This window comes from Sarcophilus harrisii, chromosome 6, assembly GCF_902635505.1.
Source record: "Sarcophilus harrisii chromosome 6, mSarHar1.11, whole genome shotgun sequence".
Taxonomy (NCBI): Eukaryota; Metazoa; Chordata; class Mammalia; order Dasyuromorphia; family Dasyuridae; genus Sarcophilus; species Sarcophilus harrisii.
Genome location: NC_045431.1, coordinates 172,660,529 through 172,728,806, shown reverse-complemented (window position 1 = coordinate 172,728,806; position 68,278 = coordinate 172,660,529). Strand labels below are relative to the sequence as shown.

Sequence of the window (68,278 nt, the reverse complement as noted above, 5' to 3'; positions counted from 1 at the left end):
CAAGGTGTCAAATCAGTGGAATTGATAATACAATGGTTATCTAGTTTAGCATGGTGATTAATAGTTCTCTAATTCAGTACATGTACTTAGTACTTAATATAGTTCTACAAGATTGACACCTATTCTACAAGATTCACATCTATGATAATGTAATTATAATAGCGCATATAAGCTGGGACAAACTCAGCTACTAAGATTCATTCCATCAAACACCACCTGTCCTCCATTTTTCCACTGAAACCAAGATTCCCAAAGGCTTCCAAGAAAGCTAGCCCAGCCCCAGGCAAGGAGATAATAAAGAATTTGGACTTTATCCCTGGCTGTTCTCATGGTGCTTAGTTTGTTGAAATGAAGGCTGGTCCCAAGACCTCCAGAAAACCAATGGGAACACTACACTTTGGCACCAAAACAGGGACTAAGGACCTACATCTGTGACCCAGAAATTAGGGTGAGTACAAAAACAGACAAGAAGAAAACTTTTCTAAGGGCTAAACTAGTGTTTGAGGTGAAATGGGACAAATATCTAGAAAGGAGCCTTCTCCATCTCAAGGGAAATGTGTAGAAAGCATAATTAAACTGGTAAAAAACCAAGATTTGATTGTAACTTGGGAGCAGATCATTGAACTTTTAGAAACATTACAATACACATATTCTTGGTTCTCTAAGGAAGAAGAATTAGAGCCAGACAAGTGGAAACTAGTAGGAGAGCAATTAAGTGAATATTACAATGATAACGGTCCTGATTCAATTCCCAAAACAACATTCTATACATATAACTTAATTCAATTGGTTTTAGGAAATTACACAAGCTATAGAATAAAGAAAAAGGAGATAGAATAGAAGGGGAGAGCCACCACGATGGTGTGAGATGGAATGAATCTGTCTGGCTGAGTTTGTCCCAGCTTATATGCTCTATTATAATTACATTATCATAGGTGTGAATCTTGTAGAATAGGTGTCAATCTTGTGGAACTATATTAAGTACTAAGTACATGTACTGAATTAGAGAACTATTAATCACCATGCTAAACTAGATAATCATTTTTTTTTTATCAATTCCACTGACTTAACACCTTGTAAGAATCCTTGTTTCAAGTTCAGAGTTCTGGCCCATTACACTCATATATATAGATTTACTGCTTTTTTGACTCCAAAAGACTCTAAGTTCCTAAAGAACATTTCATTTCTATGTATCATTTATTTCTTTAAAAATCCTCCCATTTCCTCTTCTCTACCAAACAATACTAGGGGAATTTTGATAACAATAATAGTAAAAAAAAAATTATATCGTGTATTGTTTTGTCATTATATTTACTTAATAACTAGTGGAAAAAACTTAAGGAAATGCTTTTGGAGCAAGCAGATATCACTGCACTATATGATATTCAAGGCTGATCATAATCATATAATCTTGGATTGTCAAATGTAAACAAAGAAACAAAATAAATAAAAGTCATTTATTTCTGGATGGAATTCATGAAATGGTTAAGATACAAGAGTAGAATCAAAAGCCTTCCCATGAACTCAATCAATAATAGATCAACTACATATTATCACAGACTGAATGACAATCTTCTGATATGCACACTGACCTATACAACTTAGAAACAATGACTTTCAAAATATGGGAAGCTAGAAGAGGAAATCAAAACCCTATAGGAACAAGAACAGGTGTCTACTAGCCATCTTGCAACTGTCTGTTATTGGAGCTATATTGAAGGCTTTTTCAGTGATCCTAGAGAGCATGTTACAACTTCATAACGTATTTATTTACAAAAAGTTATTTTATCCATCTATGTCCATGGAATATAAAATATATAAAAATGATTGAAGACGACTTGTCCAGGTATTTTTCTATCTGAATTACACTTAGAAAAAAAAAGATGAGAATGAAATAATAATTATAATCAACAGTCATTTATTGATGCTTTAAAATTTGTAAAATGTTTCAGCTAATTTTTACAGGTTACCTGGAAAAGTGTACATTTAGGGCCCTAAAAAAGCCCAATTATCCATTTGTATACTTAGATGGATTGGTGATCATGAGATAAGAGTATTGTTTCCATCAGTGAAGACTGAAATCCAACTATGATTCTCTTTCTGTGTATATGTTTTTCACTTCTTTCTAGAAGCCCAGTTAACCAACAGGAGACTTTCTTGTGGTTCATTTAATACTTTTTTTTTTTTAGAAAAGTTATCCCAATATATGTATCAAAGAGAATGGACATAGTCACTGGGCAGGTGGCTTAAGTAGAGCACCATCTAGTGGGCAACTGAGATGTTGCACTCATCCATTAGATATTTTCACAGAGACACTGCTTTTCTGTAGACTTTGGAAGGTAACAGTTGAGTCATACAATCCAATAACTCTAGATGGAAGATAAAAGGATTATGTCATGCCAGGAAAGAGCTAGCAAGGTAAAATGGAAAGATGGCTGGATTTGGTATCAGATTTTGGATTCAAATCCTGAATATATTATTTACCTATGTGATCTTCAGCAACATACATACAAACCTCCTCTTGACCTCACTGTTTTTCTCCATAAAATGTGGTGTTTGGACTAGTTTATCTCTGAGACGCCTTCTCTTTCTCAAATCTATAATTTCATTTGAGCTTCACAATAACTCACTGAGATAAGCTTCTACTATTATTCCCATTTTACAAATGGGGAAGCAAAGGCTCAAAGAAAATTAAGTGATTGAATCAAATGGTTATCATGTACTTGAGATGGCATTTGAACCCAATAGTTTCTGATTCCAAGTCCAGCATATTAGCCATCATGCCATGACAGAAAGTAACTTTAGATTAGTGTGCATGCAAATAATCACAAATTTCAAAGAATGAGCTAAATTAGGAGAGAACTATGGCAAATCATTCCTCTTCACAATTTCTAATTACTGGCATTTTTCCTCCATGGAAGGCAATTTCAGACACTAACTCATAGCATTTTTAATTGGTAAAAACCCATCCAGCTCAGACTCTACAATTCAAAAGGAGAAGATATTGAGTAACATGCACTCAAATGCATTTCCCCCCCAGGGTTGGAATTCAGAACTTCCCAGAATCCATTTTCTATCTCCAAGTTGAATAAAAATTTATCCTTAAATCACAAAAGCACAAAGAAACTAAAAAAAAGGTAATTATTTTGACCATTTAGTGAATAAGACTTTAAGTTTGAGGAATTAGTAACTTGCCTTCCTTGACCATTCTCATTGACTAGGACCAAAAGAAATAGAAATGCTCATGTAAGTAACTTGCCTTTTGCCGAGTCTTGTGCAAAACAAAAGCTGGAGATGACTTTATTTCTGTACACTAAGAATATGCAATTCAGGGGTTCAGGGGAAGGACAGCACATAGATTAAAATGCACGAACATAAATAAACATAGACTGGCCTGATACTAGTGCAGGAAAGATGACATAGCATATTGGTGGTAGAGCAGCAATGAAAACAGACAGTCTTAAGGAGACCTAATTACTAGGAAGAAAAGGTCAGGCTGCTTTTTTCCCTTTAATAATAATTCACATTCTTATTTATATCCATATATCTTCTGAACTTAAAACACAGCAAATAAAGTGAACATTTCCATATACATATTATATGGAAAGTATAAAAGGAAGGTATTATATGAATTTGTGAATCTCTATTATAAATATATAAAAATGCTTATTTTTGTTTTTGAATATATAATAAATTCTAAATGCAACTTTCACGCTTATCATGTGTGTCTCTATTTCTGAATTAGAAGGAAATAGATGATAAAGTCAATCTCAGAAGAATGAGAGCATTTGACATCATGCACTTGCATGGCAGTTAAGAGACATTTGAGATTAGATGATATGAATTAGTAGTGGATACAGTTCATGTGTTTGTGTGACTTTAATAATGTAGGAGCAGGACTGGAGGAAGAGAATGGTAGAGAGTTAGCAAGGCATGAATTTTGGTGGAATAAATCAAGAGATGTTTTATTGACTCAAGAAAATAAAAGCTAGAGAATACCATAGTTAAAAGAGCCAACTGTAAAGACTGAAGGAAGGAAAGTGAGTCCAGTGCAAAAATAATGGTTTGGAAGAATAGGGAGATAAGGAGGGACTAGAGCTTTTACAAAAGATGAAAAATTTGGGGCAGCTAGGTAGTGCAGTGGATAGAGTACCAGTCCTGAAGTCAGGAGGACCTGAATTCAAATCTTCAAGTCTAATCTCAGACACTTAACGCGTCCTAGCTATGTGATCCTGGGCAAAGTTCTTAACTCCAATTGCCTCAGGAAAAAAAATGGTAATGTGAAGAAAGACAGTATATTAAAAAATATGAGAGAAGGGGCATCTGGTATTGACAAAGAATGCATTGTCTCATGGAGGACAATAGGAGAGAATGAAATTTGTGTAAGAGGAAGCATTAAAGGAAATATATTAACAGCATAATAGAAGTTCCAAAGCAGAAAAAGAGACCAGAGGATTAGGGACTATAGAAGGGACTATAGAAAGATTTTTGTGAGATAGATCTCAGAGATTATAGAATGATTGCAGAGAAAAAGTGGTTTCATTTCAGTAGACAGAGATGCTGAATCACATAGACTAGGAAAGGACTTTGCTAACCACAGGACGGACAAAATACCACTTGACAAGGCTCTTACCAATATAGTCCTGTGATAACAGGGGGCAATGAGCTTCTGCTTTCCCCCCAAATATCAGGGAAAGCAAGTGGCAGTGTGGTACAGTGACAAGAGAACCGGATTATGAGTCAAGAGAACCTGGATCCAATATTCTTTTGGCACTATTCCCAAAGGGCAATAAAACTGTGCATACCCCTTGACCCAGCAATTCCACTACTAAGTCTGTATCCCAAAGACACACACACACACACACATACACACACACACACAAAATACTTATAGTAACTCTTTTTGTGGTGACAAGGAATTGGAAATTGAGGGAATGCCCATCATCTGGGAAATGGCTGAACAACATGCAGTACAAGATGCTTTCAGAAAAACCTGGAAGGACTTGCTGCATCGATGCAAAGTAAAGAGAGAAGAACAAGGAGAACATTGTACAGTAAAAGTATTATTGTACAATGATCACCTGTGAATGATTTGGCTACACTCAGCAATACAAGACAATTCTAAAAGAAAAATGCTATCCTCCTTCATAGAACGGACAAGTCTTTTTTTAGTGATCCTTTGCTTTTTTTATTAAATTTTTTTATTCAAAAAGTATATGCATGGATAATTTTTCCAACATTAACTCCTGCCTAACCTCCTGCAGCAAATTTTCCCCTTCTTGCCCCCATCCCATCCCCTACCCAGGAGGCAATCTAATATATGTCAAATGTGCCAAAATACATGCCAGATTCAATATGTGTATACATATTCACACAGCCATCCACTTGCACAAGAAAAATCAGCTCAAGAAGGAAGAAAAAAGAAAAAAAAAAACCAAAGAAACAAAATGCAAGCAAATAACAACAGAGAGAGTGAGAATGTTATGCTGTGTTTCACTCTCTTGTTCCCATGGTTCTCTCTCTGAGTGTAGGTGGTTCTCTTCATCACTGCACAAGTGGGACTGGTCCAAATTATCTCAACATTAAAGAGAAACCACATCCATCAGAACTGATCATCATATAATCTTGTTGTTGCCATGTATAATGATTTCCTGGTTCTGCTCATTTCACTTTGTATCAGTTCTCTGAAATCATCCTGGTGGTTGTTTCTTACAGAACAATAGTATTTCATAATATTCATATACCATAATTTATTCAGCCATTCTCCAATCGATGGGCATCCACTCACTTTCCAGTTTCTAGCCACCACAAAAAAGGCTGCCACAAACATTTTTGCATATGTAGGTCCCTTTCCCTCTTTTAAGATATCTTTTGGATATAATCCCAGTAGAAACACTGCTGGTGTTTCTATGGAAAAGGTATATACAGTTTGATAACTTTTTGAGCAGATTGCTCTCCAGAATGGTTGGATCCATTCACAGTTCCACCAGCAATGTATCAGTGTCCCAATTTTCCCACCTCCCCTCCAACATCTGTCACTATCTTTTACTGTCATCTAAGCAGTGTGTAGTGATATCTCAACATTGTCTTGATTTGCATTTCTCTGATCAATAGTGATTTGGAGCACCTTTTCATGTGACTACAAATAGTTTCAATTTCTTCATCTGAAAATTGTCTGTTCATATCCTTTGACCATTTATCAATTGGAAAATGGCTTGAACTATTATAAATTTGAATCAACTCCCTATATATTTTAGAAATGAGGCCTTTACTGATGAGTCTTAATGCAGATCAAAGGATATTATTTTTACTTTCTTTATTTTTATGTGTGTATTTTACAAGTCACAAAGAAGGTGCCTACCTACGTTAATTGCATATTACTTATAAAAAATGTGAGATGCACAAATTTAGAGACATTTCCACTCTATATGCTCATATGGACAATTTGGATCCAATTTGTGGCAGTCTTCTGAGCTTGCATTTTTCTGATACTATAGTTGGACACAATGTACCTTGATATAGTGATATAGTGATATCATGATCCTCTTGGAGTACAAAAGACAAAAATCAACTTGTATTGGTAAAGGGAGTTCTCTCATCCCTATACCAATCAAATTACATGGCCAATGTCTATTTAAAATAAAATTGGAGGGGGGGGAGGAACTAGATTGTGATAGGAAGAGATATCCAGACATATGAAATCATCAGTATGGAGAATTCCCATAAGATGACTCTCCATAGAAGCAATTTGGTGACCGTGGCTTAAGATTTTAAAACCTGGCTAGACCTTTCAGGTTCATGGATAGGAAAATAGTTCATTACTAAGCAAGAGATAGAGAAGTTCATAGGAGATAAAATGGATAATTTTGATTATACTAAATTAAGAAGTTTTTGCATAAACAAAACCAATGCAAATTAGAAAAGAATGAAATGGAAAATTTTTGCAGTAAGCTTCTCTGACAGAAAGTTCATTTCTCAAATATATAGAGAACTAAATAAAAAATAGGATTCATCCCTCAATTACTAAATGATTACTATTACTCAGAGAACAGATTGAAGTATATTGTTTCCTTTATTTTTCTTTCTTGGGGAGGCATGGCTAATGAGGAAATACTTTTTATTTTATATATATATTTATATAAACATATATGTGTGTGTTTGTATAAATATATGTGTGTATGTATACACACATATATATATGTGAGAACACACATATAAAAACAAGTATCATAATTCTTGTTTTCTTAGTGAGAAAGAGAAAGAATGGGGGGGGCTGAGAATATGGAACAGAAAATTTTAAAAATAAATTTAAATGTAAAAAAAAGACCACTAAATTAGATATTTTGCTTATGGTTACACAGCCAGTGAACATTGGAGCAGTGGTTCCAAAAGTTTTGGTTTCAGGACCCGCTTTAAAAAAAAAAAACTCATTTCATTTCATTTTCAATTCTTAATTATCTTCTTCCCCTCCCTATCTATGAAGAAGGTAAAAGAAAGTCAAAATCCATTACAAATATATATAGTCTTGCAAAATAAAATCACTGCATCAGCCATGTTGCAAAAAAAAAGGGGGGGGGGAAGAGAAAGAGAGAAATAGAAAAAAAATCATTCTTTTGAGAACATAATAAAACAGCATCTGAACATAATAGGATCCCATTCAGGTTCTTTATGACTTCTGGTGATAGTAGCACTTTGAGGATATATATATATATATATTTTTTTCTTTCCCATATAAAAATCTAAACAGTTTAATTTTGTTTAGTAAAAAATGATTTTTGACTCATACTTATCTTTTAACTTTTCTCTTGAGTCCTGCATTTGAATATCAAATTTTCTATCTATCTTTGGTTTTTCATCAAGAATACTTTGAAAATTGTTTATTTCATCAACTATTTTTTTTCCTGTAAGACTATACTATTTTTTTTTCCTGGATAGGTTATTCTGGTTGTAACCCTAGATCCTTTGCCTTCTGGTCTATCATATTCCAAGCCCTTCGTTCTTTATGGTGGTAGCTGCTAAATCTTATCTATTCCTGACAGTGGCTCTTTGGTATTTGAATGATTTCTTTCTGACTTCTTTTAGCATTTTCTCTGACCCAGTTACTTTAGCCTTTTGGCTATGATATTCCTAGTAGTTTTATTTTAGGATTTCTTTCAGAAGGTGGTTGGTGAATTCTTTCAATTTCTATTTTATCTAAGATATTTGGGAAGCATTCTTTTATATGATATTTAATTCTTTTTTTTTTTAAATTGTTCATGGTTTTTAAAAAGGCCAGTGATTCTTAAGTTATTTCTCTTAAATCTATTGTTAAAGTAAGTTGTCTTCTTAAGCTTCCGTGGGTTGGAAAATTAATTCACTATAATGCATTTTTGGCTTTTCCAAACAGAATTCAATCCGGTGCATTTTCTAGGTTATCATGGAAAATACATGCAAAGTTAACTAAAGATGCTTCCTGTCACTATACCATTTTGACATGACTCCTCACCTATTTATACTCTTAAAATGATTGTGTATAAAGTTTGGAGTCAAGAAAACTTGAATTCAAATTTAGTCTCTGATAATTACTAGCTGTGTGACTCTGGGTAAATCACTCAACCCCTGTTTGTCTCAATTTCCTATTCTATAAAATAAGAATAATAGTATCATTTATCTTTTAGGATTGTTTTAAGGATCAAGTAAAACAATATTAAGGTGCTTAGCACATAATGCCTGGAATATAGTAAATGCTACAGAAAAGTTAGTTATTACTACTACTATTATAATTAATACCTTATTATAATTAATAAATTATCTTAGTATTATTATGAACAATGTTTTGATTTAAGAGTCTTGAGAACCTCTAAGGAATACCTGGACCACATTTTGAGAACCACTACATTATACAAAGAATTATAGTGCAGATCTTTTGTTCTAAGGCTATTCCTTTATCCATTACATCATGTTTCCCCTTCTATTTTTCACAAAAGTTCTCCTCTAATAAATTATTCACTATTCCTCTTTATAAAATTTTTTAAAAATTAAAACTCTTCATGGTAGAACAAAGGTACATTTATTCATTGGTGTTCAATTTATCCATGAGCAATGTCATTCAACATAGGAGAGAATTACTGGCTTCTCTACCACATATTCTATCATTGGATACTGTATATTTAGGAAAGGTGAATTAAATATTAATAACATAATAGCATCATTCAACAAATTAATAGCTTGCATTCTTAAGCCATCAAGTTATTTTTGTTAACTGATGAATTATATCATCTATTTAGTAATTTCCTCCTCTTAACATGGATCATAGAAAGCAGACTTTTATTCTTGCTAATTTTACAAGTAATAAAAGAAAAAAACTACTCAGTAATAAAGGAAGGATGTGAAGGATTTACACCTGTTGTTCTTTATATCCTTATGCTACAAAGTTGTGACTTGGTTAACTTCCGGAAGACTGATTCTCTCCTAAAATTCTCTTCTGTAACTCCCTGTAGTATGGGGAGTATCTCTTAAAATTGGCACAAGCTTGTAAGAGATGAACTTTACACATTCTGCTTGGAGAGAGAGGGGAAATCCAAAGTGACAAATTCATTCTGCCTCATTCTCAAAGGCATTTTATTTGCCCTTTCTCCCCTAAAGGTGACAACCTTTCCTCTATTTCTGAATAGCTAAAAATAATCCTCAGGACAAGTGCTGGCAGGTCTTAGCAAGGCTTTGATAGGAAGCCAAATGATTAATGATATTTCTGTCCTCTGAGGAGCAGCCTGGCTCAGAAAAAGTATGGGGCAACAATATCTAACATTTATATAGCACTCACATATATCAGGCTTTGCTAAGCCCTGTACAGTTAGTATTTCATACTATCCTCACAACACTTCTGAGAGAGTGGTGAGTGTTTTCTAATAACTAGAATTTATTTCATCAAGCATTTATCAAGCACCCACTATGTGTTATGAACCAGAAAACAGATGCTACAAAGGCTAGGGGGAAAATTTTTTTGCTGAGACAGAGAGAGTATGAGAGACAGAAAGGCACAGAAAGACAGAGATTAGAACAATTTAAGTAGTAGGTCATTTTGCTTCACATTTTACTTAATGAATGGCTAAATTCCAAGTTCAAAACCTATGTTGGACTCAAGTTCCAACATTCTGATTTCTCAGGGATTCCTTGTTGGGCTGGTTGTATATTCATTCTGGGATCCTGATTTCAAGTTTGCCATGATTTAATTCAGGATACAGTGGGTAATCCATGACCTGGCCTAGAAATAAAAAGAAAACTGGAATAGATAGAAACAATGCCCCACCCCAACCCATTTCTGGGAAGCCACTGGGTAAAAAGGAATAATAAAAGTAAGTAGTCTTTCTCCATTCACCAGTTCAGTTCATTGCACCCATGCTATGTATAAACAAGAACTTCACCCTTTCTGGGTGCCTTAGGAAAAGAGAGTATCTTAGTCTCATAGTTTAAGTTTAAAAGCTGTAGCCTGTAATAGCTGTTATTGTTGCTGCTGCTGCTGCTGCTCCTTCATTCTGAAAGAAAAACCAATGGACATCATGAGGATGATGGCTTGAACTATGCTTGCACTAGATTTAAGCGAGGCAGAAATGCACAAAGTTATCGTTCTCATTTTTAACTCTAGTCATCAGAGTTCAGTGGCAAAGCAAAAGTTAAGAGGATCAAATTCTGATGGGCGTGGCTCTCTTCAACAATGAGAGGAACCAAATCAGTTCCAATTGATCTGTAATGAACAGAACCAGCTACATCCAGAGAAAAAACACTGGGAAATGAGTATGAATCACAACATAACATTTCCACTCTTTCTATTAATGTTTGCTTGCATTTTTGTTTTTTTTCTTCTCAGGTTATTTTTACCTTCTTTCTAAATCCGATCTTTCCTGTGCAATAAGATAACTCTATAAATATGTATACATATATTGTATTCAACATATACTTTAACATATTTAACATGTAGGGGACTACCTGTCATCTAGGGCAGGGGGTGAGGGGAAGGAGGGGAAAAGTTGGAACAGAAGGTTTGCAAGGGGCAATGTTGAAAAATTACTCATGCATATGTTTTGTATATAAAAAGCTATAAAAAAAAAAAGTTAAGATGATCAATGATGTCCCAGGACTAGTGGGTGATCTTGGCCTATTTAAGGTATTTTCCTGTTCTCAGTTTTTCTGATGCCATGATCATTCAATGATTAAGGGCTGGATAAAAATTAGAACAAAAGATGACTCAAAAGAAGCTCAAACTGGCAAGTTGGGTTTGCAGAGGATTGTTACTACTGTTCACAGACTGCTGTTCATCTTTTATTTTCAAAGAGCACCAATGACATTACGAGAATGGTGTCTTGACTTGAGCATGAATTGTTAAAACTGTCTTAGGTGGGCATAAAAATGATATTTATATAATAGGAAAAAAAAGGAATTTAGTTTTGGTATATGAGAAGCTACATCTAAAAATTTGAATTTGGGGAATGAAAATGTACACAAAGATGGAGATCTCCTTAGACCCTGAATGCAGCTAGAACTATTCTTTGCCATATCTATGAATTACCCAATCTTATATACATAGCAAATTCCTCCAAATAAGTAATTGTCACTTGTTTCTGAGAAAAGCTAGCGAAAATGGGCTAGTGTCAAAAATTAAGAAACAGGATAAGATTCAAATTTGTTCATAAACAAGTAAAACAAAATTACAGTTTTGGGAAAAAACATTCTTGCTGTTCACAAAGTAATGAAGAAATAATCATCTGAAGATACTTAACTGTAAGATATTTCAGCTGAAGAAAAAAATAGAGATGGTGAATTCAAAATACAGAATGAGACTGACATTTTTGGTCATGGCCAAATAGGGAATTTGCTTTGCCTGACTGTGCACATTTTTATGAGGGTTTTTTTTCTTTTTGTTTAATTGATGGTAAAAAGTGGGAGGGTTAGGGTATAAATGCTTATTAATAAAGTTTTTTTTGATTAAAGCCCATGGGTATAGGACTCTCTTCTCATTGGTTGAGATATATGCCCTGCCCTTTGTGAGGTGGGGAGAAAAAGATGCTCTTTTGTTTATTAAAAGGTCTTGCAGTCCTCTTTGAGTGTGGAATTGCTTCAAAGGTTCTGGTTCAAACTTTGATAGAGAAGATAGAAGAAAACAACCTTATGTTGAATTGTTAAAGGAAAAATAATTCTGAGAAGGCATAAGAGGAGTTGGTGGTCCCCAATCACGTCTCTATGCCCAACTTGCTACATTAGAGACTTGGAAAAACTTCCCCTTGGTAAGATCTAGGATTCTCTTTTGATTGAGCTGAGTTGCCTTACTCCCTATGAGAAAATGCCTTTACTTTGTATTGTCTGGTATATATTCTCCTTTGTATACTTCATTTGATTTCTGTTTTGCTATGATTTTGATATATGGATTTTTTCACTAAAACATAATAATAAATCAATAAAGTCAGTTTTGTGAGGTTAATAATACCTATGATAGTTGCCTTGGAAGATTGTTGCCAGACTTAAATGAGATAAAATATGTAAAAACAGCTTACAATGTCAAAATTCTCTTTCTAGAGAAACTTTGAATAAAAATGGAACCTCTTTCTAGTCCAAAGACTCCCTGATTGATTAAAAGTTTCAGGCCCTGAAATCAATCCATTTAAAATAGACATCTTTTGGAAGTTGGGAGTCCATTTGAGCTTACAGTGGACTACCCGAGGAAGTGAGACATTGTGATAAAGCAGAAAATATACAGGACACTTGAGTTCTGGTCTTCCTTCTGCCATTAATAGATTTGTTTTTGTTATTATTCAGTTATTTCAATCATCTCTGACTCTGTGATTCTATTTGGATTTTTTGTTGATGTTATTGTTTGTTTTTGGCAAAGATACAAGAGTGATTTGCCATTTCCTTCTCCAGCTCATTTTACAAATGAGGAAACTGAGGCAAATAGGGTGAAGTGACTTGCCAGGGTCACAAACTAATGACAAGCTAGAACTGAACTCAGGTCTTCCTGACTCCAGGTCTAGCACTCTATCCACTGTGTCACTTAGCTGCCCTCTGGAATTTAATAAATGTTTATTGACTGACTGACTTACTAAATTACTTACTAAAAAGTGATGCTTACTCACTAAATTTGAATTTAGGCAAGCTACTTAAAATATTAAAATCCCTTCTGTGAAATGAGGCATTTTGACTTGGATATTACTAAAGTCTTATCCTTTAAAATATGTAGTTTTGAGAAACTACTGTGAACCCATTTGAAGTCACTCTAGGTAGCTAGAAGGCCAGGCCTGGAATAAGGAAGACCTGAATTCAATCTGGGTTGAGACACTTTTTGGCATAGTGAAGAAAGTCTGGAGAATCAGAAGCACAATCTGGAGAAGACCTTGTGCTTCACTGCATTCACTTTAAGATGTGTAGACTATAATGAGACACTGGAAAGAAGTATTTAGGGGAGGTTTTTAATCATTAATAAACAGAAATGACAAGTATGAACAAATGACCTTCATTTGGGTGAAACTGGAAAAGGAAATATTCTTATTCCATATAGACAAATACTGTATCCTTAGAACCTTAATAAAACTACTCTACAATGAAAACTTACTATAGTTTCCAATTCTCTCAAGTCAAAAAGTTTTTGTGTCAGTTGCAAATCTATAAAAGGAAAAAAATGATGAGTTACAAACAAAATACTCCAGACTTCCCTTATTCCTTTCATCAAAAATCTGTCAGAGTAAATGCTATGGTGTGATCAGCAATAGCACACATCCTGATAGTCTCTTTGGTTATTGAGATAGGGTATTTCATGTTTCCTAATTGGCCTACACATAGAGCCCTTGCAGTGAATGATTCAATAGTGTCTGTACAAAGATAGAAATCAAGAATTGGAAAATCCATATTGTGCAGAAGATAGATACCAGATGGCATGTCTGGTGGTGTAAATTTTACATCAATATTCATAAAGGGCTTTGAAGTGTTTTCTTTTGTGAACTGAGTCAGGACTAGAGAAATTACAAAGCTATACTTAGGTCCTTTGCATGAAAAATGTACAATGAAAATATGTATATATGTACACACACACACACACACACACACACATGTATATAATTATACACACATATTCTTGACCTAAAAAGCAGCAAACAAGTCTCTCCAATCTCCTTCAACTGTCCACTCCAACCCTTCCCCTCCAAAGTAATTTTGTGCTACATGTAAAATAATGCCATAGTGGATTGATTACTACTAGGCAGTGGAATCAGGAAGACCCGAGTTCAAATCTTTATTTAGACACTTAGCAGCCATGTGAAACTGGGCAAGACTTTTAATAATTTTGTGCTTCAATTTCTTCATCACTAAAGTGGCAAAAATAATAGCACCTATCTTATAGGTTTTTTTTTCAACTCAAATGAGTTTGTGGATTATGTGGGATGTTTTGCAAATCTTAATGTGTTTTCCTCTATTTGTTTAGTATTGTTATTGTGTTTATCCATTTAATCTTTAAATCATTATCCCTATGATTAATTTTGCTTAAATTACTTGGAAACTAATTATTCTGGTGGATTTTCTCTTCCACACTCCCTTTTCTCTACTTTTCCCCATATTATTGAATTTTCTTTAAATTAATGATTTTTCTTTCTTTCATTATGTTTCTCCTCTTCTTTTGTCCTTTCTCTTTCCCTCATCTTTTCTTTCTTTTTTCTCTTCAACTTCAAATTTTTATTTTCTTCTTAAAATTTTTGTTAATTTTTTTTGTTGCATTTTCTTCATTTTCCAGAATATTCTAGCAGTCTCTCCAAATTAAAACAAAACAAAAACTATGCAGGCCTTATAGCCACAACAGCAACATTATAAATAAAAATTGAAGGGGAAAGAGAAATTCGGCAAAACTAATCATTTACATTCAACAGTATGTTGGTCCTTTCTTGGTTCCCCAACTCTTTAAAGAAGATAGAAAAATATTTATACTTAAATTTGATGCCAAGCTTGGTCATCATAAAATGCATGATGTTTAATATTGGTTTTGGGTTTTTTTGTGACTATGGGATAATTTTTAGATATTTGTATTTTCTTTTATTAATATTTGAAAGAAGTTCTGGTCACTTGCAAAATTTGTAAATTGTTTTTGAAATTTTAAAATTTAACTACTACATATCTTGAAGTCTAAAATATAGATTTTTTTTTTTCTGGCAGTGTTTTATAACTTCTTTCAAACAATGATGTGTGGTCTGAGGTTCTGGACAGTTTTCTCAAATTATTTCCTGCATTATGGTATTTAGGCCTTTTAATTTATCATTACTGTGAAAGTCCTATTATCCTTGAAGTATTTCTATGCATCCCATTTTCAAAGTCAGTCATTTTGGTTTGTTCAGAATACATTTGTTCTTTTAATGTTGTCATCTTTTGACATCTCATCTGCAAGTTTTCCTCTACTTCATTATTTGTGTCCCAAATCTGTTCATCTCTTTTTTGATTCTCTAGATTCTCTAATATACTTTAATTTTTTTCCATTCTGCTAATTTTATTTAATAATTCTGCACTAAAAGCTCTAATTTCTGACATGTGGTCATTCCTAATTTCTTCTTTCATGGATTTTATTTCTTTTTTGAACCATTTGGAAGTCTCTTGTTACTGCTCCATGCTCTCTAAAGAATCCACATGATTCTTTCATCAGGCACTTGTTGATTCAATTTTATTCATCTTGCAGTATCTGGGAAGGGGGAAGGAAAGGAAATAAGAAGAGAAGAAGTGACTTGACTAAGGTCACAAATTAAGTGTCTAAGGCTGGATTTAAACTTGTCTTCCTGATTCTAGGCCCAGCATATTATATACCACTCCAAATTACTGTCTGAAGAGAGTTTTATTTTCTCCTTGAGATTTTTTTCAATATCTCTTTCTATTTTTAAGGTCCTTTAAAAAAATTATTCACAGGTCTGCAATATATACATGCATATCTGCCTGCTTGCCTATATATATGTATCCCATAATTTTATGAAATCAAGAAACATTAAATATTTTCTGAGTAAATACAGGAGTAAAGCAAGGGTGCTAATTTTCCCCACTGTTACTTAATGTAGTTCTCTATAAGTTAGCAATAGCAGTGACAGAAGAAAGAAATAAAGGGCATGAATGAGACATGAATGGAGTAAAAATTATTCTTTTTTTGTTGACAACTTAATGTTTTACTTAGAAAATTTCAGAGAATTAACAAAGAAAGTGAGACAAATTTTAGTAAAGTAGCGGAACATAAAATTAGGCTCCAAAATCAACAACATTAGATAGCAAAATTCAAGAGTTTTATTTAAAATAATTACAAAATGTACAAAATTTCTGAGGTAACCAAGGTGTACTCCAAACCTTTATATAGAAATTCTTATAGAGTACAGAACAACCTCCTAAAGGAATACTTAGATAATAGAGGGATATTCAATGCTTATGGTTGGACATAAAAGCTATGTCATATAGCTTTTCATATAGCACATTAAGGTTGAAAAACATGTTAAAAATATTTTCTCCTTCAATCTCCACAGTAATCCTGTAAACAGATGTATTTCACAGATAAGGAAACTGAGGTGCAGAGTTTAAGTGACTAACTCAGGGTCACACAGTCAGTGTCTGATTGAATTCAGATCTTACTGACTCCAAGTCCAGCATCCTGTGGATTATAGTGGACTATATGTGGACTAGCTACCTCACATGCCAAAACAGTTTTAAAAGCTATTATCTAAATTAATGTAGCTATTTAAGACTATTTCAATCAAGCTACCAAGAAAATTCTTAATAAAACTAGTCAAAATAATAAAATTCATTTGGATTAACAAAAATAATTTCAAGGGGAATAATTTTAAAAGTTGAATAAGGGAGAAATAGCAATTCTATCTGCAAATAACAATAATAGGTAATAATCACAATTATTTGGTCCTGGTTAAAAAAGGAACATAGATCAAGATAACAAACTAGAGAAGAAACAAATAGTTGGACTCAATAATCGATTATTTGATAAACCTTAGCCTATAGATGATTGGAGGAAGACCAATTATTTTATAAGAATTTTGGAGTAAAGTTGAAAAAAATATTTTTGCCAAAATTAAGGATTCTTCATACCTGTCTACTTACTGGGCTTGGCTATTTCTACTCTCTGCTTTAATTGCTGAACAGAACTTGGACAGTTTTTCTGATTGCCTAAAACTTACAACGTCATAACTTTTTCTATTTGACTTCTGATATTTTTTCATCAAATCTTAGTAAAAAGTGAAACAATAGAAAAAGAAGAAACAGTAGAACCTTGCATTCATAACTACATAGCAGCTAGGTTTGGAGAAGAGGAAAACAATGATAAATACGGGAACTTTTTAACCCTACTACCTTTTCCATCAACCAAAGGCTTGTGGCAGTTCTTTCTTTGCTCATTACCTTAGAAAAGAAAAAGAATTCAGGTGTTTTAATACATATTCAATTGTGTCTCATCAGTCAGTATTTTTGTAACTGTTCAGTAAATTTAGAGGAAACAAAGAATACTCTGGAACTCATGAAAAGAGTTCCTCTATCTTCCATACTATATATTCCATCTTCCTAAGCACTGGACATTCACTAGTCAAAACCCCCCATTACATATACAATTCAAAATTTTTCAATGATAAAAACTAAAAGGTATGCCATTAAATCATGATGACTCAGCTTGGTCCCAGAGACATGAGAGTGTGCCTCCATTGCTTAATTGTGAAAGGGAAGAACAATATGTACAGAACGCTATATATAATGATAGACTTGATTTATATATTTTGCTCAGCTGTTTTATTCTTTGTTATGAGGGATGGCTCTCTGTTATATGGGAGAAAGGATGTGCTAGAAATGTAAGTGATTTAAACAATTACATATAAATAAACAATAATATAAAGACAAAAAAAGGAAGAAAATATATATTCTACTATCTTCAGAAATGACAGCTGGACAGGGAAGTGAATATTTTCTTACCTACTTAGGCCATGTCTTCTAAATGTTCTAAAACCCTTTTAAAAAAATCATTTCTGCTAACAAAGATGGGGGGCAGCTGATGTTTTAGACCCCTAGGTGCTTTTCAGTCTATTGCATCCCAGATAAGGAAGGATCTTAATTAGGGGGAAGAAAACTCATAGTTATTTTCATTCTTAGCTCAAATGTAATTACAGCTTTTCTTAGACTTATGAAGAAAAATGAATAGCAGGCACATGTGTAGTTATTCTCACAAGAAACATTATTTTGTCACTCATTTGTTCATTTGACAAGTATTTATTTAATACTTCCCATATTTTAGGAAGTTTTCTAAATATTCTAACAAATAGAATGATGCCAAAGAACATAATAAAGATCTCAAGAAATTTTTACTCTATTAGGGAAGTAATGATATAATCGAAAAACCACTAGATAAGGTATCAGAAGATTCAGAGGTTCAAATCCCTTTGTTCTACTACTTGATACCTATATCATCTTAGACAAATCATTGTCTCTCTCAGGACTTTCCCTTTCTCCCTCCCTCCTTCCTACCTTCTTTTTTTTCGTCCCTTCATTCTTTCTTTTTTCTTTCCTTCCTCTCCCTTCCTCCTCTCCTCTCTCTCAATATTTATCATTAATACAATAAGCAATGAGCAAAATTCTCATTGAATTATGTTTCTTGTTGCCTTTGGAGGACCTGTGCACTATTTTTTCATTTATCTATAGTGTCCTTTCTTCTAGTTTTAATTGTAGCAGGAATGTCAAAATTGATATGACTCATCTCTTCTTTCAGCATATTCACTCAGTCACTGAATAAGCATATGACATTTAAAGTATAAATAATTAAATTAAATTTTATAAATAGCAGAAAAGCTGTGATTCTTATATATAAATGCAAAGGGATAAATATAAAATAGTATATGTGGGTCCAAAAGAAATCAACTTCCCAACTACAATTTGGGGAGGTGTGATTAGATGGCAGATTATCTGAAAGATCTTGGGGTTTTAGCAAACTGCAAACTTGACATGAGTGTGACATGGCAACCAAAATAAAAATTAATGCACAAGAAGGGTGCAGTTTTTGGGAATAAAGAGATGATAACCTCACTGACAGCATCAGAACTCGGCTGGAATATTATGTTCAGTACTCAATGTCACATCTTAAAATGGATATTTCTAAATTGGAGATTACCAAAAGAGGGAAATGAGGATATCAAAGCCCTTGAATGTATATTATGTACTGATTGGTTAAAGGAACTAGATATTAATATAATAAATTAATGTTACACTATTAAACTTTTTACATTAGCAAGCCATTTTCGCCCAAGAAATTTTTACAAGACCCCTGGTATATAATATATACAGTAGGCATACAAATCAAAAATTTACTAAATAAATCATAATTTTGCAACTCCCACATTTAGTTACTAGACTCCATATGGGGTCACAAACAAAAATTTAAGAAACTGGTTAGAGGAAATATTTTTTCTTGCCCAGATATTTGAGGCTGTTGAGCCTCAAACTCAAGTTCTCAGCCGGAATAATTGAAGATTTCTTAGCCTACCATTTCATTCATTAAATGTTTAACCAAGTTTCATTTGTCAAAGGAATTCCCCATCAAAAGGAACACACCTGATTTAAGATGTTTCAGGATCTCCCTTGGGGAATTTGGTTACTGAGAGAAATCATTGACCTGATGGTGACTGATTATTGGCTAATTCATTATTAATATTTGGAAATTTTGTTTCTTAGGATGTTATTCACAAACAGAATGCTTAGCTTTGAAGATAGAACACTTAGTGGGGAGATGATACCTGTGTTCAAGTATTTAAAGAGCTCTTTAGCTTCTGACAGTAGAAACAGGAACCATGCAGGGAAGTTGTAAAGAAAGGGCAGCTAAGTAGCACAACAGATAAAACCCTGGACTTGGAGTCAGGAAGGCCTGAATTCAAATATGACCTTAATTACTTGTCTATGTAATACTAAGCAAGTCATTTAGCTTCTGTCAGCCTCAGTTTCCTCTTCTATAAAATAAGGATAATGATAGCATCTACCTCACAAGGTTGTTGTGAGGATAAAATAAGATAATATTTGTAAAGTTCTGTGCATGTGCATGTATATGTGCGTATATGCATGTAGACATGTGCGTATACATATACTGTGCCTGGCACATAGGCACTTAATAAATGCTAAAATAAAATAAAAAATAAGACAGATTTTGTCTTGATGTCAGGAAAACTTTCTTACAACTGGAACTGTCCTCAAACCAGGTGGCACAATAGAGTGATGGGCCTGGAGTCAGGAAGAGTCATTATCTTGAGTTCAAATCTGGCCTCACTTACTAGCTGTGTGATCCTGGGCAAATTGCTTCACTCTGTTTGCTTCAGTTGTTTCCTCACTTTTAAAATAAGCTGGAGAAGGAAATGGTCAGCCTCTCCATGCCATGAAAATCCAAAATGGGGTAATGAAGAGTTAGACATTACTGAAATTGTTGAACAATAAAGTATGATGAGCTGCCTGAAGAGGTGATGGGTCTTTGTGGGGTCTTTAAGAAGAGGCTGGCTATCTACTTGCAGGGTGTATTGTAGTGTAAATTGTGTTATGTTGGATTAATTGGCTGCAGGAATCCCTTCTGATTCTTAAATTCAATGACTCTGAATATGTTTAGTAATGCCGGAGAAACTGAGGCAAGATAGAGATTAGAGAGTATTTAATAATTTATTTAAAAGGGATAGATTTCCTGGGACCAAATGGATCCATGGTTTGGTCCCAAGGCTGAATGAGACTATCGTCTCCAAGAATCCAGCAAACAATGTGAGTTCTCAATGACATATACACACGTGGCTCAGATTAAGGGGTAGACTGAGGCAAGGGCGGAGTTAGGGTGCTGAGAGCAGGAACATGGGACTAACAATCCAGTTCTGACAGGGTGAGGGGAGGCATGGGGGACATCTGATAATTGGAATTACAGAATGGGGAGAGGTACCCAACATTCTGATGATGTCTAAGATAGAAGGTCTTTCTTCTTATCTGGATCATCATGATAAGGAGGGAGGAGTGGTGCTGCAGGATTGAGCAGAACAATTCAGTGAAACCAAGGCAGGACAATTTAGGAAAACTGAGTCAGGACAATTAGAGAAACTGTGTCAGAACAATAAAAGAGAACTGTGGCATAAAAGTTCCAGTTATGGGGCAGAGCTAAGAAAAAGTCATGGAAGTAGGAGAAATGCCATATATGAGAAATAATACATAAGTCATTTTGGCTCGATGTGATATATGTGAAAGGATGTAGTATGTAAAAAAACCCAAAAAAACAAACAAACCTAAAATATGAAAAGATATATTGATTACTATGCTTGTAAGAAGAAAGGAAGTGGCCCATGGAGTAGAGTTTGAACATGCCAGAGACAGAATTGATGATTAGTAGAATATGGTCCTGAAGGAAACAGGATCTAAAATGTGCCTTGGAAAGAATAGAAAGAATTTTGGTAGAGGCAGCAGGAGAGCATCTGTGAGACTTGAGGATTGCTAATTTCCATTTTTAAAAATCAGAAAATATTTAAATATTTAAAAAAAACCTCACACAAGAAGAAAGTCAGATTTAATTATGATTTTAGAATTGAAAGGAGCCTTAGAGCTGTCTAATTCAAATCCCTCATTTGACAAAACTGAGGTCAGAGAGAAGAGAACTCCCCCAGAGTCATATTACTACCCAACAGATGGGCTAGTATTATGTTTGGATTTTAGATTCTGTTGCCAACCAAGAAATTAAAGAAAAAATCAAGGAAACCAAGGAATCAGGAGAACATCTTCCCTCCTCTCCAAGTTTAAGTGTGTGGATAGGATTTGGAGGTAACTCTGAAAAAAATTGGGTCACATGTATACACATGCACATGCATATATGCATGTATATTGTGTATATGCATATATGTGTATATGTATATATGCATGTGTAAATAAGTGTGTGTGTATTTATGTATGTGTTGTCATGGCCAATGAAGAAATTTGTTTTGCTTGACTATACATATTTGTTAACAAAGCTTCTGTTTATCTTGCTTTCTCATAGATAGGGTTAAAGGTGGTAAGAGGAAATAAAAGTAGATTTGTATTGCTTCTAAAAGTAGATAAGATGAAGTTAGAATAGAGAAGAAGAGAGGATAGAAGGAGAGAAGAAGAAATGAAAGAGCCCATTCTCCCCATTAATTAATTAATTAGTCAACAAGTATCTCTGTACATTGTAGTAGGTCCTGGGAGTAGAAAGGTAAAAATGGAAAGGTCCCTAGCCATACAGGACTTACATTCTATTTGGGAGAAACCACATGAACACAGATGGCCTTGATCAGTAGAAACCAGAATCACCTAAGTTTTTTGGTCTTCTTGATAAATTAGAGGGCATCAGAATTTGAGTGGCCATACTGGCAGTTTGTAAGGATGTAGGGCAAAAGCCCTTTTAGATTTTAGGTGAGTTTGTTTACACATGTAAAGGTCAGAAAGGCTGAATAGTAAGTAGAAATGATGGACTTGTTCCTGGCCTGTCCTCTTCATTACAAACCTCAAGACAGATAAGGATTTCTTTCCTCCTTCTACTTTAACCAATAACATCTTTCAGCAGAAGCACAGGACCACAAGGCCTATGTGCTTGTGGGCAACCCGAGAGGAATATACAAGGATATTTCTTCTTGGACTTCAACCTTTTGTGTCAAGAGAAATTTGGAGTGGGAGAGCTAGCATCATGGGTAGGGATACTCAGGAAGATACTTTGGTCCTAAAACCAAGACACTGAAAGAGTAGCATTCCTACTAGACTGAAGGGAGAGGCTCTAGTTCTTTCAGAAAGAGACTAGCAGTATTGTGGCTAAGGACTTCAGTTTGGCCAGCAGTTAGATACAGTGAATAAGGTGGACCACAGGACTTTGCCCTGCATAGAGCAAGTCGGGGGAAGAACAGAGACCACATACTTTGGGGCTAGCAGAGCAATATTTCTCACCTAGATGAGGTATAACCTTGGAGACAACACAAATGATAATAGGGACCAGGCAACAATAGAGATCTGCTCTAAGTTGTCATCTACATGTGTGCCCCTTCTTGTGCAATCTCTGTATTTATTTACTTTACCTACTAAATGGTGTACATATTTGTAGGAAAATATGACCTAAGTTTATTGGGTGGGTGAGGGGAAAAGGAAAGGGAATAAGCACTTATTAAGTTCCTACTGTGTTCCAGGCACTGTACTAAGTACTTTGCAAATAATCTCATTTGATCCTCACAACACCCCTGAGAGATAGATGCTGTTATTACTTTCATTTTACAGGTGAGGAAACTGAGGCAGACAAAAGTTAAGTGATTTGCCCAATCACACAGCTAGTAAGTGTCTGAGGCCAGATTTGAATTCAGGTTTTCCTGACTCCAGGCCTAAAACTCTCTCTACATCTAGCTACATGGGAGATGGAATGTCATCTGTAAGGAATAGCAAGTAAGCCTGTTTGCCTAGAACATAATATATGTGAAAGAGCTTCATGTCATAAGCCTAGAAAGGCTGAAGTCAGATTATGAAGGGTTTTAAATGTTCATCAGGAAAAAAATGTATCAATCCTCAAAGCAATTTCTAGGTTCATTTCTTCTTATTGTTTGCCCTTTTTTCACACCACTATAAAGAACAAGGAGACTTAGTAATAATATCATTGCTTTGCAGATTTTTCAGTGGCTTCCTTGGGAATTTAATCTTCAGGAAGGCATTTGAAGACAATTTTTTCATCCCAAATCCTAGAGGTGCCATACCTAACTCTCCTCTTCCCCTTACCACCAAGTTCTGAAAATCTCCAAATCCTACTCTAAGTAATTTTCTCAGACAATTTTTCCATTTCTTAGGCCTGGGGAGTGTCCAGCACCAAACCTTTCAGAATGCACTAATGACAATGAGGATTCAGTAAGCACCCCAGGAACAGCTTGGGCCACAGAATCCTGGGATCACTAACTTTTTTCCTCATCTACATCTTTGCACAGAAAACATGGCTGAGTAAGAGGATTCAGGCTCTTTCCCGCTTCTTGCTGTCTTCAACAAAAATTTGAAAGAGAAATGAATTTATCCCAGTCAAAGGAAAACTTCCATGGATACTTCTTGGGATGGAACATCTCACAAGAGGCCATATCCATCTCTTTTCTAATACTAAGACCTTCATGGTACAGAGGAGCACTGACTTCAATTTTGCCTCTGAGGCTCACCACTAGTGTGACCTTGGCCTTAATATTCCTGGACCTCAGTTTTTGTCTGTAAAATGAAAAGCTTTTCCCCATTCAACTGCAAATCTATGGTGCTTGGAAACTACAAGGTGTGCTAGGACATATGTGCTATGATACAAGGAAGATTCTTTTATATGTTGAACATTGAAGTCTAGCCCTAATAGACTCTGGTGGGGTATGTGCCTTAATTTTGTTCATCAAGTTAATAGATGCTTTTTTTATAATCATAAAATTGTTGTCACCAGTTAGTCTGCTATTTATACTAATCCATGCTAGATTTTAAGCTAACAACATGGAAGCTTTGCAAGTAATAAAAACACAATTTAAACAGTGTACACATTTAAGGGCTGAATACTTTAGCAGTGGGCTGGCATCTTGGCACTGATGGTCACAAGAGCCAAAGTCTGATCAGCCTGGTCCACTGAGTGCCCAGAATGTGACACAATCCTGAGAGGCAGAATTCCAATCCCTCTTTGGTAATTGCAGTCATAATTTTGGATTCAGATTTTTCTCCTCTGTAGTGAGGATTAGTAAATAAATGTAGTTGAAATGCCACAAGACTTCCTTTTTCTTTTGCATTGTTCCTTAGGGAAGGTATTTTCCCTTTCATACCTGAGCAGTTTGGTTGCTGGAAGAGGCAGGGAAAATATTTTTGCATAAAAAAGAAGAAAAAAATCAATCTGTGAAGTATGTAAGAGATGTTCCTTTCATAGTAAAAGACTTTGGTGGCTAAAAGGGGCAGAAAAAATAATTTTTAATTTAAAATTGTTATGTGTGTAAAAAAAAGCAGTTTTTACATAAAGAAAGGGAGAATTGATGAGTTTTTAGCCTCATAAAGTAAAGATAAATACCAAGAGATTTTGATTTGATCAAAGCCATGAAGAAAATAGTCATGCAGGATAATATAAACCCAACAATGGGGTAGACGAGCCAGAACTGATGGAGCTGTGTTCAGAAATCTACAAGGAGGCAACACTTGTGAATGATGGTAAGAGCAAAGATATGATTGTAGCTTGAGGTAGAGTAGTGAATTAAGAAATCTTAATTCATGAAAAATTTCAACATCATGCAAATTGAGTGGATAGAGAAATCAGGAGAGAAGGGTATTGGAAGGAGTATCAACATCTGGTTGAAATCCTCTAGTATGAAAGCTAGAGTAGTAATGTGAAAAAAATTGTGAGCCAGACATGTAACTCATTGAAGAAAAAAGGAGAATGTCTTAGAGATAGATAAAAATGATTAGGAATTGAATTGGGGAGGATGAATTTTAATCCCACTGATCTCAAAAGAGAAGTGGGTAGAATGACAGTCTGAGAGCAGGGAGTATTTTGATTCCCCAACCTTGACTAGTCAGCTGAGGCTTATGAGTAAAATTTCTAACCAACACTATTGTGTTACACTTTCTCATTCCCCTCTCAAAGATGATCGTGAGCTAATGGAGATCATCAGTGCTTCATTAGTTTGATAGCTAAGAAAATTTTTCTAGTAGGAGATTTGGGAGGATCAGAAGAGCAGCTAGAAGAAAACAGCTTTGTATGATATAGATGTTTCTGAATGAACCAATGACATAAAGGTCTAAAGTTCAGATTTGTGCTTATCCTTACTTGTTTTTTAAGCAGGGTTTTATAAGGGTATGCCCACTTTCTTCCACAGCTAGATGAGTAGGAGAATGTGATTTATGTGTGGAGTGTAATGTATTGGCTATTCCTGAATTTATGTTAGAAATTCATTGAATTATGTTATAAATACATTGAGTACATTATAAATACATAAGTTGAGAAACTGTGGCATATTGATTTTTATTCCTTTTTCTTGTGTCCTGGTGTTCAATTGAATGAGATGCTTTGTGACCTCTGGACCGTAACACACCAGACATTTCTATTCTCCACTACCTCCTGAAGTTTGTCCAAGTTCATATTCATTGTTTCCATGACACTATCCATCCTCTGCTGTATCTTTTTCTTTTGCCTTCAATCTTTCCCAACATCAAGGTCTTTTTCCAGTGAATACTGTCTTCATTATGTGGCCCAAGTATTTAAGCTTCAGGTTCAATATTTGACCTTCCAGTAAATAGTCTGAATTAATTTCTCTAAGTATTGACTAATTTGATCACTTTGCTGTCCAAGGGACTCTCAAAAGTCTTCTCCAGCACCACAATCTTGCATTTGGAAATAACTGTGAAATGATACTGCATATGGAAACATAGAATAAAGTTTTGACTTCCTAAAAAAATCAGAAAATAATATTCTCAGTTCTCTGAGTTCTTTAACTCAAGGCTTGTCTTACAGATACAAGATAAGGCTTGTCTTGGAATGATTGGAATGATTTAAAGGGACCAGAGAATTCTCATTCATTCTTCTCACAAAAATATCTCCTATATCCAGAGGTCCCAATATCTTAAAGTTCAATTACTAATTCAATTACTTTCTTTGATTCACATCTGTGGATTAGGATCTGAGGAAGACTGCTAATAGTTCTAGCGGTATATTTTATTATTTTTAAGCCCTCACTGGTGTGCTTTACACTCATAATCAGCCAGAAGACACGTTTAGTTCTTGGCAAAGATGTTTACTAAGATGGCACAGTAAAAGACAGGTAGCTAGGTGACACAGTAGATAGAGCACCAGACTTGGAATCTGGAAGATGTTTCTTCTTGAGTTCAATTCTGGCTTTAAATACTTATTAGCTGTGTGACTCTGGATCACTTAATCCTGTTTGCCTCAGTTTCCCCATCTGTAAAATGAGCTGGAGAAGGAAATGTCAAACTACTCTAGAATCTTTGTCAAGAAAACCCCAAATGGGGCCATGGAAACATGACTGAAAAACAGCATAAAAATAGCCACAAAACATTTCCCATATCAATCTGAGGAGTATTCTCATACACTCTAAATATGTGTCTCTTTTCCTTCAGCTATGGATTGAATTTTTTCAAATTGAATCTTTAATTGCTAGATGGGAGCTCTACTTCTGGACATGTCCTTTATAAGATCTATCCCATGGTTAGTGGAGAGGAAAAGTTCTCTCTTCCTCCTGTGCCAAATTTATATACTTCTCAAGGGCTGAGTTCTTTCTGCATTGCTGGCTCTTGCTTCAAAATGACTGGATTTTGTTTTTTGAAGAGTCAAGTGCAGAGATCACCCATCACTGCCCAGCCATGAGCATTGTTCCTTTCTGACTCAGAGAGAAGTATTCATACTTCATTAAGAAATCACCTGTTAAGAAAACACCCCATTAAGATAATAATGTCTTAATATTTGTGATTACCTATGGCATCAATTGTGCTTAGGTAGAATAGGGGAACCTAAGTCCTCCCCTTTATACTATTATATACTATATATTATATCTTATACTATTGCATAATCTTGAAACTCAAAAAACAGATTTTTTTTTTCTGAATACTTCTACTCTTCCATAGCTGGGTGTGTCTGAAGCTTTTCTCTAAGCAATTGTCATCCTTTTGTTTCTCACATCATTTTTAACTTTTCAAATGTAATCCACTTCCATGGAATGCCTTAGTGAAGTTTCAGCAGCAGCTCTTTAAGAATCTTTTCTATCAAATTCATCTTTCTCAGGCATAACCTAAATGAGGATGTATTTTTCCACAGCCAGTCCAGTGTCAGCTCTTGGAATATACCTGATCTCATTCCAAAGTCTATCGCAAATTCCTTGCTAGGTTCTCAGTGACCATATAAAACTAGGTTCACTGTAATGAGATCATTGCACACTCATACTCTTTGCCCTTTTTCAGGCTGTGCTTTTCTCTTTCTAAACCTGTCTCACAATGTAATATATACCAGACACCAAAAATCCACAGAGGCAGGCCAAAAGAAAAGGTGTTTGTATATGAATTGAGTAATTAATATCCCCTAACATCTAGTTCCTGCCTTTTTAAAATAAACTCTAGCTTGGGGTTGTAGGGAAGGAAGTTGGGGGTGGGGTAGAGCAAAAGGAAAAGGATAATGAAAAGGTAAGAGTAGGAAAAGAGAAGGCAAACTGCCAGAGAGAAGCACATTGAAGGAGTGGAAAGAACACGGAACAAGTAGCCAAGGAGGCAAGAGTGTAAGTGCTGGTTTTGCCACTAGTTCCTGCGTGACTTCAAAGTCACTCTCACCGTTTTGGGCTTTTATTTTCTCGGTTATAAAATGACACATTTGAACTACACTAATTTTAACAACTAACAATTTATGCTTCTCTTTCAGGGCTAGTTTCTAATTTATCTCCTTTCATCTGGATAATTGTGATACCCTCCTCCCAAATGGCTTTTTTTCTAATTTTTTTCTGATCTGCCTAATCTATGATGTATCATCTATATAGTTGGCAAATTAAACTCTTTAAAATGTAGGACTGATCCGGTAACTTTTGCTCAATAATTTTCCATAGCTTACTATTGACTTTATGAGGAAACAAGTAGCTATGCCTTAAAAAACAAACAAACAAAACAAAAGCTATTAACATGTAATATGAAAGCAAACAGGATTTTTAAATTAAAATTTTCATTTATTAAGTACCTACTATTTGTAAGCATTGAGCCCTTTACAAATATTATCTAATCTCATCTCACAATAACCTTATGAAGGTAGGTGCTAGATTAAAACAATTTCCAATTAATAAAAAAGCTTCTACTTAGGAAAAGAGTCTCTCAAAATGGGGTTTGCTTACAGTTTCAATATGCAATAAGCAAAAATGACAATGAACAACAATACTTACCTTTCCTTCTGTAAGAAGAAATTAATATAGTAGGAAAGAAACAAGCATTTATTATAAACCCTACTATATGCTAGGCACCATGCTGAGAGTTTTACAAATACCTCATTTAATCCTCACAACAATCCTGTTAGGTCAGGATTACTCCCATTTTATGGGTAAAGAAACTGAGCCAAACTGAATGTTAGACAGTTAATAAATATCTGAGGCAAGAATCTGAACTCAGGTCTTCTTGACTGTAGGTCCAGTGTTCTTTCCATAGTGCCACTAAGCTGCCATCTCTAAAACCAAAGGATTTTAATTTAGTTCAGTAGGCTAAAGCTGCTGATGTACATTTTTTATCATCTAAAAAGACACTATCAGGCCTGTTCTACCTGGATAGCCTACTCACACCTACTATATAACTCTCCATGGTACTTTGTACAATTCTCAACTTTTATGTTATGTTTAATGTTATTCATAAGTCAGAGTGATACTATTTTAAAACTAGAAAAAGATTAAGGTTAAAAAGATGGGAAGCTTGGGTCATTAAAAGTTCTGCCTAATGTCCCAAAGGTCATTATCCTCCAGTCTGCTTTCCTTTTCCTGTTCAATTGTTGACTTAACTGGACCAGATGGCTCAGTGAATAACTAGGCCCAGTGCTGGGCCTAGACTCAAGAAAATCTGAATTTGAATTTTGCTTTAGCTTTATTAGTTATGTAACTCTTATCAAGTCATTTAATCCTTTTCAGCCTCAGTTTCTGCAACATTAAATTAGGATAGCATATGCTTCATATGCTTTACAGGGTTATAAGACTAAAATGAGATCATAGAAGGAAATCACCTCACAAATCTTAGAGCACTAGCTATCATTGTCCATGGACAAAGTATCTCTGGGGTAGAGTAAGTGATGGACTAATTCTATGAGAATTACACAGAGGAAGTGGGGTAAGGACATCATCCAATACATGTGTGACCAGAACAATTGCTTGGCTAATTTCCTAGCAAGAGCAAGAGACATGATAATCCAGTTCATTGCTCCCTGGAATTCACATAAAACTTCCTTCCCCCACTTCTTTTTTTCCTCTTCCTCCTCGGCACATATATGTGCTTACCAACAACATTCTTGTCACCATACCCGAGAGTAACACCTAGTGAATTTTCTCAGTCTAGGAGATGACAACAGCAGTGACAGTGGTGATGTGTAAAGTTTCTACGGGAAAACATGGAAAACACAGATTTGAGTTTGCCAGCATCAGCAAAGAAGGGAATGTTGCCAAACCCTAATAAACTGTTTAAAGAAAGGGAAAATCTGTATATCCTAGTCTATGCAATCCTGGAATCTAGCTTTCCAGCAGAGAAGAGAGCTTCCTGAGCTTTCAGGCTTTTTTGTTTTTCTTTCAAACTTTGAGACCTGTCCTGAGAATAAAACTCAGATTTGAGAATTTGAAGATTTGAAGAGATGGGGAATGTCTCTGTAAGAAAGAATATTTCCCAAGTGTCATCACTAGAGACTGGATTAGTAACAGTAACTGAATTAAAGCCATGACAAGGGAGGCAAGATAGAAGGGACCTTGTAAAGTCTGCTTTTACAGTGGGTGACTCTTAATAGTATAGACCTGTTAGGGAGAGGGTTACCCGTTTAGTAACCCCAAAGTATGTTTGTCTTCCAGGAGAAGTCTGAATGATGAAGGGGTAAAATGAATCTTTGAAGAACTTTATAAAAGTCAAGAGGATTATAGGATTTCCAAGAAAAGGTCAGATTGTTGCAGTGCTGGCAGTTATGAATTCATATCCTGATAAGAGCTTATGAATCAAGTATATTTTCTCTATTTTTTTTATGAGATTTCATGAATCCTCTGCACCTTTTCCACTGGTACAGTTTGGAGATATTTGAAACTGGGTCTTCTTTACTGCAAGTCCAATACCATATCTATAACATGATCCAGTGGTCATGTTATTTCTGGAATAAGTTATCCCTTATTCTCAATTTAACAAGCCTTTATAATGTCTATCATGTTTTAAACTAGATATTGGAGATAAAAAGACCAAAATAAGCTGCTTCCAAGCAGCTTATATTCTATCAGAGAAGACAAAATTTACACATCAGTATAGTAATTTTTCTTTGGCATTGGAAGGATGGGGCATGATCACTGTTACCATTATTAGTTCTAGTCAATCATGTGAAAACTTTGGGTTTTGCAAAGTGTGTAATTTGGGACTAAAGAGTTCATTTTTTGTCATCTCAAAATCTTTTTCTGTGGAATTGGAAGAGATGATAATTCAGGGTATAAAAACCACCTTAGTTTCTCTCTACCTTTGTTTCCCAAAAGGAGGGTGTAGGAAAGTGCCAACTTACTCTATTGCCAACCTCTCCTATCTCCAACTTCCATGGAGCCATATAATAAAAGATGACATCCAATGCACATGTCCTGACTAGGCAACCTTGAGCCCAATTTTAGGTTGCATTTTTTGTGTTTATTCTTTCCTGACCTTAGTCAAAAATATACTTCTCCCTAGATAGATGTATCCAAGTTTGGAGGCAATCTTGTAAAGTCCAGAGGTCCCACAGGATCTATACTGAATGGCAGGAGAGAGGAAATCCTTGACAAATATTCTAGCACTTTTAGAGATGATGACTGCTAACCAGAAAACTGGCCAAACTGTCATTTTTACTAATAGACATACTAGGAGTAGTTTGGATAGTGCAGAAAGGAGGTGCGATGTGAGATGTCTAATTAGCTGTCTTGCAAACTCTTCTATTTTCTGATGAGACTCTCAGTGAATTATAATAATAGGAATGTGTTAAATTACTGAATCCTGTTTAAATTATTAGTTGTGCATTCTGAGTATTTTATATTTAGTATTTCTTTTGTATGAAGGAATACATTACATGTCCTATATCTAATTCACATTGGAAATTAAGTGTCTACCTGTAGCTCTTTTTTGGGGGGACACTAGATATGAGCCAAAATCTAAGCTATAAGAAAAATCTTTTCCAGAGCACTGACATGTGCATAAGAGCTGGTGGCGGAAATCAGAGTACAAGAAAAGTGAGGCTAATCTAATCTAAGGTCAGGCTCTCTAGTACTGAACCTAGACTAGACCACATGCGTAGAGACCAGAAGTTCTCTTGGTGGCAAAGTTAGTGGAATTGCACTCAAACTCAAACACAAATTTAATTTTTTTCCCCTATAGACTATGGATTACACCCAAGAATGTGTTAAGAGTCTATGCTATTTTTTCTGCTAAATTTTTAGTATTCTTTGTATAGGCAGCAATTTGACATGAACTAGAATTTTCCACTGTATCCTAAATAAATTGATCTTTTTATATAACTCTACTGGGTTTTAGAATTTCATTTCCTTGTTGGAAATTTTTGCATTGGCTTGAAAATGGCTATCCTGGGTGGAACCAAGATGGTATACTATAGGTAGAGAATAAGCTAAACATTCCCCTCAAAATATCTTTAAAATAATTCTTCAAATAAATGTTGGAATGACAGAACCAACAAAAGGTCAAGGTAAAATATTTTTTCAGCCTAAGACAATTTAGAAGGTCAGCAGGAAAGGTCTGACAACAGTACCAGCAATGAACTTTGGAGGTGGTTGTGACAGCAGCCTCGGGAACAATCTGGCCAGAAATGGTAAGGGGTTGGACAACTGATCAGAAAGAGATTGCAGGGTACCCTTTTTGCTGGCACTGGGTGCAGCTGGTATTGATTCAGAGCTTTGTTGCCCATATACAGTTTTAGGCTGCAGTTCCTGGGCAGAAAGGGGTGATTGTGGTTGGTCACAAGGAAGGATGGCCCCTTGTCATAATTCTAAGGCAAAGAGGAGCATTAAAGTTTGTGGCCACAGAAGAGCAGGGGCCCTGGTCACAATTCCAGTAGTAAAAGGAGTACTAGAACTTACTGCTACAATGCCTTAAGGATCCTTCTTGAGTAAAGACCAAAGTGCAAATCAGGAGGGCAATAAACATGCCTCTTCTTGATCTTACCACCTTGGAAGTACCAAAAAAAAAAGAAAAAAAAAATTTACAGGCCCCTAGAACTAGTTCTGAAAACAGCAGCTTGAAAAAGCCTAAAGCTTAGGACAGTGCCTTCTCCTTTATAGAGGAGCAGAGCCCCACTTTAAAATCAAATTCAAAGTAAAAAAAAAAAAAATTTTTTTTCAAAAGGCTGGAAAAATGAGCAAATGACAACAACAAAAAAGAACTTGACCATTAAAAGCTACTATGGTATCAAAAAAGACCAAATAGTTAAAAAGATAAGAATGGTAGAGGAAAATTTGGGAAAGAAATGGAAGTGATACAAGAAAATTATGAAGAGAATTAGCAGTTGCTAAAAAAAAGGCACAAAAATACTGAAGAAATTCTCACTGAAGAAAAAGAATTTAAAAGCAGAAATGGTCAAATGGGAAAAAAAGATACAAAAACTCACTAAAAAAATATTGCTTAAAAGTCAGAATTGGGCAAATGGAAGATATGATTTCATGAGTATCAAGAAATAATAAAAGTCAAAAGAATAAAAAAATACAAATAAAATGCAAAATATCTTATCAGGAAAACTAACCTGGGAAATAGAATGATAAGAGATTATTTAAGAATTATTTAACTACCTGTAAGACATGACAAAAAAAAAAAAGCAAGCAAGAAAGAAAAATAGACTTTTGAAGAGAACAGTATAAAAAGAAGGCTAAATGAAAGAAAATAAGGTGGAAAGAAATGCATAGTTAGTAGTAACTGTGAACACAAATAGAATCCCATAAAACAGACATGTATAGCAGAATGGATTTGAAACCAGAATCCAATATATTGCTTACACACACAGAGTTAAAATAAAGGGCTAGAGCAGAATCATTTGTACTCCAGTACAAGTGAAAAAGGCAGAGGTAGCAATCAAGATTTCAGACAAAGCAAAAGCAAAAATAGGGTTAATTAAAAGAGATGAGGAAAATTGCATTTTATTAAAAGATGCCAGAAACAATGAAGTAATATCAAAAATTTGTACAAATTTCTTTGATAAAGAAGTCATTTCTCAAACACATAAATCAAATTTATAAAAATAAGAGTTATTCTCCAATTGATAAAATTAGTCAACAAATATGAACAGGCAGTTTTAAAAAGGAAAAAAAAATCAAAACTATTTACAATCATATGGAAAAATGTTCTAAATCTCTATTGATTAGAGAAATTAAAATTAAAACAACCATGAGGTGTCACCTCATAGCTATCAGAAATGACAAATACTTGAAGGAATGAGGGGAAAAAAGTACACTAATAAACTGTTGGTGGAATTATGAACTGGCCTACACATTCTGAAGAATAATTTGGAATTGTGCCCAAAGGGCTATAAAACTGTGCATATTCTTTGACTCAGCAATAACTCTACTAAATCTACAATCCCAAAGAAATTAAAGAAAAAGAAAAAGGATTTATATGTACAAAAAAATTGAAACTGTTCTTTTTGTGATAGCATAGAATTGGAAACTGAAAGGATATCTATTAATTGGGGAATGGCTGAGCAAGTTGGGGTACATGATTGTGTTGAAATACTGTTGTGATATAAGAAATGATGAGGAAGATGGTTTCTGAAAAAAAAATGTGATCTTAGCATATTGAATTCATAAAAAGTTAAGTGAGAAGAACTGAGAAATTATTGTGTGCATTGATACTTAACATGTTAACACTGATATCTGGATGAGATATTAAAGATATTTAAGATACATTGACAAGAAATTAACATGTTATTCACTGATAGGTTAAATATGAAAGTTTATTTATTTTTAACATTCTTTTTCTTTTAGTTTTGAGTTCCAAATTCTTGAAGGAGGGAGGAAAATTTGAAATTCAAAATTAAAAGAAAAATAATGTTAAAATAAATAATCAATTTATTATTTAAAAAGTATTTTATCAATTCAGAGGAATACAAGCCAAATCCAAAGAAAGTATTTTAAAAAAAATTAATGTATGAAATTTCTAGTTCCATTTAGTTTCCTAAATGTTGAAATTAGTTTCTCCTGTAGGGTTCAGGATTTCACTTAAAGGCAACACTCTAATTGGAATGAGTCCTACTTAAATTAGCTTTTGCTCCAAGTTTTGCTAAGGGAAGATAGATTTCAGGAAGATGTTGAGTCTTTCAAGTAATGAAAGATCATACTTTGGAAACCAAAAGAGAGTACCACTGTGAGAACTGAGCAGTGGAAGGTGGTGTGTTACTCTGACAATATAAGCCTGCACCAAAAAAAGTGCAAAGGAAAATTAGCTCTATTTCTGCCCATGATTAAAGTATGGTCTAGGAGGAACAGAAAGGGATATCAAAAGAGGATGGAAGCTTCAAGGAGAAGACAATGCAGCTTAGTCTAAATAGTAATAAGGAAAGATATCAGCTGTGTGTGAGTGGGAGGAAGAAGAAGATGGGTGGGAGGCAGTTGTTGAAACAGAGACCTTTTGGAGATCATCAGAGATCACGCTTAGGCCGAATTAGCCAAGCCCAGCTGAATAATTTTGCCAAGAAGTTGTTATGGAATGAGGGAGTATTGGGGTGCTACTATCTCTACAAGGTAATGTTAGAGATTGTGTAGGTCTGGAGGAATCTTTGCATTAAAAATTCCCTCAGGACTTTCAGTAGCACCACTGCTCTTAGAAGTTTTATTTTTAACTTTATTACTGGGCTTTGTCAACATCCAGTTCAATTACAGTGATCACAAAGAGTAGGGGTTTGCATCTGACATGCAGCTGGCATGAGGAAGGTCAGATTGCCAAAAAGCTGAGAAGAGGGAGCAAGCCAAGTGTGTGGGCAAGTTTGCTGAGAATGAATATGTGTGGTTGCATTTATTTTTATAATATTGTCAGTTATCTTTGTTCCCTCAACGTTATTCTGTGATTTTCCCATTGTTGAGATCAGAGACTGTCATGAATGGAATTATCATACTTTGGAAGATACTAGACTGTTCAGTGAGGTCTCCTTTTGGTGCTTTGTTTTTAAGTCTCGATTACAGATAATCCCCCATGTTGTGAGGAGAGAGTCACCTCCTGCTTCCAAATTTTCCTAATACTGTTGAGGGTATCATTATCTTCCTCAGTACCCAAATTCTTAATCTTAGTATCATCCACAACTACTTCCTCTCATTTCACCCACGTATGCAAACAGTTGTCAAATATTCTCATTTCTTCCTTCACATTTTCTTTCTCACCCGGTTCAAGTCACTTCTTAGACAAGGCAATAAAATAGCCTTCTAATGAGTCTCCCTGACTTGTCTCTCTTACCTCTAGGATCAAAAACAAAGTCTTTTTTTGACAATGAAAACTCATCATGAATTGGTCACTTTCCATCATTCCAGTCTTCTTATGCTTTACTCTTCTCCATGAACATTGTGTACCAGTTTTACTGAACTACTTTCTGTTCTTTCTTATTCAGGACATTTCACATTGTCTTCAATCCCCCATGCCCAGAATACTCTTCTTTCTAATCTCTGCCTCTTAGAAACTCTGGCTACTTTCTGGACTCTGCTTAAATGCCCCATTCTGGAAGAGGTTTTTCCTAGGCCCTTTTCCCTAGCCGCAAGAAGCTTCCCTTGTACAATTACTATTCATTTCCTCTAGTATATGCTTATTTTCCTGCATTTTATTCCTATCATTAAAAATGTAAACTCCTTAAAGCAGGGACCAATTTTTTTTTCTTTTTCTCTTTTGCTTTTATCATTAGTAATTAACATAATGTGTGGCACTTTAGGATTAATAAATGTTTTTGGTTTGCTGATGGTAGACAGGGTGTGATGCATTTATCTTATCTATTATCCTCTCTAGTAAATGATGTACTTTAGTTACTTAACTTTGGCCTGAGAATGCTCACCTGGTATTTAAAAAATGCACTTGGAATCCAAGTTCTTATTTTGCTTCAGAAATGAACAAGATTTTTTCTTTAAGTTGGTCTAAATTAATATCCATGCTCTCTGATTCCCAGAGGCATAGTCAAAGTGCTGAAAACAGGAATGTTTGTAGAAACCTGCTTTATTTGCTTTTGTTACCCACAGAAGCAAGGGGGAAGGGGGCAATGTTCTCCCTGCTATTTGTAAGACTATTGATACTTTTGAAGATGTCCCTTGGTGAAATGGAAGATGTAACCTAAAATTCTCCAGGGAGATCAGAACTGGGGCAGGCAGCGCTGTTTATTAATCGGGAGTAAGTTGTGAGGTGGGGACATCTGTGGCATCTGTGCCTAATGGTGGCAGAGACCATCAGTGGCACTAAGAGGCATATACAGTATCAGAAATATAGAGCAAAGTAATTTGCCACTTATAGGACTCCCCAACTGCTACTTCTAGAGGAAGTTTACTTTAGATGTAGTAATACTTTAGATGAAGACTGAGAAAAGGCTTTGGCATTTAGTTGATAGTTGGTAACCTTGGAGAATGCAGTTTCATTTGGGTGATGGAATAAGAAGCCAGGTTGTGAGTAGTTGAGAAGTGAGTGGGAAGTGAGAAAGTGAAGGCAATGAGTGTAGCAGCTTTTTCTAGGAGTTTGGAACTGGAAGAGAGAAGAAATACAATATAATTGTGTGGGGGGGTGTTAGGATTAAGGGAAGGTTCTGAAAAACAACAGAGAACCTGGATATATTTGTATGCAATTCAGAATCAGTAGATAACAAGAGCCTGAAGAATAAGGAGAGAGGATGGTTGAATGAAATGGGATAGTGTCAAGAAGATAAATAAAACTGATGAATGCCTCTCATGCTAAGGCTGGAGCAAATTAGGTGATGATGAAGAGGGTTGAGGTATAGAAGTAGGGAGGAAATTTCCTCAATTCCCTCTTCTGCTGAGAAAAAATGGGGAAAGGGAAAATGTAGGTAGTAGCCTTCAAATGAAGGCTGTTTTAAGATTAGTTAGGAGACTTTGATATGTTTATAGTTTATTATTGTTCAAATTTTTTTTTCCAGTTGTGTGTGTTTCTTCATGATCCTATTTGGGGTTTTCTTGTCAAAAAAATACTGGAGTGTTTTGTCTTTTATTTTCCAGTTCATTTTACTGACGAGGAAACTGAGGCAAGTAGAGTTAAGCGACTTGCCCAGGATCACCATTTAGGGGTATCTGAGGCCAGATGAATCTTCCTGACCCCAGGCTCAGCACTCTATCCACTATGACACCTAGATGCCCCTAACATATATATAATATAGTCATAACACATTTCTTACACAGTTATAATCAGTGACTATATACATATTTCTACCAATTCCATTTTCTTTTGTAAAAAAAATTTCCCCTATGTCTGGATATATGAATTTTTTAATGATGATGGACAAAATTATTGCATTCTTTCTTCAGTCATTCTCTAGCTCTTATATATCTACATACAAAATTTCCAGACTTTTACTACTGTCTATGGACTATGTATTGGAAAGCATATTTGCTAATTCTATCATTACTCTGAAATATAATTTATTTACTTCTAAAGATTTAAATTCAGTCAAAGAAACTAGGTGTTCTCAATATCTCCTTATCTGTATTAGTAGAGTGAGTGTCTTACACATAGTAGGTGCTTAATAAATGCTTGTTGACTGGCACACTCACCTTTCCTGGTTTTTATACCCCACTTCTTCCTTAAACTAGGACTTTTTCTAGTATTTTGTTTTCAAAACTAAGTTATTTACATGTATATGTATGTGTATATATATGTGCACATATAAATACACATATATATCCAAACAACTAATTATTCAGTAAAGAGAAGTCAAAGAACATGACCAGTTTTATGGCTCCCAAGCCTAGGCAATATTTTTTTAACTCACATTGAAGACTTTACATCTATATAATGTAGAATTTTCATATTGACTTAAGGCCTATCAATCCATCTCTCCAGATAGATTTTTGAATATTCATTTTTTATCTCACAAATCAACAGCCTTCCCAACAGTATGGCTCTTGGAAATGTGATATCTTCATTCAAGTCACTGATGAAATGTTGAACACAGTAAGGTAAAAAGCAGCATGCTTTGTGATGTAGTCTGGATACCTCCCCACAGGCTGATATAGATACATTAATTAAAATTATTTGGTATGACTCTAGCTACAAATCTACTTTATTGTCCTATCATATAGTTAATGTATTATGCTATTCTGCTATTTTGTCCAAGAAAACAACATGGATGATTCTGTCAAATTCCTGGCTAAAATGGAGATATTGTACACCGTTCACTGATTTTCTAGAATTCTCTTGATCATTTCTTTGGTCAAGAAACTAAGGTTTAACATGGTATTCTTTGCCTGGGGTTGATATTAAGTTTGAAAGTCATAGCAAATACTTATAATTGAAAGGGATCTTAGAACTCATCTATAGTTTAATCCTCTTTCTCATTCTACAGATGGGATAACTGAAGTCCAGAGATCTAAAATGGCTTGAGTGGACCACACAGGTTACAGAGCAATGGTTTAAATTCAGATCTTCAGATGCCAAATGCGGAGCCACCTCTTCTGTAACAATGAATCCTGTTAACCGTCGAATTGAAGAGTTAAGATATTTATACTGTAGTTATAACAAATATAAATATAAAATGATGTATAAAAGTATTATATAATACATGATAGGACCTAAAATGCAATGTAAAAAATGACAGAGCATAAAAGGCATAGGCTGCGATTCAAGAGAAACGGATTGTAATTTGAAAAATACAACAATGGTGACATCTACTGGAAAATATAGGCAATGCAGGGAAGTGGGCTAGAATTATTGAATAACTTTCAAGATGAAGGAATGGTAAAAAAAAGAACCACCATGACATAAACTCTATAGCTCCATTATTCCTTCACATTGCCCTAATACCGTATTTCAAATATGTTCTAAAGTATGAGAAGCAAATAACAGTGGAGCACACCTGGGAATTTCCTCTGTCAGTAACACTCTAGGTCAGTTCCTGTCCCTATCTAGAAGACCCAAAAGGCAACGTCAATATAAAGTAAAATATAAGATTGAAGGATTAGGATCATCTATTGAGAGCTGTAGAAGACTATAGAGATAACATGGTCCAATCTTTTCATTTTATATACAGGGACGTTGGGGCCCAGAGACTCACTAAACTGTGAGCTCCTTGAGAGCAGAAACTGTCTTTTGCTTTTCATTATATAAGATGCTTAGAGCAGCGCCTGGCATACAGTAAATGTTTAATAAATGTAAATTGACTGATGGAGAGGGAAGGGATTTGCCCAAAGTCCCACCAATCAAGTCAGAAGACACGTTATATATTTATGATGTGCTAGGCACTGTGCTAAGAAAGGAATATGAATGCAATAAAAAAAAAAAAATCCAGGATGTACCCTACAGAAACTTACATCCTAATGAGAAGAGCTGAGCAGGGGGGGAAAGGGGAAGGGAGGAGGGAAGGGAAGGAAGACACCCATACAGAGGGAAATGAAGTCTGGAGAGCCAGGAAGAGATCTGAGAAGAGTGAAAGCCCTGGTTCCTTCCTCAGAATAGCATACAACATTAAGTTGAAACCAAATCCTCTGAATCTAAATTCATATTCTTTCTTATTAATAAGGCTATACCTACATAGGCTCCTCAAGCTCTCTTTTCCCCTTAAACTATCAGAGGAACCCAAGATGATGGGATCCAAATTCTCTCATGTCATTAAAAAGAAATTCCTGAAATGGTGAGAATTATGAGATAAAAGTTTTTTGTTTTTTTTGGTCAAGGCAAGCAGGATTATGTAATTTGCCCAGAGTCACACAATTAATAAGTGTCAAATGTCTGAAATCATATTTGAACTCGGTTCCTCCTAACTCCAGAGCCACTGCTCTGTCCATTATAGCACTAGCTCCCCCAAAATAAACATACATAAAAAGTGTAGGAAAAGAATACTCAATCTGGAGCCTTGGTTCTTCTACACACTGAATGTGTACTTACTAGCAAGGTCATTTTCTTTCTCTTGTTGTTCAGTCATGTCCAACTTTTGATGAGCCCATTAGGGGTTTTCCTGGCAAAGATACTACAGGGCTGTGCCATGTCCTTCTCCAGAACATTTGACAGATTAGAAAACTGAAGCAAAGGGTTAAAGTGATTTGCCCAGGGTACACAGATAGTTACCTGGAAATGACGCTGGATTTGAACTCGGGTCTTCCTGATTTCAGACTTGGTACCTGGTCAGCACTGTGCCACCTAGCTGCTTATACCATGACTATAATAATGGAAATGGAAATGAAAAGAACAACCAACACAAAACAATCAAATGTATATTTGCAAGGATAAGCTTTATCTCCAAGAAGAAATATAAAAAGACAACATCCCTCAAATCCTCAAATCTTTGCTGATAAGAGGTGTCTGTGGAACTAAAATGATCTCTTCTTGCTTTTCTTTTTAAAAAATTGTTAGACCTGTCAAATTGGCCAGAATGACAGGGAAAGATAATGCAGAATGTTGGAGGGGATGTGGGAAAACACGGACACTGATACATTGTTGGTGGAATTGTGAACACATCCAGCCATTCTGGAGAGCAGTTTGGAACTATGCCCAAAAAGTTATCAAACTGTGCATACCCTTTGATCCAGCAGTGTCTCTACTGGGCTTATATTCCAAAGAGATACTAAAAAAGGGAAAGGGACCTGTATGTGCCAAAATGTTTGTGGCAGCCCTGTTTGTAGTGGCCAGAAGCTGGAAAATGAATGGATGCCCATCAATTGGAGAATAGTTGAGTAAATTGTGGTATATGAATGTTATGGAATATTATTATTCTGTAAGAAACAACCAGAAGGATGAATCCAGAGAGTATTGGCGAGATTTACATGAACTGATGCTGAGCGAAATGAGCAGAACCAGGAAATCATTATATACCTCAACAACGATACTGTATGAGGATGTATTCTGATGGAAGTGGATTTCTTCAACAAAGACAAGATCTAACTTAGTTTCAATTGATCAAGGATGGACAGAAGCAGCTACACCCAAAGAAAGAACACTAGGAAATGAATGTAAACTGCTTGCACTTTTGTTCTTCTTCCCAGGTTATTTATACCTTCTAAATCCAATTCTCCCTAAGCAACAAGAAAACTGTTCGGTTCTGCACACATATATTCTATCCAAGATCTACTGTAATCTATTTAACATGTATAGGACTGCTTGCTATCTGGGGGAGAGAGTGGAGGGAGAGAGGGGAAAAATCGGAACAGAAGTGAGTGCAAGGGATAATGTTGTAAAAAATTACCCTGGCATGGGTTCTGGCAATAAAAAGTTATTTAAAAAAAAATTTAAAATTGTTAGAAGGGATGGCTCTGGTAGAGGGAAATGGAAATGCGAGATAAGAACAAAAGATGTCAAAATCTATTTAACAAACAAACAAAAAACATTATTATGATTAAAACAAATTAAACCTCTAATTAGTCCCAGGGAGAAGAAGAGTCAAATATGGAATTTGTAGTAAGGACTAAATGAAAAAAGGAACTTTCTAATAATTGAGCTTCCAAAAAAGACAAAATCATCTCCATTTGAAAATGATATGATTTGTTACTTAGGAAGCCCTAGAAAATCAATAATAACAAAAATGAGATGATACTTTGACTAAATAGCAGGATAAAGATTAAACCTGCAAAAATTACTGGGCATTTGTGTATGTATGTCACTAATAAAATAATTAGGAAGAGAAAAAAAATAAATAGCATTAAAATATAAGATCTTGTCAATTTCAATAGGGTGAATTAATAGCTTTCAGAAGAAAAAAAAGAAATTACATGCTAGATATAAAGTAACTAAGGTAAACTCACAAGATAAGACAAAAATAATGTACAAGATAAAAAAAATGAAATAACATTAGAAAACATACATACATAGAAGTCTGAGTCAGTGTCCTTAACCCCTAACCCATTTTATATACCTGGTATATTAAACACAGAAAATTCACAGGTTTGAAACTTGAGGTTTGACTAGAGAGATCCCTGTCCATACTGATTCTACCCAGGGGCCTGAGATTACATGAGGCATTGTAGAAGACATAGTCAGTGGAGAGTTGCCCAGAGCCTTACTGCAGTGAGTGAGAAAAGATAATCTTTGTCTGAGGGAGAAGGGGAATGAAAAATGCAGAGGTTGGTCCTCTCCTCCCAAGAATTTACTCTGAGAAGAATCTTGTTCTGGATTCACTCCCAAATCTCAAACATGAGAATCCTGAGGACACAGTGTCTGTGTAAAATACTAGAATGGAAAAAGTCCAGACTGAAGAGGTCAATCAGAGATAAGCGAACTATGAGAGAATGGCTATAACACCAAAAAGTTGAAGAAAAAAATCTACTGAAAAATCTGGCTAAAAAGAATAAAAATCAACAGAGCTGATCATAAAAGTAGAAGGAAGGATGGATATAAATTCAAAGAAGGAACAGAAGATTATGTACAATTATTACAATGTAAAAGAAAATGAACCAAATTTATGTGATGAAAAGGGGAATCTAGAGTACTTCTCAGAGATCAAGAGTTAATAACAGCACGGACCCATACTTAACACCATATACCAAGTTCAAAATGGGTCCATGATTTAGACATAAAGAATGAGATTATAAATAAATTGTAGGAACATAGGATAGTTTATCTCTCAGACTTGTGGAGGAGGAAGAAATTTGTGACCAAAGACGAACTAGAGACCATTATTGATCACAAAATAGAAAATTTTGATTATATCAAATTAAAAAGCTTCTGTACAAACAAAACTAATGTAAACAAGATTAGAAGGGAAGCAACAAACTGGGAAAACATCTTCACAGTTAAAGGTTCTGATAAAGGCCCCATTTCCAAAATATATAGAGAACTGACTCTAATTTATAAGAAACCAAGCCATTCTCCAATTGACAAATGGTCAAAGGATATGAACAGACAATTTTCAGATTATGAAATTGAAACTATTACCACTTATATGAAAATGTGTTCCAAATCATTATTAATCAGAGAAATGCAAATTAAGACAACTCTGAGATATCACTACACACCTGTCAGATTGGCTAAGATGACAGGAAAAAATAATGATTATTGGAGGGGATGCGGGAAAACTGGGATACAGAACCATTGTTGGTGGAGTTGTGAACGAATCCAACCATTCTGGAGAGCAATCTGGAATTATGCCCAAAAAGTTATCAAACTGTGCATACCCTTTGACCCAGCAGTGCTACTACTGGGCTTATACCCCAAGGAGATACTAAAGAAGGGAAAGGGACTTGTATGTGCCAAAATGTTTGTGGCAGCCCTGTTTGTAGTGGCTAGAAACTGGAAACTGAATGGATGCCCATCAATTGGAGAATGACTGGGTAAATTGTGGTATATGAATGTTATGGAATATTATTGTTCTGTAAGAAATGACCAGCAGGATGAATACAGAGAGGCTTGGGGAGATGTACATGAACTGATGCTGAGTGAAATGAGCAGAACCAAGAGATCATTATATATGTCAACAACGATACTGTATGAAGACGTAATTTGATGGAAGTGGATTTCTTTGACAAAGAGACCTAATTCAGTTTCAATTGATCAATGATGGACAGAAACAACTACACCCAAAGAAAAAACACTGGGAAATGAATGTAAACTGTTTGCATTTTTGTTTTTCTTCCCGGGTTATTTCTACCTTCTGAATCCAATTCTCCCTGTGCAACAAGAAAACTGTTTGGTTCTGCACACATACATTGTATCTAGGATATACTACGACATATTCAACATATATAGGACTACTTGCCATCTAGGGGAGGGGGTGGAGGGTGGGAGAGAAAAATCGGAACAGAAGTGAGTGCAAGGGACAATGTTGTAAAAAAATTACCTTGGCATGGGTTCTGTCAATAAAAAGTTATTATAAAAAAAAAAGAGTTAACAGAAAAACTCCAGAATGATTTAAAAGATAAATAAAACTTTTACACGAAGAAATTAGGAGTAAATTTAGGTTAAAAAAAAACCCAGCTTTCAATGTAAAAGTTTTGAAATTTAAATAGCAGAGCAAGAAAAACAGAAATAGACCACAGAGAATTTAGAGACTGGGAGAGAAAAAGACATTCTGAAAACAAAGATGACTGAAGTTGAAGAAAATTTGCTGGAAGACAAAGAAAAGACAACAATATTAAAGGAAGAAGAAAATTCTACAAGAACCAAAGCCCCTGGCTTTTTTAAGACAGGCTGAGCAGCGATTACATAAGGATCAAAAATATCCCAAAAGAAAATGACAAATATGCATATTTTTGAAAAATTTGAATATCATATTTTGGAAGTAATACAAAAAAAAAAAAAAGAAAAAAAATATATTTTTAAAATCCTGCCCAGAATTTGTAAGTATAAACAACAAAATCTAGATTGATTGAATCCAGAGATCACAATTAGAGAAACAAAATTAAACTAAACTAAAAAACCAAAAGCAAAAGCAAAACCTAAAACTAAAAAATCATTGGAACTTCAAGAAAGGTAGTGGTTAAATTTCATAATTTCAATAATAAAATTTTCAAGCTAGCAGGAGAAAGACCTTCACATATAAAAGAAAGATGATTTAAATAACCCAAGATTATTTGCAGTTGTGAATCAAAAAAAAAAACAAAAACAAATTGGAATACTGCATTTTAAAAAAAGGAACTCAGACTGCACAATCTTTTCCATTCCTGACAAAATATTGCCTGAAAAACTTGATCTTAATCATTAACAAAAAAGATAAACTTAAAACAGAAGAGACACATTTAAATGATTGAGGAAAAAACAAGCATCAAAAAAATGAATAAATGTAGTTGCAATCCAATCAACAGAAACATTAAAAAAGGTCAATGAGAATATTAAGAAAATATTAAGTAATGATAGCCTCATTTTTATTGGTTATTTACTATGGACTATATTTTCCTTTCCTATCTGAACTACTCACAAAAAAGGGAAAACCATAGACACAATGATTATGACATTATAAATGGGGGAAAACAATTGGAAAACAACAACAACAACAACAATCCCAAGTAAGGGCATAATACTTTACTTTCTTAACAACAATTGGGGCATAAGAAGATTGTATTCTTTTGAGAAGAATATATGAGTACCCAAGAGCAGGCAAAACTCAAGGTGAAGATAGTAGGGGACAGAGAACCAGAGATTAAATAATTTAGTTTTAGATAAAGAGAATGAACATAGTATCAAGTAAGGCCTCATGGCTTATGGATACAGAATGATTCTCATCATACACCATCAATTCCATCCCACATTGCCTCCTTAATGAATGAATATTTCTAAGATCAAGACACAGTAAGAAAACAAAGCAGGGATTGACTAATAATCAAAATAAAAAAAAAATGTGGAATAGGAATTTCCCATAAAAAGGAATAAAGAAGCAACTAGAAACAGTAGCCCATGAGTCAAAAAATTAAATTTAGAATAGTTTGAAAAGGATGAGAGGATCAAAGAGTGGATGATTTCTTGGGGAAAAAGAAAACATAACAAAATAAATTTACTTAAAATAATAGGTTGAGAAAGAGTTAGGAAAGGAAAATTGTGAACGACTCAAAAAAAAAAAAAAAAAAAAAAAGGAAACCACAAACACATCACAACAATATAAATTGGAAAAACAATTGAAAAAAAATCTGAATCTGAACTTTGCATAGTTAAATGATCAACCTTAGCTCCAAAGAACAATTAAGAAAATATAACTCCGTCCCTTCTTTGCAAAAGTGGTAGACTTTGGATAAGGAAATATTGCATATAATGTCAGACATATTTAATGTACTGTTAATTTTCTCCTCCCCCTACATCCACTGTCCTTTTATTTATTTAAAAAAATTTCTTTATTATAAACTTAAACATCAATAAATATTTCATTAAAAAAAGACAATTGTACATGAAAGTGAGTTTCTATCACATGCTAATCATCGGACTATCCTGCTTATCTGTGTCTACTTCTGAACTTCTTTATGCTGTCTTCTGTGAATTAATTCTTTTCTTCTTTGAAAAAATTTATTATCACTATCCTCTCTTTGCCTTTCTACAACTCACTCTACCATCTAAACAGAAGCTTTGCTTTGTGGCAATGATAGTGAAATGAAACAAATTTACATTATAACCAAGTCTGAAAATCTATGTATCATTCTTTACTGAGGTAAGTCTTTCAAAGTCATATATTGACTGTATTGATCAGTCTTTCAAGGTTGGTTTCTTTTACATCATTGTAACAGTTTGTCTCTAGGGTTCTGTTCCATCTATGTCAATTCATAAAAGGCTTCTTAGGTTTTTTGGGATCTATCCTAAAGTCAACTTATTATTGCAAAATAATACTCCATTGCATTCAAATACAAGTTTGGTCAGACAAGATATACTGCAAAAATTTTCCTAGTTTGTTTTTGTTATGTATTTCCTTCTAATACTAATTTGTACAAAAGATTTTCAATTCTGGGTAATCATAAATGTTCGCTTTTTAAATAATCATCTTCATCTCATTTAATCCAAAACCATAATGCCTTGTATTATTCATTCTTATCTAGCTAGCTACATTCTCAAAGCAGGTTTCAATTCTGATTATCAAGATTTTCTTGATAATCTTTCCTCAGTATTTAAACAATGGAGATTGACTCCTATTTGTACCTAATTTTCTGTTTTTAATTTAGCTAGTTTTGGGGTTTTTTGTTTTTTTTTTTTAGTACTAACAATTTTTATTTACAAAATCCTAGTACTACTCTTTCCCTACCTTAGAGAAGAGAGATAAAGAATGTTTAAATTTAAAATTTTTCTTGAGATTTTGAGACCTTGTGCTACTAAACCCACTTCTTTTCCACTATTTCCCCATTATTTTCTTGTAATTATTGATCTTTTGATCCTTTGCATCATTTTTAATATTATTATTTTGCTCCTGTAAAGTAATTCTTTGGCAGTAATTAGTTTGGCATTAATTTATATAGCAATGTCATTTTGTTACACTGGCTGAGCAATATGTAATTTTCTTATTTATCTCTTTATGATAAACTATTTTTGCTATTTCTAGATCAGAGGACATGACTGACAAACATGACTTTTTCACTTCACTTAGATAAGAAATAATAGATTTTGAGCCAGCTCTTTTATTTTCAGCTGTTAAGTTTTGTTTGTTTCAGTTATGTTTCTTAAACACAAAAAATTGTTTCATTCTACTTTCTATTTTATTCTTCTCTATCTTCTTACATTTTATGGGTGAATTCATCCTATCCACATTCATAGTTATGACCGTTAATTGTATATTAACCTCAATCCTGTAGGCTTCAAATGAAAATGACATCAGCCCACTATGTGCCCCAGGAAGACCAGGAAAGGAATTTAGCTATAGTTTGAACCTATAATTTCTTTTCATTTACAATGTCTTTTGGCCATTTTTAATATTCACATTATGTCATATTTAATATTCAGGCTGTATATATACTTTAAACCATATCGGATTCCATTTTGGAAAATTAACTTACTGAATTTCAGTCAGTCTTGTCTTTTCACACCCTGTGTTTTTTGGCCCTCTTAGTCAAATTCCTTTCCAACATGATAATCAATCAAATTTAAATCAAAGCATTAATTGGTTGTCCTAATAAGGTTGTTGTGAAGAAAGTACTTTGTAAACCTTAATGTTCTATAATTCTTGGTCCACATTTCTGCTAGTCATGTGGTCCTTTTTTTTGCCATCATAATTCTTTGGTGAACCAGTTCAACACTAGACTGTCTTCTTGAGTACCTAACTACCTCATTATCATACTACCTTATTTATTTAGTATTTGTGAGGAAATATATGAAAGTGTTCCAAATCATTATTAATCAGAGAAATGTAAATTAAGACAACTCTGATCTAATCAGGCAAATCACATAGATCTTTAACCTCTCCCAATTAGATGCTTTTTTTAGTGCCTATACAGGTGCCCATGTCCCTCCCTTTCCAACCCTTCATTCTCAAAAAAAAATCCTTCAACAGATGTTTCCATTGCCTCTATTACCCCATCTGCCTTTTGTAGCTAAACTCCTGAGGTCATTTATAATAGGTACTTCCACAGTCCTCTCCTCACCCTTTTCTTAACTCTACTCTCGCCTCCAACCTCACATTTAACTGAAACTATCTTGCTGAAGATATCAGCAATATTCTAATTGTTAAATTCAAAAGTCTTTTCTCAATTCTCATCTGTGTTCACATTTCTGCAGCTTTGACACTGTAAGCTTCTTCTATTTGTGATCCTCTCATCCCTGGGTTTTTTGGACACCAGGCTGGTTCTCCAACTGTTCTCTTTCAGTTTCCTTAGCTGGATCTTCATCCAGATCGTGGTCTCAGGGCCCTCTTTTCCTTTATGTTACTTGATGATCACATCAGCTCCTATGGATTTAATCAATATCTCTTCACTGATAATTCTCAGATCTCCCTATCTAGCAATAACCTCTCCCCTAACTGGATGCCCTGGAGATATCTTAAGCTCAATATGTCCCAAATTCAACTCATCTTTTCCCCCACTTCTAATTTTTGAATCTTAAATCAATGAATGTTCATTAAACATCTCTTTTGTATCAAGGGCATCCTTTCAGTCACCCAGACTCACAACTTAGTGGTCATCATTGACTCCTTACTCTCTCTCTTATCCCTCATATCCAGATTGTTATCAAAGCCTGTTCATTGCACCTTTTTTCTTGTCTCTGCTCACTTCTCTCTTCTGACAGTCATCAATCTAGTGCAGGCCTTTATCATCATACATCTGGACTACTGCAACAGCTGCTGATAGGGTCTGTCTGACTCAAGTTTCTTCCCATTCCAATTCATCCTCCATTCAGCCCCCAAAATGATTTTTCCGAAGTGCAAGTCTGACAATGAAATCCCTTTATTCAACTTCAGGACTCCCTATCACTGGGATTAAATATAGAATTCTTTGGCATTCAAAGCCCTTGATAACTTGGCCCCTTTTTCCCTATTCCTTTCCGAATAATTTCATCCAGTGACACTGGCCTCCTGACTACTCCATAAAACACCATCTTTAGGCTCCATGCCATCTTTTCTGTCTGTCCCCTGTGGCTACAATGCTGTCTTCTTGTTATGGGCCAGAACTTGAAACAAAGTACTAAGTGGAATTGAGGAGACAATGGCTAAATCTAGTTTAGTACTGATTTAATCCTATAACAAATAATGCTTTCCTAGTGATATAATGATTGGTTTATACTCAGTGTAGAGCATACAAGCTAGGAGCCTTAGTCAGGATTCATTGGAGAAGCTGGCAGAAGCAGAGAAGGCAAAGGACTGGCGGCAGGAACTCAAGCTCTCAGAACTAAGGACAGAGATAGGCCTCTAAGAAAACTAGCCAAGCCCCAAAGGAAGGAGATAGAACTTTGAAAGAGACAATAAAGGATTTGGACTTTAACACCTGGCTGCACTTGTGGTGATTACTGGACTGAAACAAAGGCTGCTCCCAGAGACCCCAAGAAAACTCAAGAAGAGAACATTACATATTCTCACTTGTCTCCTTCATGTCTCAGCTAAAATTCCACCTTCCTTGTGAAACTTCCAAATCCCTCTTTCTAGTTCTTTTACTATGCTGATTATTTTCTATTTATTTGTATATAGCTTAATTATACATAATTGTTTATGCATTGTTTTCCCCATTAGTCTGTGGACTTCTAGTGGGCCTTCTTCCTCTCTTTGTATTCCCAGGGTTTAGGGAGAGTCTCTGAACCATAGGAACTTAATAAGTGCTAATGATTGATTTTATTAAATGCTAAATTGTGTGGTAGTAGGAAATAGGATTATCTAGGACTGTAGGAGTAAGGGGAAAGCTCTTTAGGAGCATGGAAGTAGGAATGTCTGAAACTAAATTGAAGCGTAAGTAGAGTTTGTATAGGTTGGTGAAGGTAAAAGAGAAGGCACTCTGGGAACAGGAATAAAAGTGAGAAAGGCCTATAATGTCAAGAGATTGCTCTGACTAGAGGGAAAAGTGGGGAACTTTAGCAATAAAATTAATCTCAGGCCAAAAGCACAGAAAATAATGCAACTTGACAAGTGTTAGGAAGAATTAATCAAACTCATTTACCCATTTTTATGCAAAAAAAGTTTATATTAAATAAGCAGATATTTACTTTCTTGTAAATTCATTGTTCATAGGATCATAGATTTAAAATTGAAAGGGACATTAAATTGGTCTCTCATTTTACAGATGAGAAACTGGGGCATAGAGAAGTACACAAATACTAACTATGGATTTGAATCCAGGCCCTTTGATTCCAGTGCTACCACAGATAATGAAAGAATAGCAATCAAAGGAGACAAAGTATCCAAATTGATCTTAATGTGGCCATCACAAAATCTTAAAAATTTAAAGGTAGAAAAGAGTTTAATGCAGTCCTTTCCCAAGCTCTTAGAATGGGGAAAATGAGATGTAGAGGATTTTTGTAAGATGACCAAGTAGTAAGTAGCAGAAAGAACATTTTCTGATTCCAAATCTAGTGTTCTTTTCACTATTCCAGTCTTGGAATACAGGGGTCCAAGTTTAAAGTTATGTATTTTGGATATAAAATGTAATTATCAGTAACATATGACACAAACTGAAGCCATAAAATTAACTTTATTTCACCATTACAGTCATTTAAGACTTGATTATAGTAAAACATACAAAAAGACATTTTAAAAAATATTTTGTTCTTTTGAGGAAGGTTAGAAAAATCTAGAGCATTTTACAACTTATACAAATGTTGATAAAAATATTTGAAACTCTGGAAGATTTTCAAAGAAGTCACATTCTCGGACAAAATGAATTAGTCATTATGACAACTGATGGATTCATAATCAATTACCTTTTTAGCCACTCCTGGGAACAAAATGAAATTTGAAAAACTAAGTATTCTAATATTTCGATCTCTTTGGGTACATTCATTACCTCTTTACTAAACATTTTACTCAAGCTATGAATAAGACATTTGACTCTAAGCAAGTGTCAACTTTAGACAAAGACTGAAAATGGTGCTTACTTACAAAGGCTGATGTGTTAGCACCTACCACTGAATATTTTCTTCCAACTACTGAGCAATGCTTAACTGTGTTTCTGAACTAATCTAGTCACAAACATAGTAAAATTAGGGGAAAGTACTAAAATCCTCTCTAATCCATGATGTCAACTTGGTAGGTCAAGTATATATAAACAGTGGAATAATTATGCCCAATACAATAGAATATTAGTTTTCCCATTTAAAGTTTAACCAATGAAATAAAATGCATTAACACTATTTAAATTATTTTAAGAGAAATAAGATTTGATAATCACATGTACATTATTTTCCTCCCCTTACCCCTCATTCGTTGACAGGAATTTTATAGGCCACCATACTATTTACTTTGTGGATGGTAGTAGTAAAGGAACGAAGGCGGACCTCTTCAGAATTGGCAATAAATTGTGGCCCAGATTCTTCCCATTTTTCAGGGACTACAAGTTCTTTGTCTGTGTAAATGAGTAGATCAAATGCACCTGAATAAGAGGGAAAAAACAAAGAAGTTGGTGAAAAGTTATTTCCAATGGACATCATGCTTTTATTTTTTTAACATTAGTGAGCATTAGAGTTTTGTAAGTCAGGATTTGGGACAGAATGTACCTTCTCTTCTATCACTGATATGGTCTTAAAAACTGCTGGTCAACAAAATATTACTGAATATTTTCAGAAGAAGCTCATTATTTCCCTATTATTAAGGTTTATACAACATGCAAAACTTGGAAATAGGCAAATACTTCTTTAAAAATAATTCTTTTTATACTAGGAATTCAATCCTCAAATTTTCTGTGATGTAGCTTAATTGGGGATTCCTTCTAGTTTGGTAACACACAGCTCAGGTTGAGGGACCTAAAATATACTTCTTAAACCTAATACTTATAATATTAGAAATACAAGCTACCCTTGATTATGGACCTGTAACAAGGAACTAGACTGAAGAGATTATATGAGAAGCAGAAAATACAGCCCCAGCTGGATCTTGTAGGACTCATTTACAAACTAGAACAGAAAGCACACATTGTTGTTATTTTAATAATAAAGTAAGATCTAGAAAGACTTCTAAAAAGGTTGTTTTCTATGTTTCAGTGCAAATGAAGAATTTTTTCCATTTGTAAACAGTTTGGTAAACTGCACATCAGAGAACAATGACATATAATGTAATTTCTTCCAAATAAAAAACACAATCCTCAATCATTAAACTACAAGACAAGTTAAGTTACTGGTACCATAGCATTTGAAGTTATAAGGAGACAAACAAAAATCTAATCTAATCCCTTAACTTCAAGAAAATTCAAGGCCCAGAAAGGTTGAGTGATGTGACCAAAGATCTTATAGATTGGGATGGGTTCTGAACCCAGAAACAGGAGTTCTAAGTCCTAAACTTTAATTATATTTTAGTATCTTAAAATTTGTTTCTATTTGGTCCTTTTTTGGTTCCATACTTTCATCCTTGATCTAAGACAAAACCATAGCACTTTTAGTTCAATAAATGTCAACTAAAATACTTTCACTGATGTCAGGGGGAAAAGGTGATTTGAATGTTTATAAAACTGGGTATTTGTTTAATTAACAAAATCCTTTTGTTGTCTGAGAATTAGGAGGCCTTGAGTTCTATACCTAGAGTCATCACTAACTAGCTCTAAGAACTTATCCAAGTCCTCTCATAAGTGGGAATCCATCTGCCACATTAATAGGCTTTATAGTCACTGGTATACAAATTACATGACCACAAAGCTGTAAAATTCCTCAACTCACATTCAAGGGATTATTCAAATCCAGCAGAAGGTTCCAAAGGGTGGGAACCAAACCCAGAATTATTCACATGTGGTCAAAGCCAACAAGATTTATATTAAATACTTACAAGCTGCTTCTAACAATGGAAGAAATGTCACGGTGGCTGTAATTTGTCGGATCACTGAACGAATTTCATCTTGGATAGATTTCACTGATTTTTCTCTTGGTGCACTACAAAAGAAACAAATATATTAGTTCATGATGCTGAATGCTGGAAAACTAGAAGACTTTTTGAGATAATTATACAATCAAGCAAACATCTGGTAGGAATAAAAGGATACACTGAAATAAAAGAACAAACAGGCAAAGTCTAACAACTAATCCTGAGAAAACCAGCCCATTTCCCCAAAAAAGTCAGGAGATTACACCCCTACTAGTTCATATTATATAGTTAAAATAAATTTGGCTCTTCACTAGCCAAATCAGAATAATTTGTTAAAAGTAAAACATTACAATTCTAATTTCTTTATGTGAATACTATATAACCCAACAAATAATTATTGTGTACAAATTAATGTGCTGGGTTCAAGGGAAACAAGAATGAAAAATGAAGGAGGTAACAATATGACACTAGATGGCTTAATGAATAGCGCCAGGCAGGAAGACTCATCTTCCTGAGTGCAAATAAAGCCTCAAGACACTTCCTAGCTGTCTAACCCTGGGCAAGTCACTTCATCCTGTTTCCCTCAATTTCCTCATCCATAAAAATAAGCTGGAGAAGGAAATGACAAACAACCCCAAACCTCTCAACCAAGAAAACCTCAAATAAGATTATGAAGAACTGAACACAACAGGGGGGGGGGGGGGGAAACCTAAACAAAAAGTAGTTATTACTACCCCAAAATCAGTACCTTTATTCATTTCTATTTTTCAGACTTGGCTATAATCTTTATTCTTGAATGTGGAGTAAGTTTGATTTCTGCTTTTAGGTTTGCACTTGTGATATCATCTGATTAAGAAACTAATAGCTGTCCCTGGAATTTTGTCTTCACACAGTAAGTGGACTGAGGCAGTCAGAGGTAAGTCAGTAGGCCCAGGATTTGCAGAGGGTAGTTTCCCTCTCTACTATCCTACCTCATTTCTATTTGCAAAAAGTATGTTCAGATTTTATTTGCTCAAAATGTTGTATACAACTAACAGTAACTAACAGAACTACTAACATTCAGAAATTAAACATTACTTTTCAGAAAGCACAACTAAATTAAAAGGTAATTAAAGGAATATTTGTCATTTAGGACAATGGAACTAGTCTTAGTTGAAAGACATGTAGAAAGAAGACCAAAAGACCTGGGACTGCATGGCTCAAATCTCCAATTCTCAGGGGGAGTATGACTGCTGGACTTCTTGAGTGTAGGAGTTCTGTGCTGCGGAAGGGCTAAAGCCCATTGAGTTTCCACACTAAAAATGGCATAGGCATGAGGAGTGGGGGAGGTGGTGGGCCTGGCAGGTGGGGGCCAACAGATAACCTAATCTAAGAAGGAGCAAACAGATCCAGAGCTAACATTCTTTGCTGAGCAGCACTAGGATCTACTATATTTTTAGCCTGGCACACAGAAAAGTTTAGCACAAAATTAACGAATAAGTACTGTGTTATTGCAAGTGTAGGATTTCCATTAGAGAATTAGTATTGAAAATATTTACTGGGAAAAAATGAATTTAAAAATAAATGAATACTCACCTGTCTTCTTTTGCAGTCTTGTCACACTCAATATCAAATTGCCATCGTTCAAGGACTTCGCCACTTTCAATATTCGAAATCACCACCACCAATTTCTGAACTGAACAACTGTACAACCAGTCTGCAACATGATAAACTGTCTGTTTTTGTCTGCTGCCAATAGAAGTGATGGCAATACTTTAAGGCAATCAAATTGTTACCAATTTTATCATCCAGAGGCGTGAAAGGGCATGGACTGGGAAATTTTTTGAGGCAAATGAGAAAAAATGATGAAAGGAAGGGTAAAGGTTAATATTGAAATGCACAAAGATGTGGGAGAATTTCTACTATAAGGGACTATTTTCTCAGTCACTTGTAGGAATTGTTATTTTTAAGAGTGGAAAATAAGGAGCTGGGGTCAAAATTTATAAGGTAATAACAAAAACTTAAGAGGGAATGGAATTTAGGTATTTCAAAAGATATAATAGCAAGAGGAATGTAGGCATTAAAGAAATACTAAGTACAAAAGATCTGAATCAAAGAAGTAAAGACTAGAATAGATAGAAAGGGAAGATAAATAAGGAAAAGTATTTTATACATCTAAATAGTACTAAGGGAGGAGTTGTTATTAATCTACATGCCATCATTAACCATTTGCCATCCAAAGTCACAAAGGTATAAATAGCACAGCCAAGATTTCAAAGTCTTCAGATTTTAAATCCAATCTTCCCTTGTTCTCTTCTCGACTTAACGGTCTGGCTTTCAACTTTATCCCTTAATGGAAACTCCATTTTCTAAAGTGCTAGTGAACTCCTTTTTCCCCAAGCCACTGATTTGTTCTGAATATTCAGTCTTCTTGTTCTCAATCTCTCTGGGTTATGACACTGGAGATTATCTCTTGATCCTCTCTTCTCTCTAGGTTCTTGGGATCCTGTTTCCTACTTGTCTGAAGGCTTCTCCTCAGTTTGCTCTCCAACATCTTCCAGATTACATTTGATAATGATAAGTCCTCAGTGCCCAGTCCCTGCTTCTGTCTTCTCATTCTACTTTTCATTTTCTTCTCACAATTATTTCACTTGTTGATCTCATCAAACCCCAAGGATTCAATTATCATCATTATGCAGATGGTTGTTAAATCTCTTTATCCAGCCCTCAATTTCTCTGATGAGTTCCAGTCTCACATTTCTAAATTCCTATTGAACATCTAAATTTAGATGTCTCTAGACATCTTAAACTCAATTTGTTCAAAACTGAACTTATTCTCTTTCCCCTCAAATCCTCATCTTCCTTTTTCTATGTACCTGGTAATTCAGGGAGGGCATCACCATTATCAATTACTCAGGCTCAAAAGCAAGGTGTCACCTCTGATTTCTTATTCTCTCACTCCCATATCCATTCAGTTGCTGTGCCTTGCTGATCCAACCTCCATAATATTTTTTATATACATGTCCCTTTCTCCTCTACATCTGTCCTTACCTGGTGCATGCCCTCATCATCTCATACCTGAATTACTTTAAGTCTTCCTGCCTCAAGTCCTTCCCCATTCCAGTCTGTCTTCTATTGCTCTTAAAACTGAATAAACTGCTGCAGGGGAGAGGGAGTCTGCCTGCTTCAAGTCAACTTCCACTCCACTCTATGCTCTACTCCATTTGTAAAGTGAGTTTCTTAAGGCACAGCTCTAACCATGACATTCCAATACCCCAGCTTTGTTGCTCAGATTCTGCCATTCTCTCTAGCTGGCCCAGTATCTAGGAGAGTCTCCTCCCTCATCTCTGCCTCTTGGCTTCCTTTAAGATGCTATTAAAATTCCCACCTTCTACAAGAAACTTTCCCCCAAATCCTGGTCCTCCTTCCCTCCTCAAAGACAGCTCCTGCCTCAGTTAAATATCCTAAATAGACCATGTTTATACATTGCTGTCTCCCACATTAGACTGTGAGTTCCTTGAAAACAGGGAATTTTGCCTATGTATCCCCAGGACTTAGCAGAGTGCCTGACACAGAAAGTAGTGTTTAAGTCACTACTTGTTAACTTGACTCAAGACTTTGAAAAAAGAGGAGTGGAAAATGCAGGTGTATGGGCTAACATTCAGGCTTATTGAAGGGTTTATTATAATAGAGAAATTCCTACTTCTAAAATACCTATTGGCAAATTTAAAGAAAAGCAGTGCGCCCAAGTCGCTTTCATCTCTCTTACCGCCTAATCTACAGCTGACTCACCAAAAGACTCAACCTGTCCCTTTTCCTTCCGCAATCCCAGATGAAATCCTGGAAGAATGTTAACTCTGGGGCTCTGTTCTCCTGATGGGAAGTGACCTTTTCCCAAATATCCAGAGCTGGAAGCAAAATTCAATCACTTTTGCTACCTTTCTTTAAGGGGTGGCCTATGTACTCCAGATTGACTGCCTCACTTATCCTCCCTACCCTGCCCCCTCCTCCCCCCATCCCTGGAACTTCCCATTCTATCATTAGCCCACATCAATGTGGAGGCTTGAGAAATTTTATATTTTTAATTTCCCTAATCCCTTAGTAATCATGGCCACAAAATCATAAAGCTAAAAAATAAAAATATATTCTGATAAGTACTCTTAATGGTACTAACAGCTGGCATTTATATAACAGTTTAAGGCTTCCAAAGTATTTTTTACAAGTTTGCTATTTAGGTCACTGTGAAAGAATAGCTATTTTATCATCATCATTTTACAGATGAAGAAAATTGAGCTGACAAAAATTAAGTGATATGTCCAGGATCACTTGCATGAAGCATTATTACTGAAAAAATAATCAGCTTTTTTTTTTTTCATGACCAAACTGTTATTTTGCTGTACAACTAGAATCAGACTCTGAAATATTGTACAATTAGCTTGTGAAGGAAATCAAAAATGCAGGTGGGCAAAAATATAGGGATTGGGAATTCAATGTAATGGTTTTTAGTCATCTCCCAGAGTTCTTTCGCTGGGCGTAGCTGGTTCAGTTCATTACTGCTCCACTGGAAATGATTTGGTTGATCTCATTGCCGAGGATGGCCAGGTCCATCAGAACTGGTCATCATCTAGTATTATTGTTGAAGTATATAATGATCTCTTGGCCCTGCTCGTTTCACTCAGCATCAGTTTGGTGTAAGTCTCTCCAGGCCTTTCTGAAATCATCCTACTGGTCATTTCTAACAGAACAATAATATTCCATAATATTCATATACCACAATTTATTCAGCCATTCTCCAACTGATGGGCATCCACTCAATTTCTAGTTTCTAGCCACTACAAAAAGGGCTGCCACAAATATCCGTGCACATACAGGTCCTTTTCCCTTCTTTATGATCTCTTTGGGAGATAAGCCCAGTAGTAACATTGCTGGATCATGGGGTATGCACAGTTTGATAACTTTTTGAACATAGTTCCAAATTGCTCTCCAGAATGGTTGGATGTATTCACAGTTCCACCAACAATGTATTAGTGTCCCTGTTTTCCCACATCCCCTCCAACATTCCGCAATAATCAGCTTTTTAATTACTGATTTATTTTTAGTTTGATTAGAGGATTAGACTCCCTTTTGTAGGAAGAGCTAGCCTTAAACTAAGTCAGACTAACACAGATAGTCTCTTAAGTCTAGATTCCCTATAGATTTAATAGAGAAGACTATCATTTAGTAGCACATAAACTAGAAGAATAAAATTTTCTGAAGTCTATAAATTTTTTTAAAAAGTCCCCCTTTCTAGCAGAAAGCAGGGTTGGCCAAGTTATTCTATCTGGCAGCTGGAAAAAAGTTAGCCAGAGATTGTTGAGCCCCCTTTTCTTTTTCTTTAAAGTTTTAAGTTGAGTAATGGACTATACTAAGGAAGACTGGGGGAAGAAGAAGGTGACTGCTAACCAGTGACCCCAAGTTCCTCTTTCCCAGTACACTTTCTGTTACCACCTAGAGGCAAGGACATCTCTGATGGGATTAAGAAAGTCTAAAAGAAGCTAATTAGTCAGGTAACTTGCCTTGTCCAAGTGAATTATTTTCAAAACAAGTTTCTATAATTTTTCCAATTCCTCTTTTTCATTATTAAAAAGCACATTTCTGTTAATTACTCCTTGTCTTTGACCTCTGAGGAACCAGGTGACCTGGTATAATCTGACAATGCTAGATTTGCAGGATAATTCATAGATGGCTTGGTACCTTTATTCTCAGTTTTTCTTTTATTTCAGATTATCAGTTTTAACACTATTGTTTATTTGTACATAGATTTTGGTCTTCTAACACATTATAAATCCTCTAAGAACAGGGACTGTCTTCCCCCTCCCCACCATGCCTTAGCATTGTATAGCCCCGGGCATATAGCATTGATAACTAGTTCTTGAACTAAATATATGATTTCTTTTTGACATTAGAATAAACAGTAAGATAAAGAATAGCAGTAAAGAATCTTGATTTTTGGATTAAAAACCTATTCTCCTACATTTGGTTGGCCTAAGGACTGGGGAAAAAAACCCAACACCATTTATTTCAGTTCAAATACCTTTTAGTTGGTCCACCACATTATTCAAGTATTTTATGAGATCTGGATCTGTTGTTACTAGCAAAGTCAGTCCATATTTCTGCACTCGAGTAAAAGTTTCCGATGGGTATATACCACGTTGATATAAAATACTGTTGATGCCAAATGCTGAAATAAAAAGAATAGGGATGTATTATTGTTTTTTAGGTTACAAAATGCTTTAAGTTCAATTTTGTAGAAAAGAAATGAAAAAGTTTTATACAAAATGCAAGTACTTTTTTATGAAATTTTTTTACATGGAAAACAAAAAGTTTTATACAAAATGCAAGCACTTCCTACTTAAATTTTTTCCCTTATAGTCAATATTTAAATTTTTATGGTCAGCAAACATATATGGCGAAATGATGCTTTTGAGGTATGGTCATAAAAATGAATTTTCTCATGATTATATTTCAATATAAACAGTCAATGTATGAAAATAGAAATAGCAATGCTTACTGTCATCCATGTATAAAACTTGGCACTTACAGATTTTTAAGTTCGGTAAAGACTAAAGATATTCGCCATCCAGTGTCCAACATTCTATGACAAGCCTTTCCAAATTTAGCTTATGGCTTTTTAAAGTCCATAACTATGCTGATATTGAGAGGCTTCCCAACCTGGTCAAAAGTGATAGGTTTTGCTGGGACACTGATACATTGTTGGAGTTGTGAACGAATCCAACCATTCTGGAGAGCAATCTGGAATTATGCCGAAAAAGTTATCAAACAGTGCATACCCTTTGACCCAGCAGTGCTACTACTGGGCTTATACCCCAAGGAGATACTAAAGAAGGGAAAGGAACCTGTATGTGCCAAAATGTTTGTGGCAGCCCTGTTTGTAGTGACTAGAAACTGGAAAATGAATGGATGCCCATCAATTGGAGAATGGTTGGGTAAATTGTAGTACATGAATGTTATGGAATATTATTGTTCTGTAAGAAATGACCAGCAGGATGAACACAGAGAGGCTTGGAGAGACTTACATGAACTGATGCTAAGTGAAATGAGCAGAACCAGGAGATCATTATATATGTCAACAATGATACTGTATGAGGATGTATTCTGATGGAAGTGGATTTCTTTGACAAAGAGACCTAATTCATTTTCAATTGATCAATGATGGACAGAAACAACTACACCCAAAGAAAGAACATTGGGAAATGAATATAAACTGTTTGCATTTTTGTTTTTTTTTCCGGGTTATTTCTACCTTCTGAATCCAATTCTCCCTGTGCAACAAGAAAACTGTTTGGATCTGCACACATACATTGTATCTAGGATATATTAGGACATATTCAACATATATAGGATTGCTTGCCATCTAGGGGAGGGGTTGGAGGGTGGGAGGGAAAAATCAGAACAGAAATGAGTGCAAGGGATAATGTTGTAAAAATAATTACCCTGGCATGGGTTCTGTCAATAAAAAGTTTTATTAAAAAAAAACACAAAAAAAACTAATATATGTTAAAAAAAAAAAAGTGATAGGTTTTGTACTCTGCTAATAAATAACTATTTATGGGAATAATATGAAAAACCCAAGGTCATCTGATAACCAAGCTAAGGTATCTGAGTGGGGATTTAGTGGAAGTATGAAAGCATGGGCATCCCCAGAAGGTATGCTAACATTGATGAAATCAAAGCTTTCCACCACATTTTTCAACTTCAGTAATAGTACATGTCACTATAAGGTAACCGAACCTAATCCCTCTTTTCTCGAAAATAAAAATAAAAATAAAAAGGCGGCCTAGTACAGGTGTTTGATTGGGCAACAAGTGTTGATTTTAAGCCAGCTCATCCCAGGACCAGGAGATCATTATATACTTCAACAACAATACTAGATGATGACCAGTTCTGATGGACCTGGCCATCCTCAGCAACGAGATCAACCAAATCATTTCCAATGCAGCAGTAATGAACTGAACCAGCTATGCTCAGAAAAAGAACTCTGGGAGATGACTAAAAACCATTACATTGAATGCCCAATCCCTATATTTATGCACACCCTGCATTTTTGATTTCCTTCACAAGGCTAACTGTACAATATGTCAGAGTCTGATTCTTTTTCTACAGCAAAATAACGGTTTGGTCAGGTATACTTATTGTGTATCTAAGTTATATTTTAATATATTTAACATCTACTGGTCATCCTGCCATCTGGGGGAGGAGATGGGGGGTAAGAGGTGAAAAATTGGAACAAGAGGTTTGGCAATTGTTAATGCTGTAAAGTTACCCATGCATATAACCTGTAAATAAAAGGCTATTAAATTAAAAAAAAAAAAAAAAAAAAAAAAAGAAAGCCAGCTCATCCAACATTGCGTTATATTTTCAGTAAAGAGCAAACATTGGGACCAATTATTTTTCACGATAAGATACAACAAGCACAGATCAATATTCCAATTATCCCCCAAACTAAAGCTGTCTGAGAAACAAAACCGCCGTCCGTGAGGGGCCCCCGCCAGGTCCTTGTGTATCGGGAGGAGTAGCTTCAGCTGTCCCTGCACCTACCTCAGTGTCCCTATGTGTTAGGGGAGGGAGCAGGGTCCTAAGTCCCCCGCGGCAAGTCACTTAACCTTGTTTGCCTCAGTTTCCTCATCTGTCAAATGAGCTGGAGAAGAAAACGGCAAACGACTCTATTACCTTTGCCATGAAGACCCCGAATGGGGTCGCAAAGAGTCGGACATGACCGAAACGACTGCAAGCGGGGCTGGGGCCTAGGTCACGGGCTCCAAGTTTCTGCCTCACTGACTAGCCCCTGCCGCCACTTCACACACGGAGAAACTGGGCCAGCGTGGGCTTGTACGGAAGAGGAGAAGGGCGGTACTCACAGAAGAACTCGGCGACGATCTCGGCGCTGCCGCGCAGGGTGATTCCCTGGTCTCGGGTGAGCTGCCGCTCCATGGTTACGGTCACAGGGGAGCGACAGGAGCTCGAGCCTACCTCACAACAGCCCCGCCACGACGTTCAAAAACAACCGCGTCGGGAGCGTCACAGCGTGCGCGGGGGAAGCGGAGGGGGCGGGGCTCAAACTCGACGCACGCGCACTCCCGTCCGCCGCGGCCGTTCTACTGTGAGCGAGCGTAACCAGGTCCTTGGAGGGCTCGCCTTCCTTCAAAGCCCCCACCTTTGCGCAGGCGCAATGAGCCATTCTGCTGGTCCGTCTCTTCCCGTCGCTCTGAGTCTTGTTGTGGGCGGAAGAAGCCGCCATCCGTCGGCGCAGGCGCAATGAATCATTCTGCGGGTCCGTCTCTTCCCGTCGCTCTGAGTCTTGTTGTGGGCGGAAGAAACCTCCATCCGTCGGCGCAGGCGCAATGAATCATTCTGCTGGTCCGTCTCTTCCCGTCGATCTGAGTCTTGTTGTGGACGGAAGAAACCTCCATCCGTCAGCGCAGGCGCAATGAAGCATTCTGCTGGTCCGTCTCTTCCCGTCGCTCTGAGTCTTGTTGTGGGCGGAAGAAGCCGCCATCCGTCGGCGCAGGCGCAATGAAGCATTCTGGTGGTCCGTCTCTTCCCGTCGCTCTGAGTCTTGTTGTGGGCGGAAGAAGCCTCCATCCGTCGGCGCAGGCGCGGCCTCTCTCCACGCCTCTCGCGTAGTTCACCGCCCAAGCTCACTCCTTTTGGTAGCAGGCTCTTGTTTCTGAGTTGTGGTGATGGAGTCCCCGAATCAAGTTGACTCCGGTTCCCAGCCCGTGGCACAGATGAGTATAGGCCAGGGGACTGCGAGTGCGAAGCCATGAAAGTCTAGGGTGGACCTAGAAAAAATAACAACAAAGTTCATCTGGAAGAACAAAAGGTCAAGAATTTCAAGGGAATTAATGAAAAAAAATCAAATGAAGGCGGCCTAGCTGTACCAGATCTAAAATTATATTATAAAGTAGCGGTTACTAAAACCATCTGCTATTGGCTAAGAAATAGACTAGTTGATCAATGGAAGAGGTTAGGTTTAAAGGACAAATCAGCCAATAACTTTAATAATCTAGTGTTTGACAAACCCAAAGACCCCAGTTTTTGGGATAAGAATTCATTATTTAACAAAAATTGCTGGGAAAATTGGAAATTAGTATGGCAGAAAGTAGGCATTGACCCACACTTAACACCGTACACCAAGATAAGGTCAAAGTGGGTTCATGACCTAGGCATAAAGAATGAAATTATTAATAAATTAGAGGAACACAGGATAATTTACCTCTCAGACCTGTGAAAGAGGAAGGAATTTATGACCAAAGCAGAACTAGAGATCATTACTGATCACAAAATAGAAAATTTCGATTATATCAAATTGAAAAGTTTTTGTAGAAACAAAACTAATGCAGACAAGATTAGAAGGGAAGCAATAAACTGGGAAAATATTTTTACAGTTAAAGGTTCTGATAAAGGCCTCATCTCCAAAATATATAGAGAATTAACTCTAATTTATAAAAAATCAAGCCATTCTCCAATTAATAAATGGTCAAAGGATATGAACAGACAATTCTCAGATGAAGAAATTGAAACTATTTCTAGCCATATAAGAATATGCTCCAAATCATTATTAATCAGAGAAATGCAAATTAAGACAACTCTGAGATACCACTACACACCTGTCAGATTGGCTAGAATGATAGGGAAAGATAATGCAGAATGTTGGAGGGGATGTGGGAAAATGGACACTAATACATTGTTGGTGGAATATGAATACATTCAGCCATTCTGGAGAGCAATTTGGAACTATGCTCAAAAAATTATCAAACTGTGCATACCCTTTGATCCAGGAGTGTTTCTACTGGGCTTATATCCCAAAGAGATACTAAAGAAGGGAAAGGGACCTGTATGTGCCAAAATGTTTGTGGCAGCCCTGTTTGTAGTGGCTACACCAAGATAAGGTCATGATCTAGGCATAAAGAATGAGCTTATAAATAAATTGGAAGAGTGTAGGATAGTTTATCTCTCAGACCTGTGGAAGAGGAAGGAATTTATGACAAAAGAAGAACTAGAGATCACTATTGACTACAAAATAGAAAATTTTGATTATATTAAATTGAAAAGTTTTTGTACAAACAAAACTAAGATTAGAAGGGAAACAATAAACTGGGAAAATATTTTTACACTCAAAGGTTCTGATAAAGGCCTCATTTTCAAAATATATAGAGAATTGACTCTAATTTATAAGAAATCAAGCCATTCTCCAATTGATAAATGGTCAAAGGATATTGTTGAGGTCTAGATTTGGGGACCTAAATGAAATTAGGGTTTAGTTAAGGTCTAGTGGCAGGTTTGGGGTACAGGGAGCCAAACAGAGCTCCCCTGCAACCCCCTTGGATTCAGCGCAAGGAAACGGCGGTAAATGAGGTCTAGTAGTGGAGTGAATCCCCAATAAAAGCATTTATTAGCCTGAGAGCTAGATTGGTAAAAGAGGTTTATTATTGAGTTTAGAAGGAGGAGATAGGTGAAGGTAGAGATAAGGAGGGCACTGGACAGAGGGTCCAGTGGACAGAGGGTCCTCACATGGCTGGCATGTTTGGAATCTCTGCAAAGAGGGGTTCCCAGTGTGGCCCTTTTATAGTAGGAAACTTAGCTCGAGGGGTTTTGGGGTGGAGCCCCAAAGTTGGCTCAGATCCGGGTGGGGCTGGGACAGGTCCAAGGGACCAGGATTTGTGAGTCAAAGGGTAATTTACATTAGGGGGGTTGGGAATCAAAGATTGGAATCTTTCCCACATCAATATGAAGAGACAATTTTCAGATGATGAAATTGAAACTATTACCACTCATATGAAAGAGTGTTCCAAATCGTTATTAATCAGAGAAATGCAAATTAAGACAACTCTGAGATACCACTACACACCTGTCAGATTGGTTAGAATGACAGGGAAAGATAACGCGGAATGTTGGAAGGGATGTGGGAAAACAGGGACACTAATATGTTGTTGGTGGAATTGTGAACACATCCAGCCATTCTGGAGAGTAATTTGGAACTATGCTCAAAAAGTTATCAAACTGAGCATACCCTTTGATCCAGCAGTGTTACTACTAGGCTTATATCCCAAAGAGACCTTAAAGGAAGGAAAGGGACCTGTATGTGCCAAAATGTTTGTGGCAGCCCTGTTTGTAGTGGCTAGAAACTGGAAAATGAATGGATGCCCATCAATTGGAGAATGGTTGAGTAAATTGTGGTATATGAATGTGATGGAATATTATTGCTCTGTAAGAAATGACCAGCAGGATGAATACAGAGAGGCTTGGCAAGACTTACATGAACTGATGCTGAGTGAAATGAGCAGAACCAGGATATCATTATATATCTCAATAACGATACTGTATGAGGATGTATTCTGATGGAAGTGGATTTCTTCGACAAAGAGATCTAACTCAGTTTCAATTGATCAAGGTTTGACAGAAGCAGCTACACCCAAAGAAAGAATACTAGGAAATGAATATAAATTGCTTGCATTTTTGTTCTTCTTCCTGGGTTATTTTTACCTTCTGAATCCAATTGCCCCTGAGCAACAAGAGAACTGTTCGGTTCTGCACACATATATTATATCCAAGATCTACTGTAACCTGTTTAACATGTATAGGACTGCTTGCCATCTCGGGGAGGGGGTGGAGGGAGGGAAGGAAAAAATCGGAACAGAAGTGAGTGCAAGGGATAATGTTGTGGTGTTCTTTTTCCAAAACACAGCCAGGTTATAAAAGTTCAGATCTTTTATTGTGTCCTTCAATATAGCCCGGTTAGCTCAGAGGCTTATCCCTTGGCTTGGTTCTAAGAGCTCCGCCCAAATGTCTCCAAATCCAAAGGTTTGTCCTTCCGACTCCAGCCAGCACCAAGGTAGAAGATGCAATGAATCTCTCTTGCCTCGAAGATAGGGCTTGTGGGCTTCCTCCTCCCAGAGTACTACTCTCCAACCCCTGGGAATGTTCCCAAGTAACTCTCTTCAGCTCTAAGAGCTTCCTGTATATATATATGATCTACCAAAGGTTAAATCCTCCTTCTGGAGAGAGAGGGATTCTGGGTTATCTCCCAGAGTGCTCTCTGGCCTTAAGGGAGGTGTGAATTCGGATATCTCATACTAAGCCCTGAAATCTCCCAAACGTGTGAATTCCATTCTATCAGTTGTACTTAGTACCTTGTTTCAAGTTCTGGCCCAAAATATCTCCTTCTAAGATCAAATCAATCATATTGAACCATGCCAAATTAGATAATTATTGTCTCTATCAACTCCAATGGGTTAACAATTTGTAAAGATTCTAACATAATATTGTAAAAAATTACCCTGGCATGGGTTCTGTCAATAAAAAGTTATTAAAAAAAAAAAAGTCTAGGGTATATGTCCTGTTAAATATATATATGTATTGCATATTTGGCAACTGCAAAGACAAATGTTTAAAGGGTGTGGATCACCCAATAAATTAACATTAATTCAGGGACAATTTTTGTTCTTTTCTTTGCATCCCAGTAGTTAACACTGTGCCGTCCACATGGTCAGCATTTTATAAATGTTGATTGATAAATTTATAAATGTTGATTATTTAATTGATTGTAAAGAGAAGTTTAAAAGATCTTAAGTGGAAGTTTCTCATATACTGGGGGGATGCTTCCCCCCAGGATTTATGGAAGATTGTGGACAAGAATCACCTGAAAGAAGCAGTGAATTGGTTGCAGTCTTCATCATTATGGGCATTTTGTTCAGTCTTGTGACTTTTTTTTTTTTTGGCCAAGATACAGGAGTCGTTTTTGCCATGTCCTTTTCCAGCTTATTTTAGATGAGGAAGATGAGGAAACTGAGGCAAACAGGGTTAAGTGATTTGTCCAGAGTCACACGAGTCAATAGTTGAACCATGATGATGTTTCTTCTTGATTCTAAGCCCAGTGTTCTATCATTGCACCACCTAGCTTCTTGTCATAAGTCATATATACATGATAATAAAGTCATGGCTCCATTGCTATTTTTCCATTTTAATGAGGAAAACTCTTAAAATATTTTTTCCTTTAAAGAAAAATTTGTTTGAAAGCAACTTTATTTGAATTCTCTAGACAGTGACTGTGGGCAAATACATTTAGACTATTTCTGTAAGACTGGAAGTACTCTGACATTATGGATTGTTTTATTTTTTATTTTTTCCTTTATGACCCCTTTGCTTAGGTGGCTAATTAATTCTAGTTGAATGACTGACTAACCATTTCATAACAAAGAACTTGATATTTTTCAAGTATAATAAATATTTCATAGGAATTGGAGCAAGAAGAGACTTTGGAGAAAATCTTTCCTAAGCCCATATTTTATACAAGAGGAAAAAGCAGCAGAAAGTTTATATGATTTGTTTACTCCCATATGGAATAAGTAAATGGCTGAGCCAGAATTTGAATTTAAGACAATTTACTGCAGATCATTTCTTTTTCAAATGCACCAGCTGATTATTAAAGTTTTTTGAATACTATTGTTGTTTATCCATTTGTTCTGGAAGAGATCCAGTGACATCAGGAGAGTAACTTGCCAGTGAATTGGTTTTAAGTGAGATAAAGCTGTACAA

The 68,278-nt window shown here is 35.6% G+C and overlaps 1 protein-coding gene across 3 annotated transcripts; it reads right to left on the bottom strand.

The window, feature by feature from the left end:
- Positions 1-9,952: 9,952 nt before the first annotated feature.
- On the bottom strand, positions 9,953-62,894 carry MAD2L1 (mitotic arrest deficient 2 like 1). Of its 3 annotated transcripts, XR_004230021.1 has the most exons (8): positions 62,599-62,894; positions 59,754-59,900; positions 55,277-55,397; positions 53,666-53,769; positions 52,108-52,283; positions 17,341-17,388; positions 13,583-13,632; positions 9,953-10,514 (listed from the first exon to the last, which is right to left on the bottom strand). XR_004230021.1 is itself a non-coding variant. In XM_003772776.4 (5 exons), exons 1-5 carry the CDS (start codon positions 62,669-62,671, stop codon positions 52,111-52,113), a joined length of 618 nt encoding a protein of 205 aa, XP_003772824.1. In that variant the 5' UTR covers positions 62,672-62,893; the 3' UTR covers positions 51,368-52,110. The 3 variants fall into 3 exon arrangements, 1 of the variants encoding a protein (XP_003772824.1); XR_004230022.1 differs by lacking the exons at positions 9,953-10,514; positions 13,583-13,632 and adding an exon at positions 15,530-15,685; XM_003772776.4 differs by lacking the exons at positions 9,953-10,514; positions 13,583-13,632; positions 17,341-17,388 and having other exon boundaries at positions 51,368-52,283; positions 62,599-62,893.
- Between the last annotated feature and the right edge of the window lie 5,384 nt (positions 62,895-68,278).

Bases quoted from the DNA above. Each gene is read 5' to 3' on its own strand.
- MAD2L1 (XM_003772776.4), bottom strand. From the start codon at position 62,671: ATGGAGCGGCAGCTCACCCGAGACCAGGGAATCACCCTGCGCGGCAGC. The intron at 59,901-62,598 runs GTGAGTACCGCC...TTTTTATTTCAG, and splicing joins GATCGTCGCCGAGTTCTTCT to CATTTGGCATCAACAGTATT. The intron at 55,398-59,753 runs GTATTTGAACTG...ATCATGTTGCAG, and splicing joins TGTGGTGGACCAACTAAAAG to ACTGGTTGTACAGTTGTTCA.